The sequence below is a fragment of the Dermacentor andersoni genome, chromosome 7, assembly GCF_023375885.2.
Source record: "Dermacentor andersoni chromosome 7, qqDerAnde1_hic_scaffold, whole genome shotgun sequence".
Classification (NCBI taxonomy): domain Eukaryota; kingdom Metazoa; phylum Arthropoda; class Arachnida; order Ixodida; family Ixodidae; genus Dermacentor; species Dermacentor andersoni.
In genome coordinates, this window is record NC_092820.1 from 117,502,681 (window position 1) to 117,574,769 (window position 72,089).

General features: G+C 44.6%; 1 protein-coding gene and 1 long non-coding RNA gene across 2 annotated transcripts; one reads left to right on the top strand and one right to left on the bottom strand.

Moving 5' to 3' along the window:
* Window positions 1–18,370: 18,370 nt before the first annotated feature.
* Window positions 18,371–51,964, bottom strand: LOC140219325 (uncharacterized). Its single transcript, XR_011895519.1, has 4 exons — window positions 51,673–51,964; window positions 26,419–26,598; window positions 24,113–24,304; window positions 18,371–18,737 (listed from the first exon to the last, which is right to left on the bottom strand). It is a non-coding gene; the product is annotated as an uncharacterized lncRNA (long non-coding RNA).
* LOC129385797 (uncharacterized) lies at window positions 34,148–37,841 on the top strand. Its single transcript, XM_072289265.1, has 4 exons — window positions 34,148–34,880; window positions 35,986–36,069; window positions 36,139–36,231; window positions 37,807–37,841. Exons 1-4 carry the CDS (start codon window positions 34,763–34,765, stop codon window positions 37,839–37,841), a joined length of 330 nt encoding a protein of 109 aa, XP_072145366.1. The 5' UTR covers window positions 34,148–34,762.
* Window positions 51,965–72,089: the final 20,125 nt, after the last annotated feature.

The window sequence follows — 72,089 nt, forward strand, 5'->3', positions numbered from 1 at the left end:
GCTTTACAATTGTCCGTTTGTCACTTTTCATCGAGTTATGTAATTTCAGAAGCTGACTAATTAATTAGGACTAATGATCTAATTAGGCAAAATGAAAAATATAATCTGAGTATCTTCAAGCGATGGCAAACAGTATATTGATTCTGTTCAGCTACGTGATATTTTGATACGTTTGCTTGGCGCAAAGTAACGGTGCCATATTGTCACGTGGTGGTGACGTTAAGAACACAGTGGCAATACTGTGAAAGGCAAAACTAGATTTTATTGGGCGAACCTGTGCCCACAAAACAGGCTACACTTATAGCACAACGAAAGCTACGAACACAGTCGGCGATCGTCGAAAATCTGATCAGCGGGTCAAGCGCGTCGGCTTTTATACAGCAATCATCGAAAGTTCCAGATTAAACGTTGGGACCCGCATGCCTTCTAAAATGTTCTACACCATTCGTGTCAAGCGATGAAATCAGATAACACAACGTTCGGCGACAACAGACAGCGGGTAGAAGCATCGATAACTTTCCAGAAACTTCGGATACATGCAGGCGCGTCCCGCGCTGTGCGATAACATTTGTTCGGCGGCAAAACTTGTCGCCCGATAGAGACAAGTACACGTGTCAATACCCCCCCTCTTAAAAAGCATCGACCCGATGCTGCAAACAAATCAAAGTAATAAGTAAGCACTGATAGCAAAGAATAAAGCAAAATAAAGAAAGTTCGTTAGCGTCCGTAAAATGGTTTCAGACGCACCACGTGGACCACTTCAGGTCGTGCGCGACGTCGCTGTGAATGCGAAATGCCGTCTGGCACGACCTCATAGTCCAGTGCGCCAATACGTCGGATGACCTTGTAGGGTCCGAAATAGCGTCGCAATAGTTTCTCACTCAGTCCCCGTCGGCGTATCGGGGTCCATACCCAAACACGGTCGCCGGGCTGGTACTCGACGAAGCGTCGTCGGAGATTGTAGTGTCGGCTGTCGGTCCTCTGCTGGTTCTTGATTCGCAGGCGGGCGAGCTGTCGGGCTTCTTCGGCGCGCTGGAGATAGGTAGCGACGTCAAGATTCTCCTCGTCAGTGACGTGCGGCAGCATGGCGTCGAGCGTCGTCGTCGGGTTCCTGCCGTAAACCAACTTGAATGGCGTGATCTGTGTTGTTTCTTGCACCGCCGTGTTGTAGGCGAAGGTGACATACGGCAGGACCGCGTCCCACGTCTTGTGCTCGACGTCGACGTACATCGCTAGCATGTCGGCGAGGGTCTTATTCAGCCGCTCCGTAAGACCATTCGTCTGCGGATGGTAGGCCGTTGTCCTCCTGTGTCTTGTCTGACTGTAGTTGAGAATGGCTTGAGTGAGCTCCGCTGTAAAGGCCGTTCCTCTGTCGGTGATGAGGACTTCTGGAGCACCATGTCGCAACAGGATGTTCTCGACGAAAAATTTAGCCACTTCGGCTGCGCTGCCTTTCGGTAGAGCTTTAGTTTCAGTGAAGCGGGTGAGATAGTCCGTCGCCACGACAATCCACCTATTTCCGGAAGCTGATGTCGGAAACGGTCCCAACAAGTCCATCCCGATCTGCTGAAAAGGTCGGTAAGGAGGCTGGATCGGCTGTAGTAATCCCGCTGGTCTTGTCGGTGGTGTCTTGCGTCGCTGACAGTCGCGGCATGTCTTGACGTAACGGGCGACATCGGTGGTTAGGCGTGGCCAGTAATACCTTTCTTGTATCCTCGATAGCGTCCGGGAGAAACCGAGGTGCCCAGCGGTCGGATCGTCATGTAGGGCGTGCAGTACTTCTGGACGCAGCGCTGACGGTACAACAAGAAGGTAGCTGGCGCGGACTGGTGAGAAGTTCTTCTTCACGAGCAGGTTGTTTTGTAGCGTGAACGAAGACAACCCGCGCTTAAATGCCCTAGGGACAACGTCGGTGTTCCCTTCCAAGTATTCGACGAGGCCTTTCAACTCCGGGTCTGCTCGCTGCTGTTTAGTGAAGTCTTCCGCGCTTATTATTCCAAGGAAGGCGTCGTCGTCCTCGTCGTCTTGCGGCGGGGGATCGATGGGGGCACGTGATAAGCAGTCGGCGTCGGAGTGTTTTCTTCCGGACTTGTATATTACCGTGACGTCATATTCTTGTAGTCTGAGGCTCCACCGGGCCAGCCGTCCTGAAGGGTCCTTTAAGTTAGCTAACCAACACAACGCGTGATGGTCGCTGACGACTTTGAATGGCCTGCCATAGAGGTAAGGGCGGAATTTTGCTGTAGCCCAAATGATGGCGAGGCATTCCTTTTCAGTCGTAGAATAATTGCCTTCCGCTTTTGACAACGACCGGCTAGCGTAAGCTATCACGTGTTCATGACCATCTTTTCTCTGGACTAGCACGGCACCGAGGCCTAGGCTACTGGCGTCAGTGTGGATTTCGGTATCGGCGTGCTCGTCGAAGTGCGCAAGTACGGGCGGCGACTGCATGCGTCGTTTGAGTTCTTGAAATGCGTCGGCCTGCGGCGTTTCCCACTTGAACTCGACGTCACATTTAGTTAGCTGTGTCAGTGGCTCAGCGATACGTGAAAAGTCCTTGACAAAGCGCCTATAGTAGGCACACATGCCAAGGAATCTGCGCACTGCCTTCTTGTCGATCGGCTGCGGGAACTTTGCGATGGCAGCTGTCTTCTGCGGGTCAGGGCGTACTCCAGATTTGCTGATGACGTGGCCTAGGAATAGAAGCTCATCGTAAGCGAAGCGACACTTTTCCGGCTTCAGAGTGAGCCCTGATGACTTGATGGCCTCTAATACCGTCGCGAGCCGCTTAAGGTGATCGTAGAAATTTCCGGCGAAGACAACGACGTCATCCAAGTAAACAAGACACGTCTGCCACTTCAATCCTGCTAACACCGTGTCCATCACGCGCTGGAACGTTGCAGGCGCCGAGCACAGTCCAAATGGCATAACCTTGAATTCATAGAGGCCGTCTGGCGTGATGAAGGCGGTCTTTTCGCGATCCCTTTCGTCGACTTCTATTTGCCAGTAGCCAGACTTGAGGTCCATCGATGAGAAGTATTTAGCATTGCAGAGCCGATCCAATGCGTCGTCTATCCGTGGGAGGGGGTATACGTCTTTCTTCGTGATTTTGTTCAGTCGACGATAATCGACGCAGAAACGTAGGGTTCCGTCCTTTTTCTTCACTAAAACAACTGGAGACGCCCACGGGCTTTTCGACGGCTGGATGATGTCGTCGCGCAGCATTTCGTCGACTTGTTGTCGTATAGCTTCGCGTTCTCGCGTCGAAACTCGGTAAGGGCTCTGGCGTAGTGGTCGAGCGCACTCTTCGGTTATTATGCGATGCTTTGCGACTGGTGTTTGTCGAATCCTCGATGACGTCGAAAAGCAGTCTTTGTATCGTCGAAGCAGACTTCTGAGCTGTTGCTGCTTAATCACGGGGAGACTTGGATTTATGTCGAAGTCTGGCTCGGGAACCACGGTCGTCGGGGTAGATGCAACAGAATCCGAGATGACAAAGGCATCGCTGGTTTCCTGAATTTCCTCGATGTATGCGATCGCCGTGCCCTTGTTGATGTGCTTGAACTCCTGGCTGAAGTTTGTCAGCAACACTTTCGTGTTTCCTCCGTGCAGGCGAGCGATCCCTCTTGCGACGCAAATTTCACGGTCGAGCAGCAAACGTTGGTCGCCTTCGATGACGCCTTCTACGTCAGTGGGTGTTTCGGTGCCGACCGAAATAACAATGCTGGAGCGAGGCGGGATGCTCACTTGATCTTCGAGCACACTCAAGGCGTGGTGACTACGAGGGCTCTCCGGCGGTATCGCTTGATCTTCCGACAGCGTTATTGACTTCGACTTCAGGTCGATGATTGCGCCGTGTTGGTTCAGGAAGTCCATGCCGAGAATGACGTCTCGTGAACACTGTTGCAGGATAACGAAGGTGGCAGGGTAAGTCCGGTCATGAATGGTAATTCTTGCCGTGCAGATTCCACTCGGCGTGATGAGGTGTCCTCCAGCAGTCCGAATTAACGGGCCTTCCCATGCAGTCTTAACTTTCTTCAATTGGGCTGCGATGGGTCCACTCATGACGGAGTAATCGGCTCCTGTGTCTACTAAGGCGGTAACTGCGTGGCCGTCGAGAAGCACGTCGAGGTCGGTGGTTCTTTGTCTTGCGTTACAGTTAGGCCTCAGCGTCGGATCACGGCTGCGTCGAGTTGACCTGTGGTTGGTACGTGGCGTCGTCAAGTGGTCTTTCGTCGGCGTGTTCTTTCCTGCCAGACTTCGTCGGGACGGTGGTGTGACGTCGTTGTTATGTCGTCGAGGTAGTCTTTTCGGCGTCTTCGTCGGCGGCGGAGGATCTTCGTCAGTTCGACGAACAGCAACCGCACCTCCATCGGTTGCTGCTTTTAGTTTTCCGGATATGGGCTGACGGACCGACCCCGGGCTGGGCCAGTGTATGGTCGGCGCTGTGGCGACAGGTAGCGGCCTGGTGACGGCGAACGGGACGGTCGTCGAGGGCTCCACTGAGTAGCGGCGAGGTAGTCGGCGATGTCACGAGGGCGTTGACCTTCCCGAGGGCGCGGTGCGTCGACGGCGAACCCTCGCAATCCCAGGTCGCGGTATGGGCATCGGCGGTACACATGGCCGGCTTCTCCGCAGTGATAGCAGAGCGGGCGGTGGTCGGGGGCTCGCCAAATGTCCGTCTTCCTCGCGTAGGTACGCTGGGCGACGGGTGGGCGTGCTGGCGGCGGCGGCGGCGGACGACGGAATTGCGTCGTTGCAGGGCCCTGGCGTGATCGCGGAGGGGGACCTTGACGGCGTGCGACGGCGGCGTATGTCATCGCTTCTGGCTGGGGCTGCGGTAATTGTGGTTGCAGCTCGGGAACTCCAAGCGATCGGTGCACCTCTTCTTTGACGATGTCGGCGATCGAAGCCACTTGGGGCTGCGACGAAGGCAGGACCTTGCGCAGTTCTTCGCGCACAATGGCCCTGATGGTCTCCTGAAGGTCGCCGGAATCCAGTCCTTGGATGGCGTACTGCGGCGTGAGCCCCTGGCGGTTATATTGCCGGGTGCGCATCTCCAGAGTTTTCTCGATCGTCGATGCCTCTGCCGAAAACTCAGCTACGGTCTTCGGCGGGTTACGAATAAGTCCTGCGAAAAGTTCTTGCTTGACGCCCCGCATCAGGAAGCGGACTTTTTTCTCTTCTGACATTTCCGGGTCGGCGTGCCGGAAAAGACGGGCCATCTCTTCCGTGAAGATCGCGATCGTCTCGTTTGGCAGCTGCACTCTGGTTTCTAGTAGTGCTTGGGCTCGCTCTTTTCGCACGACGCTTGTAAACGTTTGCAAGAAGCCGCTTCGGAACAGGTCCCACGTCGTTAAGGTGGCTTCTCGATTCTCGAACCAGGTCCTGGCGGCGTCTTCCAGTGCGAAATAGACATGCCGCAGCTTGTCGTCGCTGTCCCAACTGTTAAACCTAGCGACCCTCTCATACGTCTCGAGCCAGGTTTCCGGGTCCTCAAATGTTGATCCGCGGAACGTCGGAGGTTCCCTGGGCTGCTGCAGCACGATGGGGGACGCTGGGGCTGCCATTGGGGTTGCCTTGTCCACAATCTTCTTGGTCTTCTCAGGTAGAAGTCCGTGCTCCGGGGGCAGCTGTTGAAGACGGCGGCTTGCTCGATGCTCCGGGACTACGTTGGTGTTCTCTTTGCGGTCCGGGCTTGGATCACGGCTTGTCGGGGGCGTCCGGTACATGAACGAAAAGCACCTCCACCAGATGTCACGTGGTGGTGACGTTAAGAACACAGTGGCAATACTGTGAAAGGCAAAACTAGATTTTATTGGGCGAACCTGTGCCCACAAAACAGGCTACACTTATAGCACAACGAAAGCTACGAACACAGTCGGCGATCGTCGAAAATCTGATCAGCGGGTCAAGCGCGTCGGCTTTTATACAGCAATCATCGAAAGTTCCAGATTAAACGTTGGGACCCGCATGCCTTCTAAAATGTTCTACACCATTCGTGTCAAGCGATGAAATCAGATAACACAACGTTCGGCGACAACAGACAGCGGGTAGAAGCATCGATAACTTTCCAGAAACTTCGGATACATGCAGGCGCGTCCCGCGCTGTGCGATAACATTTGTTCGGCGGCAAAACTTGTCGCCCGATAGAGACAAGTACACGTGTCAATATATTGATGTACATATACTCATATATACATGTATATATACATATACATATATATAAATATATATATATATATATATATATATATATATATAAATGTCACGTTGCAGTTATGAGAAACACGAGATTCGTACAAAACTGTGACTGTCGAAAAAAACTTGCTTCGGATGAACCTGTGCCAATGAGAACAAGTTACACTCAAAACAACGATAGTGGCGAACACAGTCGGTGATCTCGGTATTCTGATTTGCGGGGCAAGCGCGTCGGCTTTTATACGTGAGTCGTCGAAAGGGCCAGAGTAATCGCGAGTGCCCACGCATCTTTCTGAAAGTACTACACAATTCACATCGCGCATACGATCACGTTACACACTGTTCGGTGACAGCAAACAACGGATCGGTAACACTCGATAAACTTCCGATAGATGCAGGCGTGTCCTGTACTGAGTGATAATATTTAACCTTTAGTAACCCAATGAAGAAGGAAAACGGTCACCCGTGATGAGACATAAGTACAGTGTCAATGCTCCCTTCTTAAAAAGCATCGTCCTGATGCTGCAAACATAACAGGAAAGCGATAAAAAGAGTAGCATGCTTAAGAAATAAAAAGTAACAAAAACACAGCGTTCCAAAGTTTGTCAGCGCTAATAGAACCCCTTATTCCGCTCAACATGTACTATTTCAGGTCGGGAACGGCGCCGCTGTGATTGCGTAATGCCATTGGGAAGACCTCATATTCCAGTGCACCCATTCATCGGATGATCTTGTAGGGTCCAAAGTAGCGTCGCAGAAGTTCCTTAATAGAGACTTTTAGCGTGTCCGCTATTCCGGCAAACCGGGGCGGTTTGGGCGGATTACCGGATGGTCGGGGGCGTAAACGTGAGCGGCCAGATTGGTGGCGCCAGCTGGTGGTGCAAAGCTCAACCACCCAAACACTGAGCCAATTACTATATTCTTCTTAGCTTGGGTGTAAGTTTTCGACAGCTGCGTAATTGTGAACACAATTACGCCGCTGCCGAAAATTTGCACCAGCAGCAAAGCAGAATAAAGTGGGTTACTGCAATTTTAGCTCTGTGTTCGTCTGATTGAGCTCTACAACACCAGGTGGCTGCACCGCTCCGGCCGCTCACGTTTACGGCCCCGACCATCCGGTAATCCGCCCGAACCGCCCCGGTTTGCCGGAATAGCGGACACGCTAAAAGTCTCTATTGAGACCTCTTCGCCGCGCCGGTACTAACTAAAGCGCGGTCGCCGGGAAGTTACTCGACGTTGCGTCGTAGAGAATTGTTGTATTAGTCCTCTGCTGAATCGCGATGCGCAGGCGGACGATCTCTCACGCTTCTTCGCCGCGCGAGAGATATGCGGCGAGGTAGGAATTCTCTTCGTTTCGTCACGTATGGAAGCATGGCGTCGAGAGTCGTCATCGGGTTGCTTCCGTCAAGCAGCTTGAATGGTGGGATCTGCGTTGTTTCTTGCACGGTCACGTTATAAGTGAAGGTTCCGTACGGAAGGAAGGCATCCCACGTCTTGTGTTAAACGTCGACGTACAATGCCAACATGTCGGTCAGGGTCTTATTTCTATCGCAATGCCGACCGCTGAGCCACTAACACAATGCAGTGCCCGGCAGTTATGAAACATTTTGATCCTGCGACCACTGGCAGTTGCCAACACTGTGGATAGGTGGGTGACACTTATCACATGGTGAGGGCTTGCCAGCAAACTTCAGCTATCACCCCCCGCCCCCCCCCCCCAACCCTAACAGTGTGGACTGGAGGTGGCCCTGCTTGGTTGCTCAGACCTTGAGGCCCAAACGGCCTTGGTGAAGAAGGCCTGGCTGACGGCTTTCACCAATCCCGGACTAGGGACTCCACCTAGTATGTAGAGCTCCTACGCGAGTCCACACCTATCTTTCTTGTTTAATAAATGTTTTCCACCACCACCACCGCTGAGCACCGAGCATGTCGCTTTCCGCTAGGCTCCGCATTTGCTTGGTGCAGCAGTTCCAAATTCCAGCTTCGACCATGCCGTCACCGCCAAGGTTCATCTGAATAGGTAGCGAAGCTTGCAATGAAAAGACTGCCAAAACATATCGCCAAGGATATCACTTAGTGGTGCACGATTGAAGCGCGACTATGCCAGGGGGGGGGGGGGGGGGGAGGGTGACAAACGCTGAAACTATAATACCTATGTGTAAAAAAATTCTATAAAATTTTAAATAAGAATACAGGCATACGAGTAAACTTTCTGTTTCAGATATTTTTACAGCACTAAAAGAACTAATGTAATTTTTTTTCTATTTCACAATTCATTAGTTCTTTCTTGGCGACCCCATGCAACCAGTGATTCTGGCGCGAGACTAGGCGAGCCTGTGCAAACAAGCTACTATGTCATGAGAAATGGCGTTGCTCCCTTGAACGCGGCAGTTCTTTCCGAGTCTTTTTTTTTTATTTCCTTTCGTACTTCTTCAAAGTGTGGCGACCGCTTCACTGCAAATTCGCTTGAGCGAGCGCACTGCATTCTTTGGCGAAAGGTGTGAGTGCAGGTTTTTCGTTAACGTGCAAGTTCAGGCTTTGGCGCCCGACGCGCTTCTCTCGTCGTGACGATAAATGCGGAACGGCCCGCTAAGAAGCGTAGCGCTATGTTCGTTTACTCTCCGTACCACAGGCTCTGAGTGTCCGACGGGCAGCAAAATCGGTAAGTGGAATGTTTTCTAAATGATAATGTGGGCAATGTTGTCTGATAATTGTTGGATATCAATACGTGGTGTCGCAAAGAATTACGAATGATTCTGTGAAAAGGATTCGCATGGATTGCTATGCCTGACGAATGTGTCCTGGCCACAGTACTTTTCATCAGTGAAAGATGTTTTGTTTTGTTTGGAAAGTTATGTTGGTTGCATTATTCAGGACAAATAAAAGTCAAGTGGAGTTTGAAAGCTATTTGGCAGGGTCATTCATTTTAATCGTATTCGTTCACCTTCCTAAGGCAGCTACTGGAGCAAATGTCGTCGATAATAGCCTAATTACGTTCACATTAAGACATACGCCGCTCCTCATAGTAAAAGGACACGCTGGTATTATAGCTGAGGCGAGTCGCAAGCTCACCTGTCCTCAAAAGAAAAATAACTGCTATCGTAGCGGCCGGTAATGTCGCACGCTAAAGCAATTCAAACAATCGCGTAAGCAGCGTAACATCTTGACGTCACTGCCATTTCCGGTTCTGACGTCTCTTTCCTTTTTTTTATTTTTTTGCTTGCTGTTAGTTGTCCACATGATATGCAGATAGTGACGGTTACAACAAGCCTCGTTTTCCTGACATGTGGTCTTCCTTGAAAGCTTCGCTACCAGTTCACGTATACCGTGTCACTGCCGTGCGCATCGACGTGGACGGTGGCCACGCACAAGCAGCATTCCTTCCTTATCACACCTATAGCTAGCTGCGGCACGAAGCTGCTGAAGCTAGGCGCACATATCAAAAGCCACGGCTAGCTGTGCTACGCCACGTATGGATTATGCTTGCGCGCACTATGCAAAAAATCAGTGGCTCCATTAGTCTCGCTTATTGTAGGGCGCCGCGCTATGCTGACGCACCTACACTCTTAGGCAAAGTTACACCCTTTGGCTTGCCCCTTCTGCCACACAACAATAATCGTTATCTGCCTTGATGCGTTTCCTTTCTTTAACGCTGCGAGCCCGGAACTTTCCAGTAACGAACGGCACGCGCGTTATCAGAAGGGGCAATCCAAAGGGTGTAAACTGTTCTATACTGATAACGGGCGTGCCGTTCGTTACTGGAAAGTACCGGGCTCGCAGCGTTAAAAAAAGGAAACGCATCAAGGCAGATAACGATTATCGTTGTGTGGCAGAAGGGGCAAGCCAAAGGGTGTAACTTTGCCTAAGAGTGTAGGCGCAACCTCCGAGACTGGCTGAAACGGGCACCGGCCGGCCAAGCCAAGCCATCGCGCTCACACAGCGGAGACTAAGGGCCGAATCTTATAGCGGTTCGGTTGGGGAACCGTTCGTTTGGCCTCATCTAATTGACCAAAATTTGGTTTCGTCACAGGTCGTCAGAGGCAGCGGGGCGGTATCGCAATTTATGAACACTTCATGCATGTGTCAATCATCTTCAAAGCGAACCTATCGTAGAAACCGGCGAAAGGGTAGTTCGCTTTGGGTTCCGTTGCTGTGGCTTGGCTGTTGGCTTGCGACCCTGGCCGCGAGCGCCGGTCGAGCGACCCCGGAGAAACGAAGGCGTCGCGCGCGCGTGCGTTGGTTGCTTTGGAGGCTATTAGTTGCCTTCGTCGTCTGCTTGGCGTTGGTCTTTCGGCGTTGACTACGGCTGGAAGTGCGATACGCGTTCGACGAAGTGACGGATAATGAGTTGCACAGCCCTTGCCGGCATTCTAAGTAGACCATTTGCAGGCTACGCAATCAAATGGAGGAGACTCGGGTGCAAACGTACCAGAGGTCATTTCACGCAGAGGAAGGAATATTGTGCGCTGCGGTTAATCGCCCCCGGCCTGCAGCTCCCAGAGGTAAGTCCGACGCGAAGAATTCATCGGAATGGCGTAGATCTCTGCTGCCGACACTGTCCACAAAGTTGCTATCGTAATTACTGTGTTGGCCGCGGTAGAAGGGCTGGGTCAGCTTTCCCGCGACCTCCAAATGCCAAGGAGATATTTGCACGGTGAGATTGAATTCTCAGTGCTCTCGCCAGCGTGAATAGCTCGCAGATCGCCGCTCATCAATCAGAAGTGTTGAATCTAGGCTGGTTCAGCGCTTCCTGCGTTCGGCTCACAAAACTATATAGTCAGGACGGCAAGATATTGTGGAGATCTCTTATTGGGCTGCACTTCTTTCTCTAGTTCGGGAGTGCCGCAATTTGTTCCTCAATTTCACGGCACAGGACGCACCGTCAGCACCACGCTCTTCGATTTTACTTCACGCAGGCAATGCAGGGCCCGTATATCGTGATCTTCGATTTCAAGTTCCATTGCTTCTATCACGCGACCAGCCGCAGATCGCAGGGATAGCGGCAGCGCGGCGGCGAGCAAGTCATGTCCGAATCGATGAGGAAGGGCGAAAAAAGAAGAAAAATTGATATCGGCTAGTAAAGGTGGCGCTAAAATCTAGTTCACGGTGTTTTCGCGCTCGCTACTTAAGTGCTGTCAGTGCGTTCCTGTTGCGTGCATCGTGCGAACTCCTGGTAGCAGACGACCTAGCGCTACGCTCTGCCAACTCAGTTACGCTTGCGATACCGCCTGTCGGCTGAAAATGAAAAATAATGGCATTATTAAATTACTTCTACATTGCGTAAACGACCGGCACCACACGTTTATACTTCAGAACTTGGCGTATAATATTTAATTTATATTTTACATTTATTTACCAAGCAGAAACATTCTGAAATTCCTCGATTAGCTCGTCCTATAATGACGTACCCCTCAGAGGTGGCATCCTCTCATCTATTGGTCGCGTCCTCCCCTTCTTCCACCACCGGCTTGGGAGTGGCACATTTAGTGACGTAAACGGCGAAGCGAACGGTTCGTATTGCGAACTCTTTTAATATTTGGCCCTAGCATACCAAGATCGATCCAAATATGCCGCGAAGCTTCGGGCAAAGAGCGGTTCAATACAAATTGCCACCGACATCAGAAAGGGCGGTTATAGGAGCAGTGATCGACGCGCGACTGTGTTTGGAGGGAACAAGCATTGGGAAACAAAAAGCTTTTTTTTATTTCAAACGAGACAGGGTAAAATTGATTCAATGAAAATAAAATTACTGGTCGATTTTATATATCTGTAACGAGTAAAAAATTCAAATTTATGTAATTATATTATTATTAATAAATACATTTCTTTTCAGCGCCCATCTTTACAGGGCCGATGACGCCGCTATCACTCGCAATGCAATGCAGCTCTTGAAATGTGCAGAAAGGTGCGCTCGTAAAGTACGCCTGCTTAAGTATCGTTTGAATATATAGCTCGTATAGCTCTAAAGGCAGGCCAACAAAACAAATTTCGTGCCTTCGAAAAAACAATGACGTCACTTCTGCTTTTAAAAGATGTGGCGCCACATTACTTCTTTATGAAAAGTACGTAAAGTACGCCCCCCTCAAACTTCGTGCTTTTCTGCTTGTCGAAGTTTATCTGAATTTGGTGACGCAGGTAGCTTCATCGCTTCTTAACCTTTCCAGTCAAAAATAGTGAGTTACGGCCGCCAGATAATGGTTTAGTTGTCTTCGTGGGACTGCGCTGGCCGACGGGCTTGGCGTACGACGATACTATCAGCACTCCACACCTACACTCTACACTCTTAGAAATATTTACACCGTTTGGGGCGTATCTTGTCCCACAACGATAATCGTCATTTGTCTTGTCCACATTTCCTTTCTTTAACGCAGCGAGCCCGGTACTTCCCAGTCACGAACGGCATGCGCGTTATCAGTGTGACGCAGCTTCTCGAAAGGAAAGTAGCGAGCGCCGAGCTTTCAAGAAAGGAAACTCGGGCAAGACAGATGACGATTATTGTTGTGGGACAAGATAAGCCCCAAAGGATGTAAATATTTCTAAGAGTGTAAGAAAAGTTTACGCCCTTTGGAGTGTATATTTGCAACACAACGATAATCGTCATCTGTCTTGCCCGCATTTCCTGTCTTGAAACCGCTGCGCTCGTTACTTTCCTTTCGGGAACGCTATGTCATGCTGATAACGCGCATGCCGTTCGTTACTGGAAAGTAACGGGCTCGCCGCGTTAAACAAAGGAGATGCGGACAAGACAGACGACGATTGTCGTTGTGTGGCAAATATACACCCCAAAGGGTTCAACTGTTTTAGAGTGCAAAGCCTTCGTCGGCCTCCAAAGAAAGTATGTTCTGTGCAGGGGTGCGATTTCGACAACCACGCGGCTGGCCTTATCCTGCATCGCTTTCCGTGGTAAAAGCTCCAAACGCCTATCAAGTCGAATGTCGGGGCGTTTGAATATATAGCTCGTATAGCTCTAAAGGCAGGCCAACAAAACAAATTTCGTGCCTTCGAAAATACAATGACGTCACTTCTGCTTTTAAAAGATGTGGCGCCACATTACTTCTTTATGAAGTGTTCCCTCCACATACGGATGGCACTAAGCCCCATGAACCGTCGATGAACCGCCATGTTTTGAACGTATGGGCTCCTACGGTAGCTTCGCTACCATGTATATTTACCTTCAGTATACTCCATACTCGTGGACACCAGAAAGCTACAGATCAGTCAGTTTCGCTTTCCAGGCCCACGTGTGTCCGGGTATGCATCCGCTTCTCCTGCACTCTCTCAAGCTCTATCGGCGGATCAGTACGCCGAGTTTTCGTAATCTTGCGAAAGTGAAACTATCTACTGAGGTCATGGAGGTCTCCCGAGAATACCACCCAGCTGCGCACGGGGTTGGCGCACCGAGTTGTTTGCCACCAGCTGCTGGTACATGACGGCCTTCGTTCGCGTCATAGCGTGCTAGCTGTTCCCTTCGACTGCATGTCCAGTTCACCAGTATCACGACAATAGGAGCGAGCCAAGTTGAAAGCGTGACCAAAACGCCGTTACTTTGCAACCTAAGGAAGTTTTCATAACCCCTGTGGTGTCGGGTGTTAAAAGTCGCGTGTCACACACGTGGCAGGAGCTTTCGCTGTTTTATTGAACTTGCATGGCATACGCGAGGGCGTTCCGTTTCGGCGCGCCGTGCAGCCGTAGTCTTCTTTGCATGGTTGCAGATGCGCATTCCATTCAGCATATAATGCAGTCTAGGGCAGTATTCGGTATAACGAAGTAATTTCCGCTTCGCCTTCAACTTCGTTATAAATAGGCTCGAGTCTATACTATGAACACGGTACTAAATATAAAGTTGAAAAAGCGAAAAAAAATATCTCTAGCGTGGAAATTCGGAAACTACGTAGAAAACTATGTAAGTACAGCTGAAAGAAGTTGAAAAGGTGAGAGAGTTAAAGGCGAAGCATCGACTGCGGTACCAAACTTGTTGACAGCCTTAACAATTGACGACAGTAGCCTTATCGGTGGCATAAACTCGAAAATACTTGCGTAATAAATAAATTCACAAGGATGGTGTCAAACACGCACAGGCAAACACGCGCACATTAGAGTCGATGACGTCGCGCTCTCGTTGTCAAAACGCTGGCGTGAGGAAGCGCGGAAGCAGTGAGCGAAGTGACCTTTGTGCCGTTCATCGCTTCAACTCAACCTCATCAGCGAGAACACAGCACACACAAACTTACGAGCCGTCGGACCACCTAGACTCTGCCGCCAAAGTGATTAGCTTTCAAGTTAAAGTCTCCGAGACCGTGCGCGGCCGCACTATACGTAGTTGTCGGCAAAGTACAACTCCCCCCCCCCCCCCCCCCCAGTACCTCCTCTCCTCCTTGTTTCTTGCGCACGAACTAAGACAGGGCTCCTTCTTCCCGCTTTCTTCTTTTGTGTGCGCGAGATTGAACTGCGATCGCCTGCTCACCCTTGCACACTTTGATTCGCACACGCAGTAAATGGCGCGCGCGGCAATGGTGTTGTCGCCCTTGAACTTTATATAGAACATCACGGCGACCGCCACGGCAAATATGTTACTGGAGTGTGAATAAAGCTTCTAGAGAAATATTACATGGATTGTCGAAAATTCTTGAACCGGAAATGGAGTGGTACGTCCTTGCTAATTATTCTGCATAATGTTTAATGCCTGGTATTGGCAGTACCTGCACCCGATAACGGGTTATTCAGGTAATAAAGCAGGGATCAGAAATCTTCAAGATAGCGTACGACACTCTATATATGAGTGAAAAACGTTTTTGTGAAAATTCTGTAGTAACACTTGGAAACTGAGAATATGTTTTCTTGGCATCAAGTGCGCCAAATTTGGTGATTTATTGAACATATAAAAGTGAAGCTCGCAATCGACTGACCGTAGCAAAGACAATATTTGGTGGCGTGATAAATACCTTAAGTTTTATGGAGAAACAACCAGAAAAAGAAACTGAAGCGCCAAGTTTAAAGCTTCGCAACATGGCAAGACAACTTCATGACCTCATTCTGCAAACACTATCTAGTGAGTTATCAATTTCCGAGAGAGTTTATATAATGCTCAGCACCATTAAATACGCTAATAATTTGAAAATAATACTTCAAAGGAGCCTCGTAAAAAAGAACATTATTACTCGTGTTTTAAGGTGATGTTTCTCCCTTAACCACTTCGCACACTCTAGGATTGTTTTTGAAGGAGACGCTAGTCCGAAACAGTCCGTTAAAAAGTGAAATACAAATACACGTCTAACATATCTCGAGTAACCCAGTCACTGGAGGTTGCGGAAACGGGGTTACACCTATCAATAACAGGGAAGCTATAATCACGGAATACGATAACGGGAGCGTTAAATGAAGTGGCCCACTGTTATCTTGTGTGAAATGCTGCGTTAGATTACAGAAAATCCAGGCGGCTACAACGTGGTTAAAACATACAGCCAGCAGATATTTATTGCCGGTGATGTACCGTCATATTTCTCTGACACCCATCCTTCAGATTTGATCTGCTCAGGGCCCAATAATATAGGCACGTAATTCACCATGTAGCATTGCAAGTTATTCTTCTAAGGTCAGGCGCATTTATCCAGCTCTTACTACCACTAATATAGTTTTATATGTACGCGCCCATCGATCACACAAATGTATAAGTGTCTCTCTACGTGCAAAACTCCAAGGTTCGTATGTATTCACGTTCATTTTCGAAATACTCCGATGACGTTACAGGTAATAAAAGCCCATAACTCTCATGCTAACGCTGTCGTCAATTATTGATTGTCACTAGTTTGAGTTATATTGCAAAAGAGCTCAATTTTTGTTTTCCACCGCAAAAAAACGTAGCACATTTGAAGCGCGAGAAGGTCGCGCATACGTGATTCCTTGGACAGGAACGCTAAAATTTTATTACTGAGAAAAGCGGTTAACTTGCTCAAATATGTGGTGTCTCCAAACCGAACTTTAGCCGTCGTTGTCTCCGTCGTGTGGCTCCGCATATATTTAGGGAAAACACGGGGTTTCCCCCGTGTTTTTCCTAGGAGACAAGTCCACTTGTCGAAATGGTGGCTCCTGCTTTCACCTTGTTCTCGTTTCGCTCATCGTCCGCATATATTTAGGCATATGTATGCTATTTGATCATACATGCCGTATATGCTTATTATATCGCTAGGCTAAGCATTCACTAAAGTGGCTCATACAAGGTCTTGAGTTCCTGACCAAGTTATTCCCTAGAATTTCGAGATAGACCACCGACAAACGAATGTCACGAAGTATGAAATTCAGAGCGCATGCCTTTTCTCAGACTATCGAATACCAAAGTGCAAAATAGTGTAAGTGCTGAAACATTAGTGATATACTTTTACTGATACGGCTCTTTACAGGCAGCATAGTGGCGCCTCTGCGATGTCATTAGAGTTCACAGACGGCAAGTTAAAATTGCTAAAGGTGCCAAAAAAATGTGGCGCACCCGCGTATGAAGCGCCCGCGATAGACGGACGCAGCGTAAACGCTACCCTCAACGCTGCTGACGCAGTCAGTCCTTAGCCCTTTGGGTTGAAATTGCATAACGTTGTGTTTTTTAAGGCTGTTGACAATACTTCTACACGTGAGCCTCTCTTTTTCTCTAATTGTGTCGATCATCGTCGCTGTGTAATAATAACAGGAATGGTGTGCGCCTGTAATAATTTTGTTTCGCAGATCCCGCATCGTTTATGGAGTACCGCAGGCTCTGGAAAACATAATTTAGATCGTTTAAGTTAAGATATTTGCAAAACACACGAACTCGAAAGAAGGCAACATTTATTGAGTGTAACCCACACAATGAAAAAAAAGTTCGTGTAAGAATCGCACGACATAGCCTAAAATGTAGAGCACGGCATGCATAATGCAAATATGCGGGTTTTGTCTCCAATGGCCGCAAGTTAGTTTTACGTTAATTTTGATTACCATTTACATTTATTTTTCGGAACTGCTATATGAGCACAACAAACTTCTTTTGTGACTTCTTGGCTTCATTGTGCATTTTTACTTATCCTTAATATTGAAAAGACTCGGATCCCTCTGTTCATGTAGCAGTTTATTCAGATTTGTGTTGTAGGTCTTTATCGTCAAGTGCTAATATTGTTTTACGAAGCTCAAGCTCCCCTTACTAGATGTCTGTAAAGGACATGCTATATACAAAATTACAATCTAATTTCCGAGTTTTTCAACCATATTATAATATTCTTTTGATATCCGCACTTGGCATAATAAGGGTGCGTGACAATTCTAAAGTTCGGAGTCACAATTTCTTGAAAAGTCTTGTGACTCCGAAATTATTTGCACAATCTCCCCCACTGTAATACGCGGGAGAGTATTAGGCCATCTAAAATTGTAAATTAATAGCTTTCTCCAGCGACAATGCGTATTTTCTGCGGTACGGTATCTCGCCTATTAGAGACGGCAGCGCCAGAGCGTTGGTCAATTACTTGCGCTGCCAGACAACACAAATAAAACGGTTCATTTCATATAACCGCTATACTACTGTTATGTATATGTGCCTGTAATGGGCTTTGCTCTCTGGCAAATACTTACTTAAACAACAAACAACACTTTAATAGCCTCACAGGAACAAATGTACGCTTGCAAAACGCGTCCTTCATTCATATCTCAAACAGCTTTCTAAATGGTTCGCCGTTGCCTTGAATTACAGGAGAAACATACCGAAACTGCAAAGATCGTTATATGGTGCGCCCTAGTGTAACGCTTTGTATTCATGTTACCACCCACCTTCCTTTAACGTAGGCATAAACATCAATGGGTTATAATTTCTACATTTTGCCTCCATCAAGATACCGCTGCCATGCTCTGAATCGAGCACGGGAGCTCGAGCTCATTACAAAAACGCCTTAACCGCACAACCATAGCAGCGCGTTGCCATTGTATGTACAGGGTGTCCCAGCTAACTTTATCCAAGGTCTTCAACGAAATAAAACATTGAAGAAAACACGACGCAAGGCACAATTTCAAGACCGGTTGTGTTATACCTTAGGTATTATAATTGTACCTTGCATCATGATTTATAATTTTCTTCCTTGAATGGTTAGGCTAAAGTATGCGGCTACATCTTTTATAAGCCCTTTAACCGCTTATACATAGTTAAACAAACAAGCCGTTCAAGCATTTCAAAATTCTTTTAATAAGTGTTAATAATTAGCCCAAGTGCACTTTCACCTAAAGAAAACTTGGAAGAGCACTAAGGCGCTATGTTTTGCTAGAACTCTTCCATTAAGCTTCTTGACTGGTGCCAAATGTGAACGTTCACGTTCGTGCCTGGCTATTCGCTTACATTGACGATCATCTATATGGCTTACCCTTTTCTCTTTCTTTATTAGATGAGTTTTCTATAGGGTTATTCAATTTTTTTCATCGCAATTAACGTTTTGGTTTCTTCTGCGGAACACCAGAGTCATGGGGGCCCTGAAACCCAAGTTTTCTTCTTGGTGGATTCTCCGGGCAGAACTGCAAAACAGTCGAGTGATCTGCAATCGAATAGACCAAGAGTATAATTATATGTTTTGAGAAGCGGCAGTCCTTGTGAATTAGATTAAAAAACAATCTCCTATGTATATTTTTTTCCTTAACATAATTGCAGCGAATGGCCAGTTACGTTTCTTAACACCGCTGTACCTGACTCTTACACAATCGTATGACAAAAGGCCTCTAGTTCAGGTAAACCGAGAACTCCTTTGTTATGCGAAGTATCTCCAGAAGCACCCGGACAATGCTAACAGCCTAGGTGCTGCAGCAGAGACACGTTTGACACGTTTGAACCACCGTTCTTACGGGTGGATGTCTGATTTTCCCTTTTTCAATTACTTCTCTCCACCTTGCGGCTTTCCACAGAACTACTACGTCTGAGACACGTTTAGGCACCATTTTGATCAACAAAGTGTGGGGCGTTATATCGTCGTCAGCAACCCGTAGTTATAGTCCGTAATACGGCATACGATAAAACAGGTGGACGTTATTTATTTTCGCAGTATAATTTTTTCGTCTGCGCTGTTTGCGGTATCGTGTCGTCAAATCAGCGACCTTGTCAACCAGTTTCAGTACCTATTGTTAGTGTCTTGGTCACTGTACCATCAAACTCGTGGGCACTGACCGTCCTTCATTTTAATGTTCATGCAGTCGCCATGTTCAGTGCAGTTCCAATCGCCATTGTGATGCTGCCGTTACCTGTTTCGTAGTTTATTGTTCAACAGGCCGGTGGCACAGTAGATCTAGTCTGTGTCATCACCACTGTCATTTTCGCTTTTGCAATAGTCGCCATAGAACAGTTTTTTTTCTTTACGACCTCGTTCGTTAAGGTATGCCTCTATTCTGGAACAAGATTTAACTTTACCATCAAAGCTGAGACACTCGTTAAGTTGTAATAAAAGACATGTTAGGGGGCCACACGAACGTAGTACATTGCTGCGCGACTGACCGCTCGAGGCACTTTGCGTGCATTCGCGTGCTTCTTTCACACTGAAAACCTCTAAACCTCTCGGATAAGAGCGCGAAAGTGTGCCAGCTACTTCAAAATGGTAGCTAGCACACAAATTGGTAGCTAGCGCAAGTAGCTGTTTACCATAGTATAAAGCACATGTTTTGTTCAAGAAAATAAAGGACCACGTATAATACTACCTAGATAACGACATGCCTTAGCTTTTGGTCTAAGGGTGCTTTTGCGGTGGTGCCAGAACAACTGGGAACGATGCTTCGTAGAATTTGCATCCAGAGGCCTTAATCCTACGGGATCACGCAATGCCCAGATTGAGGAAAAGGTAGCGTCGACTTCTGCTTCGGAAAGTTTCAAATCGTACCAAACAAGTCAAGAAGCGCCATTTGAGACTTGTCACAAAGCACTGGTGATTGTTATAATACTCGTCTTGGCCTGCTACCACTACGGCGTGAACTCTTTAGAATTATGCAAATGAGGTTTAAGTTTTTGAACGTTTTCGCGCACGGTAAAAGCGTGCTAAGCTCGGCTACCCTTTCAGGTTCGCCGCTTCGAGAGCCGCCAACAAACTCGGTAATGCTGTTTGTATGGGAAATCACTAGCTACGTGGACGCGTGCATCGTCGATGTTACACGTGTAGAGAAGTGAAAGTACTAGAATGCATAGAGTTTCCTAGAATAATTACAAGAGGGAGCTCTGGCCTTGTGATCGTTCAGTCATCATGGTAATGATGGGAAGTACATAGATTTGCCTGATCTTCGTGCTTGACACTTGGAACTTTCTTGCACGTTCGTTTATTACGCTTTATCTGCCTTCGTTGTCCTAAATTGTAGAGCAGCCAATACCTTTCAAAGGGCAAAAGACTCTCAGAACAAACACTACCACTATTAATTGCAGCGGTTCAGCCGGTTCAGGGCGCCAGACGAAACGCACCAAGCGTCTCAATGCCCTGACTTGCACGAGACAAATTCATAAGGGTGTTCATAATGACCACGCTGGCTGAACAGCGTCAATCGCAGGCGCCGTAGACACTAACACCAGAGTTCTCTCTAGTAAATATTGTATGAATCACTATGGCGGAGGCGGCCACCTTTTATTATCACTGCTTCACAAACTCACTCATTCCGCTAGAAAATCAGTCGTTGGACTGAAAGAAACCTGCTCCAAATCAAGCTGGCTTCACGATAATTTCAGCTGTGCCTGTAATAGAGGTTGAACACGTGCTTTCAGCTCCTTTGCGCTTCTTGTTATTTGTGCAGAGAGTCCTCATCTACATAGCACTACCTCCCAGCCAAACTACCACACATTCTGCCGTAGTGTATACCCAGTAATCTAATTAAAAATTATAGATGCTCTGTTTATATGCTACAGTCCCTTTATTTGGTGAAGCAAGTGATAATCATCTAATTTCTTATCGTACATCATGTTTTGTATCTTGTCTTTATTGGCTTGCCATTCTTTATCACAGAACTTTCTTTGCACCCCCAAAACGCGGTCATATTACTATGTTATGCAGGCATTATTTCTTTGTAAACGCTTGAATAGTGGAATGTATTTTGTGGAATTATTAGCAAAGCTAATTTTATCAGCGATTCATCTCTTCGAATGGAGTTTGTTCATTTATTTGTGTTTCGTTTCAATGTCTGCAGGAGCAAGACTTTATGTTCCTTTCCTCCCCTTTACTCAATGTCTCTAACGAGGTGTGTATATCACTTTGAACTAAAGTAATAATTATCTTTCTAGGCAGAATTGTGTTCTATTCACAAAATTTGTAATAGGATAAAAATGATGTATTCTCCCCAAAATTTTCTTTAAACAATTGGCAATATTATCAAAGTATACCACCCGTTTCCAAAAATCCTACTTCATTGCACAGGTTTGGCTAAAGAAAGCACTAAAACATTCTTGTACAAATGTGGATAAAAAATATGGCTCCCCCTCATGAAAAGTATATGTAAGCATGAAATGGCTACCGGCAAAAGAATTGGTTGGAGATAATACTAGACACAATTTGAGGATGGGTATAGTGCATGTTCGCAACGGCACACCACAGCACACGAACCTATTTGGGAACTGAACCTCTTTGCAAGTGTCATCTCGGCCAAACAGCTATCCCCGGTGCCCCGGACGTGGCCGGCTTGGTCATGCAGCGTGGCGCCATCTATCGTACTGGCGTAAAACCCGTGCCAAAGAACACACAGGCCACTTGCATTGAACAAGCAACCCTTTCTCAACACCAAAAAGATGACAAGTGCATGGTGCCCTGTATCTGACTTTCGAGCTTTACTATTAGAAATGACAAATAACACTTCAGCGTACTAAAAGCTACAGCTTGAGTGATATAGCGAACAAGCATTAGGAAGATATTGGAAGCAACATCTTTTTAACTTGCCTGGGCAGTAACTAGCGCATGTATTGCACAAAGAATTGAGGGCCAGAGACTTCATTTTCTTAAGTTTTCACTAGTTGCCCGGCTGATCTCGTTTTGTTCTCCCAACTGGCCAGGATGTATTCGTTTGAATACCCAGATAACGGCTCTGGCTTTTGGCCCGAGGTCGCGTGAAGGTCGCCGACAACGGGAGCTAAAAGTATTTCATGCCTTGTAAATATATAAGTATGAGTTCGCGTGAAATGATGTCATAAATTAAGTGCACAAAAAGCCAACGTTGATGTTTTGAAACCGGTGCTCAGATACAAAAAGAAGGTCCTATTTGCTTAAGATCTAACCCACTAATAGTTTGTATCTTCCTTGCAATTGACAATGTCTCATGCATGAACTATGGCGTGGATTTATTTTTCTGCTTCGTCTTGTGTCCCCTGTAGACTGAGGAACCACATTTCTTTACTGTTATAGTCTTTTGAAGAACTATGAAAACGCTCTTTCTGAGTGTAATTTTTTTCATACATAAGGAATTATAGCAAGTTTATCTTAAACGTGCTAAATTGGCAAGAGCGACGTTTAGGAGGCCAACATGCGAGCAAAGGAATGGCAAAAATGATGCGTGTGCGATGAAAGAAAACCAAGAGGCCAGGCTTTCAGCAGCCCTGTAGTAAAATGTTAACCGAATTGAAGAACGATAAGGGCAACCCAACACTATTATAAGTGTGTTATATCTCCTAAATCTAAATTAATTCTAAGCACTTCCTACGCGTGGCCATTTTACGGGCGGTATTGCCTACTTTATCACATCTGATACCTGTGGTTTTATTGAACTCGTACAGAAGTGCTGGGAAAATGGCTGCAACATTTCAATGGACAATATTCAAAAGCTAATTATTTCGCTTAATAAGTACTAAATAAACATGCGTTTCTGAATATTGAATGAATGAAAAATGACCTTAGAAACATTTGTTTTAAAAATTGGTGGCATATTTTTTTCAAGGGTGTATTTCTTTCATTTCGTAGCATGCGGGAAGAAAAGACCAGGGAAAAGGAACTAGCGATCAAATGTACAGGACGTAGACGTTTCGGAGCTCTAAAGTTATGTTCGCGGTAAAAGCTTTCTGCCAAACCCGTGCGCGAATTCGCTACGCAGGCGACTGCTTTCGATGTTTTCTTTTAGGGAACTGACGTTTAATACCCCAGTTTCGCACATATCGCGTCACACTCTACAGCGATTGCGGTGAAGCATCAATTTCAAAACAAGAAATTGGTAAAAGCCATCACAAAAACGAGTGGTATAAACCAGTTACTTTTTTTAGTTTCTGTGTGCATACGGTTCCACTTGCCTCGATGAGAGCGATGAGTAAGAGCACCACCCGCATTCGGCCAGGTTGATTACTCGCTGACAAGACACTAACGAAAACTCCCTGATCTGTTGCCTGGAAATTTTCGGCAGGGTAAACGAGTTCACGCTTCAGAAAACAAAGCTGGATGCGTATGACCCATATACCAGGAGCCTACATTTTTTCCCTGTGCGTACGAATTCTATCTGGCCTGCATGCCGTCCCGATCAGTATGTAATCGTATTGATGCCACCTGATCGCCGGCAGCCCCTATTACGTTACATTTGTAATTTGGGCTCTTGCAGGGTAGTTCTACACGTTAATAAGGTGGCTCATTCATTGGTCGTCGTCCATAGCAACCATGGCATGGCGTTTCGCATGCACAACATCTCGATGTCTCTATTTCTTTCGCGAAGCAAGTTTAGAACCGGAACACTTCATCAGCGACTTGTCTCGTTCATTTTCCTCGTTTAGGTGTCTCGCTTGCATTATTAACTCGAATAAATTCTTAACTTAATCAACTTGCAACACTTCGGGATAAATTTTATGTTATGCGAACAAGACAAAAACACGGACATGAAATTGTTCATGAATATTCTAATTGCTAGAGAACGAATGAAATTTTTGCCCGCAGCCAACTTTTCGACAGAATTACATATTTACTATACCAAAAAGAACTTCACATACGTCTGCACTTGTGGCGACAGGCTTTACAGGTCTTGAAGAGGTTTTTATTTCCATTGCAACCATAGTATTTAACATTACGACAGGTCATCGTTGTACTGTTGTAAGTTCACATTACAACAGAAGGCCCAGGGCGCTTGCAATTGGATAAGGGGGGCACCAGGAGGCAGATATCGGCATCCTGTCGATACAAACCTGCGAAGAAGCGCATGCATATTATTGTGTTAGCATTATTAGGGCACATCACGCACTTTCCGGGGGCTCTGCGTTCAATAGTATTATACAACAAAGGCACTCGGAAAGCCATACGACTTTCCAAGCAAGGAACCTTTATAGTTAACAAAATACTAATGTCGCTCCTGCGTAGTTAGGCCGTTTGAGCTCCACCGTACGAAAATCTGAGATAACCAGAGGCAGCCTAGTGACCTCAAAGTAAGGCTGACTTGATCGACACCCTCAAGCGTGGCGACAAAGATAATTGCAAATCAGATCTTTAGAAGCAAATTCATACGACGGTCGACCATGAAAGTACACATAACTGCAGTCACGTCGGTATCTTTTCCTCGGCCATGTTTATTTGTTGATTTTTCTGCCAAAGTGATTCGTTTTACGGCCTATGTAACTTTTTTTCTGCTCTTGTGCATACGAGCTTCAGCATGCAGTTCAGATTTTGCGCCAGCCAACTGAAAACCTCCTAATGACCTGTGCTCGATGCAGTGATCGTCTTAATGCTAACTGTACTCCAGGTTTAACACAAAAACTCTTAAGCGCCAATCTTGATCCTTTCTCTGGGGTTATTGAGTCAGCTACTTTGTAATATTTTACCTTGCGTTTGCAGCGTGCTGTACAGCCTAGTCAGAGCTGTGCTACACAGCCATCTCCTCTTAACAATTATAGCGCAATTGCTGCATACGTTGTGGTCTTTACAGAAGTGCTCGTGAATGTATGCACTTCATTCTCCTCAACCTTTACGACACAAAATATTCATTGTATAATATTTCGGAGTCTTTGTCGGAAAGCGCCCTGGTTGTGAAGTTGCAGACAACACTGCCACACTGAATGAGATACACAGATCACGCCGAGGGTGATAACACCTAATTAGGTCATGGGCATGTGCCGCCTACGCTTCCTGCACTACGAGAGCTTGTGTCACTCATTATTTAGATGGTCATCCGCACATCATAACATTTGTATAAGGAGAAACGCGGTATAACGAAGCGTTTGAGAACTCCCAAATTCTTTGTTATACAGGTCAGTTTGTTGGAAAGACCTGGCAGTGTATCACTGCAGATACAGCCGTCATAAGATGTCCAGAAAAATGATACCTTTATTAACCTTGAGTTCAGGAGATTATTTAGTGAAATAATTGGCATGGTTTCTTCTGCATGCTTACACCAAAATAATATGCGAGTGCGGCTTACGTATTGTGAAGGAGGTTCACGCTTGATGCCTGACTAAACGCGAGGGTGACGCGAGCAATGGCCAAAGAATGTCGTTTGTTTCTATTGCCATCACTGGCGTCAAATTTTGTTTCTTCATACACTAGGCTCTTTACCACTGTAGCCTTCGTCGACCGTCGACTTTTTCCCGTGCTTGTTGGCTTCAAGCAATTTCAGTTCCAAGCAACTCACCACGTCAAACTCGACGTATTCATCACTCTTCACTCTGGTTGTTGTGTTGCAAAAAGCGGCGTGTGAGTTAAGTGATTCCTCAAGCTTTGCATCATGACTAAGACGCTCGCTGCGATGGGCATCCTCGTTAAACGCGTCGTTAGTTCTATGTTCACTCACACCCACGCCATGTGCCGGTTTTGTGGCGGCAACGCAAAAGGGAGCGCCTTGTCCGGAGAGAAGCGCGAGAAGGGAGCCTCACTGCCTGCACTGCTCAAATTTCATGCGTTTAGGCATTAGAAATGCGGTGTTTCGCTGGTATGGCGTATCGCATTTACAACGGCATTCATCGTGAGGGGGGTTCTGTCCGAAGAAACAAAATCCCTGTTTCAATGTATATTGGTTATGTTAACCAAACAAAAGTTGTTTTAGAAGAGCCTGAGCAGCTCATTATATGAATGAGGCTTGCACAAACCAGGATTGTAATAGTATTCATTATACCGCATTGCACTTCATAATAACCTGATTAATTCGAAATTGATGTCGTTAACTTGACATTAACGTGTAGAAATTCAAAATACATCACGGAAATATTGGAAAGTATATGATAACTATTATAATAAAAAAGCCTACAGAATTTATGTATATTTTTGTACCTAATTGTTGTTTTTTGGTAGTATTGAGCTTTTTTTTACTTACTGCCACATGTCTTCTCGCATTCATCAGACGTTTTAAAGATGTTTCCACTGTATCCACGTCCACCCCACATAATTGGCTTGCATCGCTTGCCCCTGGAGTCGAAGTGCCAACGCGGCATAGCAGCGCCAGAAACGTTTGTACGTGGCGTTATGAAACATCCCTTTGGTATTCCAATAATAACTGAGAGAAAAGACACCAAGGTTAAGAATTCGCACTCAAGTATTATAATTCTGTTTGGAACGTGAACGTGTCTGACAGATTATCATTCAAAGTTCGCGCTTGATGCATTTTTTGTAAACATGGCTTCTCGCGCTGCCATTTTAAACGGTGCCCTTGTTAGTACTCAAATTTTCATTGAATAATTGATTACTCCATCGACCTAATTATTTTGACTCCTATTGGCTATGATAAATCATGTTGCATTGCTGGTGGTAGGTCCCCGCTTTCCAGAGTACAAGAATTTGCTGAGTCTATTGCGTGCAGCGGCCACCATATTTCTCAGAAAATAACGGTTCGTGTGCAAAGACAAATGTTTGAGCGTAGCGCGCCCTCAGTGACCACCAAGAGTAGCTGGGAAAACCAAATGTGTAATAACTCCATGGGTGCCAATATACTGACAGAGTTATTACACAGAGTTATTACAGTGCCTTTAAGTTATCTTGCCTAAAACGTGCTATCAAAATTATGCGACTCGAAATATATAGACAAAGCCGGGCAATGTAACACACTAATGCGGTGAGCATGTAGAGTAAAACAATTACACGTGATATCATACTCCCGACTTCAGCTTTATGATTGTTCTTTGATAGTGAGTTATATACATGAGGAGGCAGAGGCTAGCGCATAGAAGTCGTGTGTAGTCAGGCGTACTACCGTCAGGGTTTGGTGCAAATTTTATGTGTTAGGGCAAATTTGCGAAAAGAGCGATTCGCGTGTGTGATTTTGCAGTACTTAGGAAACGCATGCCCTAGAAATGTCTTTTATCACCTTGTTCCAACAACAAATGCGTTCCATCTACAGAATATGCACTCATCGAGCATAGGATAATAACCTGGTTTATCCGCAGATATGCCTACATCAAATAATTGCCAACTATATATGTGTGGTTCCTTTAGGCTACAGGAAACTTTTTACCCAGTGGCACAACTCGAACATATGTAGGGGTCTCATGGTCCCTCCGATGCAACCGTATAAAGCTTTTTCAATCTTGCCACAGGCTGCTGCTTAATGTGCTATTTCTTTGCAGCATTTCCTTCAATGAAACTACTGAGACTCTGCCATGATATGTCACTGAAATTAAGCAAACTGACGTATAAATGCATAGAAAAAATGTGTGATAGCCAAATAACGTTTGGTTTGCTATAAAACAAAATACATATTCCAATGAGGGTGTTTTTCGAGTTCGTATTCTTCCTCAATGCTCGTCACCACATATGCGGTTTCTGTTTGCTCCCACGCAGTGCACCGTCAGTTCCACCTTGTGTTGAAGGTTGAATGTATTTCTGTTGTTTAGAAAAGAAAAAAATATTTTTGGTGCGCAAAGCCTAGGAAGGAAGGAAGAAGGCGACGGAGCAGAGATCACACTAACAACAACGTTTATAACTAATATGGCGGAAATGTGAGCAAAATAGGAGTCAGAAGGACAGGGAGAAAAATAGAACGTGAAATAAATACGTAGACAAATGTGCGTAGACAATTATGTGCATCATGCTCATATTAATCATCTGCTAAGTTAACAGAAGGTGCACTCATACATTTATTTTCAGCTACATCCCAAAAAAGGGAAGCCTCATGAATTTCACGCGCCCTTTTGTCCCTGTATTCAGCCACAACAGGGTAATCCTCAAAGCTTGGGCTGCACTCGTACTCAGAACAGCGATTTGTCCGCTTAAAATTCAGCGCACCAGTTTGGCGTGGTGTCTCAGGCGTTCGTTAATACATAGCACTGTCTGTGCGATGTAGCAGCAGCCAAACGATAAAACAATGTCGTACACAACTCCTGTGGTGCATTTTAGATGCTTTTTTGGCACATTTTTGTTTGGAAGCAGGCGTAGAAGTGCATTTTGAGTTGAAGCGCTGACAAGCGGACCGTAGCTTATTCCTAGCTGTAGATACAACCTTGGTACCGGGGTTTTAAACAATTTTTTTAGAGCGATACAACACCTTGTGGACATAAGGTATAGCAGAAATATTCGCCTCGGGTTCAAAGGTGGCTTGTGTTGCACTTCTTTCCTCCTCATTAATGTCTGCAAGAAACGATTCTGCTATGCCTCTGAGCAGGTTGTGAGGGAAGCCTACATCTTTCAGTCTTTCGACTTATTATAGAGGGCTGGCTTTCCCCTGATGATGGCAAGACCTTCACAGCAATGCCTTTTGCATGCTTTTGCTATCGCCCGCCTAACAAGATTCGAATGTGCGGAACAAAAAGAGAACCGGGTTTTTCGAGAGCAAGGGGCATATTTCCAGCAAATATATTTCGCCATGAGAAACACTTCTGAATTCAAAAACCGTAGCTTGTTATGCCCAGTAACTCGCTCATCAGTTCCATGTGAATCATGTTAGAAGAGAAAAACTTGTTAACTATGTTTTCAACGTACTTCTGGGTGTCACGCTGCTCTGCAAAAAAAAAAAAATATATGAGTAAGGATATTTTTGCAGAACCCATATTACTGCAGAACCACTGTCGATGGTAATGCCTTATCATGGAATCGATGTATTGGGACAGCGTATTGTCACCATTGAAACGAGGTATGTACGGGGGCTGTACTGCAGCGTGGATCCTCTATTTGTCTTCCCTAAGAGCACTCCATGCAATCTAGAGACACTACAGCGAAGTCTGCGCATTGTGTCCGAAATGATGGGTGCGCCGGTGCGTACGAATGTTCAGAAACGCGTTTGTGTAAATATTTATTTATTAGGTAATATCGTTTAGGTAATATCCTCCGGGCCAAGGTCCTTTTAGAGGGGAAGGGTTACGGCATTTTAATAGGACATACAATGCTGCCTAAGTGCAATACTATTGAAAAGGGATACATCTACCAAATGTAGCCTCATAAGATGTAAGCAGGTTGTCGTCACATGACAACCAGGCTGCTCTCTAGCGCTTCTTTCTGGGCACGGTGCGCCACCTCGAGGCACTGCCTAGGAGTCCTCGCGTTTCCTCTGAAAGGAGAATCGCGGCGTGCGGGTGCCTGCGAAAGGCGAGAATTGTTATCTTGCTTGGGCACGCACATTGACCCATATTTGTGAAGGATTCTGCGGTACATACAAGAGCAGCCCATAACCCGCGCATTTCTGGCGCCGCGGAGAATGCATCTGGTTGCTGTTCGCTAAAATATATACTTTCGGTGCAGTTGTAGCCACAACCTGCCGCAAAGAAATGACGAGCACTTGCCGGAGGTAGTCCGCTAAAAACCAACCGTAAATGGCGTTGTGCGTGCTATATCTTCACAACTTTACGCACCTCATGACATTCAAAATTTTATGCAACCTCGATCACCCAGTGACCGAAATTGGGGAGTAAGAGTTCGGGGATGAGGGCGTTACATATCAAGTGCTATCTATAAGCAGTTAAACATTATACTCATCGCCGTCATTATCGTCGTCATCATCATCATCATCATCATCATCATCATCATCATCATCATCATCATCCTGTTTTATGTCAACTGCTGGACGAAGGCCTCTCCCTGCGATCTCCAATTACCCCTGTCCTTTGCCAACTGATTCCAACTAGCGCCCGCGAATTTCCCAATTTCTTCGCTCCACCCAACCTTCTGTCGTCCTCAATTGCGTTTCCCTTCTCTTGGTACCAATTATGTAACCCTAATGGTCCAACGGTTATCTAACCTGTGCATTACATGACCTGACCAGCTCCTTTTTTTTTCTCTTGATGTCAATTGGCATATTGTTTATGCCCATTTGCTCTCTGATCCATACCGCTATCTTTCTGTCTCTTAAAGTTATCCCTAGTAATATTCGTTCTATCGCGCTCTGCGTGGTCCTTAACTTGTTCTCAAGCTTCTTTGCCAGTTTCCAAGACTCTGCCCTATATACCAGCGCTGGTAAAATGCCCTGATTGTACACCTTGCTTTTCAGTGATAATGGTAAGCTTCCAGTCAGGAGCTGGCAATGTGTGCCGTATGGGATCCAACCCATCTTTATTCTTCTGTGAATTTCCTGCTCATGATTAGGGTTCTCTGTAATTTATTGCCCTGTGTATACGCACTCCTTACAGACTCTAAATGCCGGCAGGCAATCCTGCACTCTTGTTTCTTTGCCCGTCTATTTATCATTATCTTTGCCTTCTGCATATTAATCCTCAATCTCCATCTTACACTCTCTCGGTTAAGTTCCTCAATCATTTGTTGAAAATCGTCTGCCTTGTTGCTGACTAGAACAATGTCATCGGCAAATCAAAGGCTGCTGAGATATTTGCCGTCGATCTTTACTCCTAAGCCTTCCCACTTTGTTAGCCTGAATACTTCCAAGCACGCAGTGAATACCATTGGAGAGATTGTGTATCCCTGTCTGACCCCTTTCTTTATAGGTATCTTTTTACTTTGCTTATGCAGAATTAAGGTAGCTGTAGAACCTCTGTAGATATTTTCCAAGGTCCTTACGCAAGCGTTCTGTACCCCTTCATTACGTAATGCAGCTGTTCCTGTTGGTATCTCTACTGAATCAAATGCCTTTTCGTAATTTATGAAATCCATATAGAGAGGCTTATTATATTCTGCGGATTTTTCGATAACCCGATTGTTGACATGGATGTGATGCATTGTAGAGTATCCCTTCCTGAAGGCAGCCTGTTCCCTAGGTCGACTAATGTCCAGTGTTGCTCTTATTCATTTGGAGATTATTTTGGTAAATATTTTAGATAATAGTGGTATAAAGCTAATGGGCCTATAATTTTTCAATTTTTAACGTCTCCTTTTTTGTGAATTAGCATAATGTTTGCATTCTTCCACTTTTCTGGGACCTTTGCAGTCGATAGAGGATTCGCATAAAGAGCAGCCAATTTTCAAAGCATTATGTCTCCTCTATCTTTGCATAAGTCGACTATTATTCTACCTGCTCCTGCCGTTGTTCCTCGTTTCATGTCTTGCAAGGCACTTCTGACCTCATCGCTAGATATAGGAGGAGTTCCTGTATCTTGTTCATTACTGTTTCTGATTGAGGTATCCTGACTCCTCTGGATAGTGTACAGGTCAGTATACAATTCTTCCACTGCTTTTATTATACACTCTTAGCACGGTACCTTTTATGGTAACTTGTAATCACGAGTAACTTATAAAATAAAGGTTACATGCGAAATATGTTGATGTTTTAATTAAATGTTGTTACGTATATATATATCTATAGGTTACAAGAGTCAAAATTGACGGATTTAAAGGTTAATTCAGCTCAAAGCGCCTTGTAACCTTTAGATTTTAACCTCTAAAGAACACTGCAGCGCATCAGTGAGGAGACCTACATCATGGATTGGACGTTTGCTGATAAATGTGTCCTAATGTGCTTGTGTTCTGCATTTATGATCTGGTTATTACAAACGTAGGACTTCGGCAGTTCGGGCTGTATTCGGTCTTAATTTCTGTCAGCCAAGCAGTTACATTTCTCACGATTTAAAACCAAAAACTAAATCTAACACGATCGCACTTGCAAGTTCATCTGCGCGCTGTTCTTTGACGACCCTCCATACTTGGCGCACAGTCATATTTGAAATATCAGCAACGAAGACTGTGTCATCGAATGATGTGGCGTGCACTGCCTGCCGAAACCCAGCGGTCGAACGTGACGGAAGCCCCCTGCTCTCGCACGCATTCTAGCCACCATGAGACAGGCATGGAACATCGGTATTTCAACACGAGAAACAAAAGCGGGCGAGTTTCTTTAGAAAAATGAATATTTTTTAACAAATTTCATGTACGAGGCGAGAAAGAACAGTAGAAGAAAAGCACACGAACGCGTTGGGTCTTTCAGTAAAAGGTTGTTGAAAACATTGGATGGTTCTATCACATATCAATATAATTCAACTTGTCTACTAAAATGTCCCTGTACAGAACCTTTCAGTTGTCTGCATACATTTTCTGCCTTTAACCGGGTTCGTTTCATTCCCTGCACTGCCTTGATGCTGTCAACCAAAAATTTTCCATGCCTCAACCATAAGCGCTTAAGATGAGGTTAATAGTTAGTGTGCAAAAAGCGCGTGCCTATGAAAACCATGCCGACACGCGGTACCAGCTAGGCAGCGTGCGTACATAAGTATAAACGCGCGGCGAGGGAGCTGGGTATGCGGTACGCGCTAGGCAAGCGGCGTAACTGCTTTGAAATAGACAACAACCTACATGTCGGCGAACCATTCTGCATTGCACTTAGGATGTTTTCTAATAAAACTTGTAGCAACTGATCCCACTGCCAGCGTTCTTTGGCCATATTAAGCTGTGCCGAAGATTGACACTACAACGACAGCAAATTTAAGTTACAGCAGACACGAAACGCGCCAAACGTTCAGTGAAATCAACAGGATGCCGCTACACTCACATAAAAGCGAGCGCCGTCCGCTCCGTTGTCTTTTTAGGAGACATAGACAGATGAAAAGAGCGTTAAATGTGTGAAGCCTCCAACTGAGAAATGAAATCTTTATCACTGTCCAAACACGAAATGCTTCCACCATCACACCAATAACATCACTGGCACCTCTGACATTTATTTCTGTAATTCATTGCTTGTTTTCATTCTTTTTTTCTTTTTTGCTTGTACCTCTAAGTGCCTCTTTCTAACATGGCGGAAGCGCGCAGGCATCAGCCACACTGGAGTGCGGCCATCCACGGTGCTATCATCTCTCCTCCTCGGTCCAATCGAGATAGCTCGAGTTGCACGCTGGGAAGATTTTAAGCGGGAGCGGGAGGCTCGGAGCCGGCGGGAGTGGTTAGCGCGCTGTCGTCCTGTCGTTGTTGTAGGTGTTGTTCTGAGACGGCCATTATATTTGACTTGTTTGGATACCATCCGATCACCATTGTGTGCTGCCACCACTTGTAGCCTGCAGTAGTTATTACCGCTTCTACTGGGAACTTGCGCCATCCGCTGCACCCTCATGCCTTTGTGCAGCAGAGACCTTTTCGGTGTGTTGCGCGGTCGCTGCAACGAGCCGGGTTGTGAGTGCAAGCGATACACTATTCTGCGCCTGTCGGAAAGTGACAACCTGGTGAGGTGTGACTATTGTGACCACGTCCCACATGCACACGGAAAAATATGTGATCTCGGTAAGTAGAATTTTTGCTTTTAATTATTTTTAGGTGGATAGTACGTGAATTCTTTATAGTTCGCAATTCAACATTTGACATATTGCATGCTCTCGCTGCGCGTAAGTGTTTCTGAAAAAAGTTATTGTTGATATATTTGCTTCTTTAAGCTCTTCGATTTACATTGAGCTAAATTCGATGTTGTCATTTTGTGCAAATATTAGATCAGACCTTTCTAAAATATTGAGATTGTCGGCGGCATGAGTTGTGTCAGGGCCACTAAATGACCTCGACAATACGTTTCTTGTACTGGCACCGCGCTTTGGGCTGATGTAGTTGACAGAAATCGTTCAGTATTGTACAACTCGCCTCGCGCACCCTCCGTTAGCCATGCTGTGGTGGTGCGTGACTGCCCGCGCCCTGGCCTGGAGGTAATCTACGGTGTGTGCAGAGGTCGGGCAAGCCGAGGCGGGTCGTGGTTGCATTTCCGCTTTCTTTCGGTGCGCGTAGTGCTGGAGGTCGCGTAATCTCAAAAGTTTGGAGACGCGTTGAAGGGAGCAACAAAACAAACGTTCGCTCCCCTCTGCGTTCTTCAAGCCAACTTGATAGCGATTGTTCGCGGTCGTCAAATGAGATATGTTCATTTATGCCTGTGCTCGCTTGACACCATGGTTATTAGTAAGCTAATGATTACTGTTACGGCAGGTAAAACTACGTACCTTAGTTTGAGTAGTGGTCTAATGCTTTGCTATCGCTATTAGTGCTTCGCGTTTTGGGTGAAAATACGTGTTTGTTCTATTTTCTTTTAGTCAAACGGGCCAATAATTTAACATGGGAATCGGTGGTTAGCACTGACTAACTGCGAAGAATACACAATTCTCTTTTTACCGCAACGTCACCCCTTCTCTTACAACATTCAAATTTCGCACAATGATGTATAATTATATACAGCGTTGTTCCGGAGAATGCATGTTGTATAGCTTTCGCACGAATTTTGCTTACGTACGCATTTTTTTTTTTTCGCCTAGAGCTCTGCAATGCGCTCTGAATTGCTTTGTGAACACTAATGATGTTCTTTCGTTGCGTCTATAATTTCAGAAATGAAAAATGCAGCCGAGGCAAAGGCGCAATGCAATGTGCCAGGCACCGTATCCGAGGCCTCAGTGTCAGATGAAACCGTGGAAGCTTGCACATCTAGTCTCTCCTCAGTGCAATATGGTTAGTATAGAGTGGAATGTTAGCCAAAGCTTTTTTGATTGCCTAGTGTATCAAATATTTTAAAGCGAAGCTTTCTTTGCCACTTCCCTCGGCTTTTCCACTGCTGCTGCTGTCGCTGACCTGCACGGGGCGTCGGGGAGTGGTTGAGTACGTAATGTATATAATGTACGCAATGTACGAGAAATTACATTGTACGTGTACATAGTAGGGACGCGGGAGTGGCGTCTGTGAGCCCTTTCCAGCAAGAGCGGCGCGGGCGTCGCCACAATTCCCTCTGGAGCTCATTAGTCGTCGCAATGTCCTCTGGAACTCCTCGGCCATCGACACAATTACCTCTGGAGCGCTGTAATTACGCGTTAGCCTGCGGTATAGGCATTGTAGAAGCTGCAGCGCTTTTGTACTGACGTGCAAATTTCCAGAGGGGAGATAGTCAATGGAAAGATAATACAGAGAATGCGTAAAGCCAACGCCCTGACCAAACGGATGAATAATAGCTGATATTCGCTCGTGGCGCCTTGCATACATAGTATGATCGCGGAAGAAGGGGAAAGACGCCACCAGAAAGCATGCTTCATTTGGGGTCACTTAAATAAAAGAGACGTCGCTACTAGACATGGCAACAGTTGCGGAGAAACTGTAGAAATGTTAGTTTAAGAATGAAACGGCACGTTTCTGCTATTTCTGAAAAATAAACACCCTGCAAGTTTGTACATGATGACAACTGATGCAGGCGTGCAGACGCAAAGCTGCACTCAGTACCGCAGCGTCAAGACGACAACACGCAAGCGGCTGTCGAGCAAATAAACATTTCAGCCACGATGCCATGCGCCCGTGTGAAGAATGGCAGTGCTAAATTCCTTGCAGCATACGAACAATGGCGCACAACAATGCCTCGAGCAAACACGCCTCGCTGTTTGGTGTACTACGTAGGCAAACACAAGTTTTGCACGTAAGGTAACATTTAACATCGCATCACGACTGTCGTAGGCCGTCAACATCACCGCCAAATATTGCCACTGAACGCAAACAGCACAGAAAGCTTTGCTTACATCGATTCCCACAGTGCGTGGGATCTATATATATTCTTTTTCTTTTTTTGCTTTAGAGAAGACTGACCCAGTAGGTGCCTCCATAGAAAATGAATCGGCCTGCATGCCTGTTCAAGAATCACAGCCTGGCTGCTCTAAAGGTAAATACATAGCGCATACAGGAAAGAATTGGTTTCATTGGATGCTTTGTTATCACTTGTTTGTTTCAGACTCCGCACCGTGGCCCCATGTGGAAGAGCCCCCACTTGACAGCCCAGTGGTTGCCATGGAGAAAGAGATCCGCCATACTGAATGCGGCCAAGGTATGCGATGTGAAATATAATTTGCTAGTTCATAAGGAAAACATCTCAAATGTAACGATGCTAAATATTACATTCATTCGTAAACTTTTCACATATCGTCCAGAACGCTCTTTGCATTCACTTTGTGATTACTTGTAGTCACATCTGTGTCCCTGTTCAGTGCTTATATTGTAGCATTATCATTTGTATTGGTCAGTGGTACGAGTCGAGCGGAGCATCACTACACGATTTAATGTTGTCGCCTTAGATTTTCTTCCCCTGAAATAATACTAAGGATGGAGGCATTGCCCATACTTTATATGCGCTTAAATTGAGGTATGGTAGTATTATGGTGCTATTTTTTATTCACTCCTTCCGTTTAACTAGACTGCACGATAATTAACACATGAAGGCACAGAATGTAGAGAAGGAACAAATTAATGAAATTAGATGAAATTGTTAAATTATATTTCACAATTTAATTTAAATGTGATTTACTGCATTTGAAAGTTAATAGAGGTGAGGTAAGCAAAAACCGTAAGAGACATCCAGCCGGACGGAACGTGCACACAGCCAGCTCATGAAGTGTGCGATGCTGCACCAATTTACCTGGCGAAATCTCGTTAATGCGTATCTTGTGGGAACAGGGCATAATTACGCGCTAAATGGTAGTATCCTTTAGTGAGATTTCAGTTGTATATAGTTCAGCAAACAAACGAAAATTAGTATTATACTGATTACTTTCAGTAAAATAACATTTCATTGCTTTTTCCTGCATGCTTACTATAATGAGAGCTAAAGGTGAGCCAGTTCTAATTTTCCTTGATGTAGAATGGTTGGGCTCTTTGGGGTTGTGTTGTGCTCTGCAGTACTGCACGTTTTTGGTAAATTTTACTTCTTCAGTTCACATCATACTCTGCATATTATGTTTGATAGGCGAATGTTTATAGGCTCTAACTGTCTTTGTAGGCTCCACTGCCCAGTGGTGATATCCAGATTGCAGCTCCCCACGTCTACACATGCAACGAGCACACGTGTGTTTATGCTGGCAGCAGGCAAGAAATAATTTGGGTCTGGAACGGCAGCCTGGAGCTAGCTGTAATTTATTGTATTTTAACCTACTACATCAAGAACCTCAATTATCCATATGCATTGGCACCATTCCTGGCGCTGATGCAGAAATGTTGTGCCTAGAGGGCTCGTAAATGACAGATTGAAGTGTTTCTTTGCTCTTCTGAAGAAAAAGAATGTGATTTGACTCAAAGTCTAGTTAACAATTTTCACCTTGCATTAATGTTCACTTGTTGCCAGGAGGTGGTGAACAGATGCATCATTTTGTGCATTACATTTGCATGCCTTTTTATAACTGTTCAAAATTACTGAGGTAATACAACCATTCATGCAAGTGGCACTTAGTATTGTGCACAAGTATTTTATTTAGCGGCTCAAAATTCTTAAATTCGTGCAATGTGAATTAAGGCGGCCTTACTTTGTCACTGAGTTATTCTAACTGCTAGCCTCTAGATGATAGAGTAATTGTGCAGTACTATGCATAGTAGTGTCCAAATGACCTTTTTCAATATTGATTTTAAATAGGTAGTGCATTCAAGAAGTTTGAATCCCATCCTTGACATTGTTAGCTAGACATTAAAATGTGTCTTGTAGTAATTTTAATAAAAAAATGTTCATGTTTGTATTGTCACAAGGATCTAAACTGAGAGTTCACTATGCTGTAAGCATCACCACTTCCAACCTTTTGTCATTTGGCCCTACAAGCCAGCACTTTGCACATCTCCTAGTTAAGCTTTTTCTGATGTTTGTTAGAGCAACGAGTTGTCTTTTGATGCCAGTGGTGGTCAATGCTAACACTAAGGAAATGTTGCTCAGGTATAGATGGGCTGCATGCATGCATGGCCTTGTGGTCTAGTCTTCTTTTTTAGGTTCACCTATAGCCAATACTTTGTATATTTTTTGCATTGGCTACATTGCATTGGCAACGTCTTTATTGACCTGCTCTAATGCTGCACAGGATGTGTAAAGCTTTTTTTATGTAGTGTCCAATGTGGATCTGAACAGAAGTGTCCAGTTTTTGTTCCTGCAATCTCATATACTAATCTTTGCCTTGTTTTCTTGCTTCCTGACAGCAGTACAAGTTTTTACATGGACAGTTAACACGAATTTATTGACGACATGCATGGCTGAAACACGGTGATATGCTTTTAAAAATTCCTGTGATATGATGCAAGTGATAGTATTCTCTTGAATTTTCAGATCTAGTCATGTGCCAGCAAGGCCTGCTGTACTTGTGGTGTATTCTATGTTGTATTTTCAAATAAAGATGTTGCATTCTGAAGTTAACCTTATACTGCCTGTGGAACTGTCAATTTATACTCAAATTATTTATACAAGCTAACGGTGCCTCCTCCTCAGGCGTTCAAATTGTGTTGTGATCAGTATTTTTGTGAACATTACTGTTACATATTTGCTCAAAAGGTGCCGCACGGGGAGTTTCATTTCGTCAGAAATCCCAAGGGATACTAGTATACTAGTATCATAGTAGCCCTTTGTTGACTGAAATACAACGATTTAAGTGATTTAAATGAAAGTAAACTTTTGATACCACATTCAGTTGAGCGTTTCTTTTTTTTTTCATAGAATTTCATGTAGGCCCCGTTCTTTACATCGTCCGACAAGCCGGGTGCGGCCTAGCAACGGGGAGGCTTCACCTTGGGTTTTGTTCCAGAAAGGCCAAATCTCCGCATGGTACACCGAGCCGGCTGCCGCCAAACAAAAGAGGTGCGTCATTTCCTTCTTTTGCGGTTCTCTCTGCTTGCGCCTCTTCTTTCTTGCGCGCTTCTTTTTGCGGTCGGATTAAGCAGCCGACAACCATGCCCGGAGAAACGTGAGCCCTCGCGGAGGACGCCACTTGGCCAGTCCTTTTTGGACACTGTCTGTACACGCGGTTGCGCTTCGAAATAGTTCACCTGTACACCTCGTGTGGTTTCCACAGGAAAGGGTGTCACTGTGTCTCTCTCAGCCTAAGCAAAAAAAAAAAAAAGAACGAAGAAAAAACTGCGTTTTGCTGGCAACTTACGCAAGCCGTAACATCTCTTCGACTGCAATAATATCTAGTCAAAAAATTCTCTAGCTATCACAAAGCACAACAAGGAGGAGCGCGGGAGTACAGATCTCCACTTACGAATGGCATAGCAAGTGACAGGCGCATACTGTTTTTAGGTACAATTGTGTAGTTGTTTAGCAATAAATGAAGCAAATTTTTGCTTTGCTTATGAACAACGGCAAGTGTTCAGGCCCTTTACCCGTGCTGCTGCTGTTTTTCTCCTGCGCATGCATTTACGTTTACTGTGTGGATTGTACCAAGGGTATCATTCAGCATGCAGAAATTAAAAAGAAAAATCAGTCAGCTGAAATTCATTTTTTTTTTCTTTTTCGCATGCTAAATGATACCTTAGGAACAATCCACCGAGTAAATACAAACGTATGTGCAGGAGGATAAAAACCGCAACAGCGCGAGCCAAAGGTCTGAACACTTGTCGTTGGCAAAGCGAAAATTTGCCTCATTTATTGATTAGCAGCTACAGAACTGTAGTCCAAAAGAATATGAGTCTGTCACTTACAATATACTATTCGAAAGTAAAGAAATTTCTCTGGCTTCCCCGCTCACCTTTGTGGTACTTTTTGGGGTAGTAGGCTGCATTTTGTCTTCGTATTTTTTAGGTCAAAGAAGAGATGTTGCGGTATGCGTAAGGTCTAGGTTGCCTGCAAAACGCAATGTTTCTTTTTTTTTTTTACTTAGGTTGAGAGAGACACAGGGAAACACTTTGTCCAGAAAACCGCACGAGGTGGACACGTGAACTATTTCGAAGCGCAAGCGCATGTAAAGGCAGCGTCCGGAAAGGACTGGCCGAGGGGCTTCCTCCGCGAAGGCTCACATTTTTCCGCGCACAGTTGTAGTCTGCTTAATCCGGCCGCGGAAAGAAGCGCGCAAGAAAGAAGAGGCGCAAGCAGAAAGAAGCGCGAAAGGAGGAAGAGACGCACCTCTGTTGCTAGGCGACATCGGCTCTATATACGGAGCATGCGCAGCACGGTGTCCATGTGGGACCTCCTGCAAGCCGCATTGTGTGAACATTTTAATCGTTCAACCGGTATATTGTAAAAGTAACCTTTATATTTAGGCAAAGGCACTCAATACTGTATGCCTATACTAGAGGTTAACGTGTTGTAACCTCTAGTTGAGGTGCACGCTTTCTTACCTTTAATAGAAGTTAAATTTGTAAAGGTTGCTGTGTAACTTATAAGTTAAAGGTGCACAAATCTGTGAGAATATACCCCTTTAATAAATGTTACCGTGCTAAGAGTGTACCTTCGAGATTGCTGATTATATCACCCTGCTTATTTTTTAGTGCATACATCTTGATTTGTCCTATACCAAGTTTCTTTTTCACTGATTTCAGGCTGCAGTTAAACATCTCTTGTAATAAACATGTGCGTAGAAAAAGCTGAAACGCCCTGTTTACTTTTTGTGACCAAATGAAATATTCAAGCAACACAAATGTAAGCTGGGATGCTAGCCTCGGTTCTTTGCTTTCTGGGCGGTAATTTCTCAAATACAGAGCGAGCTCTACAGAGTGCGAGAAATAGTGTTGGCTGCATATTTGATGACGTCAGTGCTGAGTCAGGCCAAATATTGCGTAATTGTTTGTATGCCTGAAAGTGATCTGTCACTCGAGTATGCCACCGCACTTATCTCTGCGTCAAAAGCATGGGCGTGGTCGCACTTCCATAGATTATCAGAGATGAACTGCTACCACCCCAGTGAAAATTTGTTAGAATGAGCGGTTGTCCCGACCAGTGAAGCTCTTGACCATAGTGGTGAGGACTATGAATAAAAAAAATTATCAGAGGTGAAACGTTATCACCTTAGTTTAAATTTGCGAAAATGAACAGTTATGCCCTCGAGTGAAAGCGTTGGCCAGAGCGAAGCATACAGAGTGAGAAACGTTTCGTTACCCCGGAAGTATGTGCAAGACGCGGGTGTCTTTCTCCAGGGGAATAACTAAATAAATGCAGTTCACTTCTTACACATTTCCTATGCTAACGTATTCCTAATGTGTAAGTTATACTACTGGAGTAGATGTTTACTCCATAAATAAACGAAGCTTCACAAGAAGAAATTTATTACACATAAAAACCAAATGAAGAAAAGGAAAGCATAGCACGCTGACAAAATGACTAAAACAGGTGTTGTTCTGTGCAAGTTCAGATAGCCGCCAAAAAAATGCTAGAAAAACAGTGACCAAAAGACTTGCATGTACTTTTCAGCGTCTACGTTTCGAATGCATTGCATTGTGGTAGGGACTGCGTTCTTAAATTTGGTGCATGAATCATACAGATGAGGGGAATTCCACTTCCCAGAACGCCAGATAATGGCATGCTCCGATGGACTCTGGATGCTTCCTCGCAAAAATTAGAGCTTCGTTCACAACCTAACTGCCCTCATGTCAGCTCTAGGGCACTCGTACTGGTCTTGTTGCTTGGGTTCAATCTCTAGAAAGCCAGTTCAGGCTCGTTCAAAGCATCCGCTCGACCTCAGGCGATCTCTGTACAGGAGATTACGAAGAGGAGCGGCATCGTCAATAGCAAAATTGTCATTCTCTGCCATTTTGGCTCCACCATAGTGTGGAAAAACATTTTGTTGACGGCATTATAAAGCTCGACATAACAATTTTGTTAATGTCATGGTGTTCACTGCTGCTAGTTTCCAAGATTTTTGTTCGAATAGGTGGGTCTGCGTTCTTTTTTTCTCTCACACTTTGATCTATTCTTGTATAATAAAGGTGCACAAGGGTGCCAAACTTTTGCTCGGCTAATCTCTCCTACCATCATTAAAATTTAACTCACGAGCACGTATAAATTTGCAGAACTGGTTGACCATAGCGTTTCTTAGTGATACATTCTTAGAATACGCAAACCATGTAGATGGTGGGCGGGCGATGCAGTGCGAATAAAGTGCGACGGCAGTTCGTGTTAAAAGACGACTGCTTTAGGTTAGCAGTCAGGCATTACGCAACGCCGAACTTCCGGTCAGTTTAGCTGGCATGATGCAAATTTGAAGTATAATGATGTCGCGCGAGCCAGTGGGCGAATTAGGGACTGTTTTTGCCGGACCGCAAGATGAACAGCGCCCGCGAAGAGCTTCACGAACGATGTCATGGATGAGCATGCGGCAGTGCATGGGTGAAGGGAGATGAATGTCCGGGGTATAGGTGTATAGCCGAAGGGACTGGTACTCATCTAGTTGCTGGAAAGTAGTAATCACATCCTTGATGGTAGCAGGATTTTGCGTAGCAAGGGCGCTGAAGGCGATGGTGCTTATTCCTTTAATAATGTGGCGTATTCGGTCGCTCTGGCACATGGTAGCGTTCACATGGTTGCACGATGCAAGCACATCTTCAGTGTATCTGGTGTATGCTTCCGCAGGGAATTGGATGCACTTTTCCGAACTTCTGCTTGGTGGCCTCAATGCGAAAAGCGGTCGCGTCGAAAATCTGCCAAAGTTGTTGCATGAACGTCGCCCAGTGAGAAGGCCCTGGCTCATGATTCCAACACGAGGTTTTTGCGACATCGGACAGACCGCACGGGACGTTCCGCAGCCTCAGAACTTTTCCAATTGTGGAAGCCCCTTACGAGGTCGTAGTGTTGGAGCCAGTACTCGACGTAATCCGATCGTATACCAATCAAGACTTGTAGGTCACGAGGATGGTGATTGAGTTAGTGAGTAAGTACAATTTTATTGAAAATAAATAAAATGAGGCACGATGTTTGGGGCCCCTATTTCTGAGCCACGCTGACACGAGTGGCGCACTGCGCTTGGTCCAGAAGAGCCCGTGAAACATATCAAATGTGAGCGCCCGAAGAGGCCTCCGCGCATAGACCGCCCCATAATAAACCAATATCCACTAACAAGGAGTACGCAGTGGGATGCTTGGCTGGCGGACGAGGGTGGATGTTGATGGTCACAATGCACGGCGAAGGCGGCAGTGGAGTGGATGCATGGGCCGTGCCTGGTTCCGTTGGAGTGAGCGTGGCCGATGCTGTGATGCGACGACCGGAGCAGAGCTTCACTGAGAACGTGCAACAGGAATTTCGGGAACGAAATGCACCTTCCGCCACTTATAAGGAACCGTTTTATTCTAGCCGAGGCTCAGCTCGTGCTGCCACCACAAAAATCAAGATGAGCAGCTGATGGTGATATTTACAGCTGAGGAAGATGTAAAATTCATGATGATTGGTAGAGGTGACGAAGATGACTGTAAGGCATGTGTTGTGCTCACACTATATATATATATATATATATATATAATATGATTCATTTATGGAAGTGTCCAGTAACTGCTATATGCGTGAATATTGGTGAAATTGTGCTGCATAAAGTACACGAACAGAAAACCTGAAATAACAGCGGTAGTAGGTCAAGCGCAATCTTAAATTCAAACAAATGCCGAAATGAAATGAAGAGCAAATACAACAGCTGAAAATATAATATCATCACGCAAGGTATTTTTTCGTGTTACATGATGTGGAAGTGTTACAGCATTAGAAGTGAAAGCTGAATAATTTACGTCGGAATAGATGCGATTCACACAGAAGGTTACAGCCTACAATCCGACAGTAACCGCAGGTATATATATATATATATAAGTACATATTTATACGCGTATGCATATGTGTAGTGGGCACTTGTGCGGTGGGCAAGTTTCATGTAGCCAACTGGGCACACAACCGCACCTGGCTTTACCTTGCTGATTGAGCTTGTCGTTTTTCTATAGCTCCAAACAACACTCAATCCTCCCTGCGATTGATGAATACATATAAGTTCCAAAGGTGAAAATGCGACACATATTTCTGGCACCTCTGCGTATTGCCATCAGAAAAGGCACCAGATAGCGGAGTGACAGTTGTAGTCGCTTCTGGAAAAGCATGTTTAGCCTGCACTTTAGTGTACGGTTAAAACGTTCGATAATTTCATTTTGAATTGGATGATATGAAGCGAAGGTGAGATGATTGCTCACAGGCATGTCATTCCCCTCTTTTTGAGCGATTACGAAGTGATTCTTTAGCTAACTTATCTTGCCAGTTTTTCACTACAGTCTTTCGAGCGGCCGGTCCTTACCTTGGGACGATTAATCTGCAACATACCAATGACGAGACCAGTTTCATTCTACAAGGGACAGCTTCGATGAAACGAAGAAGCACGTCCAGTGACAACGAGCACAGAAATTTGTGCTGCACTGCAGTGAAAGCATCCTCAGGAAACGTTTCGGTCGGTGTTATACCACAATGTTAAACAACAATTTGCCAACCCACTTTCAGAGTAAAGTATATCCACCTTCAAGACAGTGCCTTGACGCTGGTCACATACCATACTGTTGCTTCTTTAGAACGTATATGCCAATATGCGCGCTCTTAGTAGGCAAGCTCTATGATTGTTTCTTGAAAGTGGAGCACTGAACAAAATCAAGGGCGTTAGTCTCAACACAAGGAGCGATTTTCTGGCAATTACTTTTATAGACATCAGTACACTGAGCAATATCTGGCATATGGCTCAGCTGCCAAACGTCGTGGCGAAAAAAAATAATCTAAGCAGACAGTACTTCCACAGCCGCCGCTCTTTCTGGTGTTCACGCTAGCATCCCATATTGCATAGACTTACCATTATTTATGAAACGGACAAGTGATAATACCATCATTGCGCACGTCTGTCACCTTGATAACACAAACTGTGGGCGGAATAGTGTTACAACTTGATTTCCTTCCATTCTATGTGAGGGTTAGCAAGTTCCAGCACGGTGAGCGACCGTTCATTTCTAAAACACTGAAATGCTTAAAATGCCAAATCATCGGTCACGTGACGTACAATAGTACAAACTCTGCGATGTGTCCCCTTGCGCAAATCACAATTCCGACGACAATGGTGGTGCAACTGTTTTGAAGTGTCGCAACTTTCAACCGTCGCAGAACGCTTCTCCTAAAACAGTTCTCAAGTTAACTGTTTTGTGTTCTTAAATGACAAGGGAAACCGCAACTTCACTATGGATTGCGACTGCTTTAAACAGCGCTTCTACACTTCCAGAAACACCTCAATGACCAGCTCGTCCCAGCACAGCGAACGCCTACGCTGGGTGTGAGAATCCTTCGAAATGTATTACTACATAGTAATGACCTCCGCTTCCGCGTTCGATGCATATAAAGGGTAGAGGAATGTGCCACTTCCAGCGAAGCATTCGGATTCATCAGACTTATACCAACTGAGTTGATATAGGAGACTGCTATTCGCCTCATCTTCAGGCGCATGGATTATTATCGGAGACTTCAACGCACATAGAACACATTGGGGAAGTTGCAAGGTTATGGAAAAATGTAGATCCTGATAGATAGATTATGGGGTTTTACGTGCGAAAACCACTTTATGAGTATGAGGCACGCCGTAGTGGAGGACTCCGGAAATTTCGACCACCTGGGGTTCTTTAACGTGCACCTAAATCTAAGTACACGGGTGTTTTCGCATTTCGCCCCCATCGAAATGCGGCCGCCGTGGCCGGGATTCGATCCCGCGACCTCGTGCTCAGCAGCCCAACACCATAGCCACTGAGCAAACCACGGCGGGTGTAGATCCTGATTATGGTTTGCTTATGATAGCTAGTTATGAATGATGACACTCTTACGTTTTACGTGGCCAAGATACAACAGATGCCTTAACCTCGCCTACGTATCGCGAAGCCCGTCGATGCGTGCGGGAGGGTTCAGGCATATTGAAACGCCCAGAAGGGATGATACCCTTACGTGTGTCGATATGAGAAGGCTGACATGTCGAAGTTCTTGGGGCGCGTATAAGCGAATTTACTGACTTAAATATCAGTATTTATCGGAAGACTTGTAACCGTAAAACTTAACTTGGAACTGACGAAAAATTATCAATAGCCCCGCGACATCACGAGTGCCATCCGATCCTCCTAAATATGCACCAAATTTGATTTATAATGCGATAGTCATCGATCAATCCGACGTCGCGGTAAAGTAAGGTAATATACGAGCTAGTGGAGTCATAAGAGGAACCAGATGCTCCCAAAAAGATGCAACGCCGTTTTGACAAGCTTTAGTAACAGCGGCGGACAGCCTTCAGCGAGTCGCTTGAGTCCCGCACGCTTCCATGTCACTTATCATGGTAGTATGAGCCCACCGAATGCCTCACGTTTCGCAGTCGCTATTTGAGGCTTAAACCTCCTTCCACAAGCAACCAAACATTGCTGTGACTGACCCCATTTATCGCGAGCCTATTCACCCAAGGAGCAGCTTCTACCGCTCTGTCGGCTCGCATCAATCCTTCGCCATCATGTGATCTCTGGTTTCACTTGTTCAAGAACTTTAGGCGATACTTCCTTTCTGCAGATACATCGTTACCAAGACCTGCTAAAATTTTATACAGATCCCTGTGTTATCTTGGTAATGTTGATGTACACCCCACTACGGGCGACGGCAAAATAAACCCATAAACACGGCGCGGGCCATCTCGGCGGTGGGCATGCGGTCTCGATGAGCTTGTTTGGCACACTTGAGTAATGACTGTCAACGGTTGACACAGAGCGGGGCCTTGCAGGCAAGCAAAGTCAACACGCTGCCGGCACCTATGGCTGCCGCAGAGCTCGGGGAGCGGAGAGGACCACCAGCGCCACAGTAGCGGTCGCGCATCACAGTGAAAAGGGAGCTTCGGACCCCCGTCGCGTTGCGCTTCCTCGGAATCCACGCAGGCATTTTCCTTGCGCGCGGTCGGCTGGCGGGTGTGAACTCATTCACAGCTTGAGGTTCCCCGAATGGACGTCTAATGCCCCCATAGGCGTGCGAGCATGCTTTCCGCGGTGCTCTGGTGGGCGACCTTGAAGTATGCGTGGTTCGGGTCTGGACGCGGGCAGCGGGGATCGCACGGCGTCGATGGGGCCTGTGAGCTTCATTACTTTTTACGGGCTTGCACCACACGCTGAGGGGCGTGTGAATTGTGCTGACCACACAAGAGCCTATGGTTTTGTCTCAGATCCGAGGCGCCGAGAGAACGTTTTCTTCGGCTCACGGCCCGGACACGGGGTCGAGCTTGGCGGGTGGACAATTATCCCGTGCTCCTCTGTAACAGTTTGACTTGCAAACAAGTGGTTGTTTATGGCGCCACATGGCCTGCGGTTTCTTGGAATCTGGTCGCGTCGTGCACGTGTTCGAGGACTGACAACACAATCCCGACATTTCCTGGCGTTTAGGTTTTGAGCGTGTGTTTTGTTGGTCAGCACTTGTTTCGCCGGCTGTGCTCGCGTGCCGTTTCTCGTAAGTTGCGACGTGTACAGCTGGCGTGACCCTCACCCCTTTGTTGTTATATATTGTGTATTTTGGGGTGAGGGTTCTACACTGTGAACTGTACTGAAAGAGTGTTCGTCGATTGATGGTTGTTCGACTGGCCAATCACGCATGCAAGCTCTGCTAAACGCAGTGATTGGTGAACGGATTGTCCAGTTTGGACGCTAAGTGGCCGTAATTAGCCAACCAAGACTTTGGGCGGAGCGTTACGTCTAGAAAAGGCGGCCGCAGCGCTCTGATGAGTTGTTCTGGAGCAGGCTTCGGTGCTAAGCACTATCGGCTCTGCCGAAATATGGTCGCCCTATGTTGTCCAAACTCTTTGCAACCGCTGTGCTGTTGAAATTATGCAACCTTGTAAATTAACTTCGTTATTTTATCTGTAAATACAAGTTTTGTTTATTCGTATTTCCGCTTCTTTGTCCTTCTAACCGAAGTCACCCATTGAACCACCTGTGCAGACTGTCTGTGACGGTGCGTCTCGGACACCGACGGTGCGGGTGAATTTCAACAAATCAGTCGATCGTCGCATCGAATTCTTAGTGTGGCCATATTTATAGGAGCGTGATTCAGCAAAAAGCCGCTAAATGTCTGCCAAGTCTTCCTGCTGAGTCGTTAAATTGTCTCTTAGTCTGTGGAGTAATCTTTAAGTAACTTAGGCGTTATAGAAAACTTTAACATCAGCTAACTTCGCGTAAATCACTAGCCGAACATTTACACAATTATCTAGTGGCCATGCAGGGTTTAAAGAGCTTTCACTTCACTCATTTATCTAACAATGGGTGTGGTAACCTGAAATGTTGGTTTTAACTTCTCAGTAACCCCACGCATTCAAGGCGATTAAATATATACGGCAGAAGTAATCTCATGATGAGATTTAACATTCGCGCAATAAAGCGATAAACCGTTTTACTGAAGACGTATTTATTTACATTCTGTAGTGGTCATTCTGAGATTTCGGTTCCTTGGACTATATTGAACAAGCTTAGGCATCCTTCCACTTTGCTATGGCACACGGCGGCGCCATAAATGAGTGGCAGTCATTAGCATTGCGGCATGACGACTCTGTGACGTCAACGCAGTGGTGACGATGAATGAAAGAGGGAATGACGTGGATATCAGTACAAGGGAAGTGTGAGGATGATGGAATGACGGCAATGAGGTGACAGTCCTTATTTGATGACCAGGGTGTAATGACGGCAGTGAGAATATGACCACATGCGGACATGGTATCACGACGATTGTATCACAACGATGGCATGACGACGATGATATGATGGCAACTGGATCACGATGGTGATATGGCAACTGAGGTATGAAATTAGCTGAACGATAGCGACCGCCTGGCGACTGCTCAATGCTGATGATGTCATGATGAAAACGGCGGCATAATAGTGACTAAATGATTAGGTCATAATTATGATAGCATGACAAAGAAGGAGTGATGCGGATAGAACGACAAAGGGATAACGCCTATAAAGTGATGGCCATGATGAGACGACACCATCATGACCACAATGGTACGGCGACGACTGTGTCACGACGATGGCTTGACAATGGCGGCCCGGCGGGAGTCGAATAATCAAGATAGAATGACGATAATGCAACAAATACTGTGGCATCACGGCCAACTATGTGACCCAAGCTATTAGACAACTTGCCCCAGTAGGTCGGTGTAGAATGTTCCAGGACGAAGACATGGCCAGAGTCAGATGACGAAGCTAGAAAACTGACTATAGAATGACCATGAGCGCAAATACTTTGAAGCCCAAGCTAGCAGACCACTTGGTTCACTGGCTTGGTATAAGAGGCTCTGTATATATATATATATATATATATATATATATATATATATATATATATATATATATATATATATATATATATATATATCGATAGAGAGATAGTTACCTAGATTCGAAACTGCTCAGGTAAGCAAATGATGCTAATCGCACTGATGAACCTGCAGCCTTTCTCCACGAAAAACTAACGCAATAGCGCAGATTATCCCTGCAAATTTTGTAATTCTCAGCACTTTTGAATGGACAGCAATTTCTTGGGCACTCCTTTGGTCGTACGTGATTAGCATAGCAACCTCTATTGCATGATATCTAGGTAGGTCTTTAGGCAGTCAGGAGGAGGAATAGATTTTAATGAAGAGAAAGGAGGAGAGAGCCAGTCAGAGTGCGCATACGGTTTACCAGACGCCATGCTGAGGCTCCAAAAGCTTAGCGGAGTAAAATTTTCCCAAAAAATACGCGAGACAAGAAATCGGTACGGTGAATTTCACGTGAACAAATCCTGCCTCTCCTATATGCACGCTTTTCTACAGTCAGTACATATTTTTAACCATTTATTCATGTGCTGTCTTCTAAACTTCTGCATAGACATTATTGTTGTTGGTTATGGTAAACTGTTTACTGCCAAGCTACCAAACCTTTGCCAATCGAAAGTATTTAGGGAAACTGCGTAACATGCACTCGGTAAATGTGAAGCAATTAGGAGGAAGCATTAGCTCGGGTGCTCCTATCTAAATACATGTAAATGGAGCATCTCTTTTTCTCGGAAACCACTGCACAAAATTTTGCGATGTTTGTTGCATTTAAACAAAAATTAATCTAGTGAGTGTTGCTTGCCCATTTTTTATTTAGATTGGCTATGTTTTATAAAAAGGCATTTTCAGAAAACGAAACTGTCAAGTTTACAACACTCCAATTCAGCAATGAAAAATCACAATTTTGTGAATTGCACCTGATGGTACAACTCAAGCGTACAAAATTCATTTGTTACAAATGAATCTAAAAAAAATTACTATTATGAAGATGCAGCTTTCGCGGAATCTTTGTACACCAACGTGAGAAATTCACATAAGAAATAAATTTACATATAAACTTTGTCCGCTTTAAACATTACAATGGGCGCTGCTAACAGAACCGTGATATCTGTATTTGATACAGAGCTATTAATTTATAAACTTCGTGCGTCTATTTCATTTTCGAACTCACGAATTTTCTAAAATCCTGTCAACAATATTCAGGCCCTAAGTCAAAATTCCGCTTCCAACAGTCACTATTACTTAAGTATCTCTCAGAAATGAAAGAAGCTTCATTAAAATCGGTCCAGAGGTTATCCGAGAAAAAAGTTTTGCGATTTGCATGTATTTCAATAGGCCGTGTCAGAGTTAGGCCCGGGCTAAAGCTTCCTCTTAAGACCATCGCGCCGTGAAGCACAATCACTAGCTGAACACAACCGACAGAAAGGCAAACATTGCTTCGTAAGGGTATGTACTCAATGCACCATACAAGCAGCAATGTGAGCCAATTTTAGCTATCCTATAATAAAGTGATTCCTAGAAACCTGTTTTCGAAGCGACTTTCCTAACTTCCAAGTAACTAAAATGACGCCAATGGTTCTGAAATGTTAGGGAAAAACATCTCCCAAGAATAAATCGACACATATGCCTTTAAACAGACAAGGAAGTCGCTAAATCTAGTAATAAAATCAGTAGAATGGAAACACTGTTCTTGGCCTGCGGCTACATACTGCAAACTCTTTAGGTTGGCGTAAAGGCCTCGTTAAGCACAAGCAGTGAGAGTTCAGAGACGACGACGTCACTTATCACGTCTCTGAAGCTGCGGATTCTTCGTTATATTCAGCCTCAGCCAATACAAGACACACTTCCAGTGTTTTTTCTTCCAACTCTGAAGGTGTTCTTTGTCGCATTGTGCTCTGGGAGCAATTCATGGCGTGCTGGCAGCTTCCTCCTCAGCCCTGGCGGAGTGCTTATCTGCTCTCACTCTAAATTCCCCGTAATACGGGCCCTCCTCCGAGATCGAACTATCGACGCTTCGCCGTCAACCAGAGAAAGCATTCATATATATTAACAGTAAAAAGCAATCACCAAATATTTCAATGCCCATTAACATTTTGCTATTGTTATTATTGACCGTATAGAGCATGTTTTATCCGCGAGAAAATAGGGTTTAGCCAGCACACTTCAATGGATCGAACTCTCCACCAGATACGCACATAATTTCAGCTTACCATGAAAATAGCAAAGTAAAAACAGCAATATCAGCATGAATGTTCTGGCTTCACAGGTCATCTGAGCACTGCTCGCAAATATACTTAGAAGTTTAGCCCGCAGTCCAGCAATTGTTCCTTTTTCGCTCTTCTGTACTTAAAAACATGTGCGCTTATTTCTTGGGATTTTTTTAAGTACGTCGTTAAATTTATACAGCAGTTTTCAAGTTCAGTCCATTCTTATTCTGCGAACATAAAACAACCCATGTTATTGGTTGCCTTCTATGCATGATGGTTGTCGGCACGTCCACCTATTTTTGGAAAACAGAGGCAATGTATTCCAGCGCCAACAGCTTTTAAGCTTTCTCATTTCGACCATGCAATAAGCTCGACAGAACAATCGTACAAAGCAAGCGCCTGCTACTTCGCTCCAGCCAAAAATAGAAAATAGCTATATGTATTTTGCTTATCGCGCCAAGCTGCATAGAAAATTTTATTTCCACACGTCATTACATACTAATAACTTTTTTTCAGGAAACATTGCATTCTCAAGAAGGGTAACATGTTTTCACGCGAAAAAATACACATTTTGAGGATTCATGCGTTAAAATTTGCGTTGCTCTATTGCCCTGCCTGATTTGGAACTAGCGTATTTCTATGATTGTCATCCTGCCAGGTCACTGAATATTTGCAGACATTTATTTTGCCTGGCACCAAACTCTCTCGGATATTGGTTGCCAAGGCGGTGTTCCTGATATGATAGTCAGCGCCACCTTTTTCAATCTGTAGCCTACACGCCGTATTTGTGTTGTTTGCCGTATTAAGTCTTTATACGCATAAGTCAGGCTAACAACCGATTTGTAGTAAAAAAGCCACGACAGGCCAATTCATAGAGAACTTAGTAAACACCGGTGCATGCCTGTTCAATGAAAATGAACAAACTTACTGCAATTTGTTGGACAACTCTCACACTTATATACATCTATTGATCAGCTAGACAGCTCTTCTTCCTTCCTTAGGGCGCAGCGTTATTAAAAACTTCCCTACAATACTAAACCTAATTCAGCAACATCAATGTCCTCCGCGTACGCCGCGGTGGAGCTAGCTTACGCCAACAAGGATCACATTAAGGAATTGACTTACCTATGGCATGCATTTTATCGCCGATTTTAGTATTTAGGCGCGGTAGCGTACATTACTGCTTTTATCATCGAGGCAGCAAAGAAATTCATCCCACAATCAAGTGGTAGCTCATCTAAAAGACGAGATCAGTGGTGCAATGATGAGTTCAAGGATGCGCAGAAAGAACGCAAATTAAAGCGTGGGGCACCTTTCGCCGTTGCCCGACTGCCGAAAATTTAAATCAAATAAACAAATTTAAAGAAACCTTAAATTACAGGAACCGCGAACAAGGCGGCAAGCTAGGAGGGCAAGCGGGAAGAGCTTCATGTCCGGCATTAATTCATACACAGGAAGGCAAAATTATGGAAGGGGCTAAGTATTCTTAAGGGACAACAAATTCATCCATTGCCTCTGGTCGATAAAGAAGAAAACAAGCTGGTAGACCATGCCGACGCTGTTGATTAATATTTCGGGCGCGTGTCTAGCTCTACTCACTATTCCAGTAATCTTCTATTACGTACAGCCACAGAAAACGTAGGACACTCAACCAGAAATGCAGCGCAGACGATGCTTAAATCCGATCTTTTAGTATCGCCGAACTTAAAGATTCTTTGATACAATATCAGCGCTCTGCACCGGGCCTCGCTAGTTATGATAGATACGATATGATTATACGATATGATATGATATGTTATAATATATATATAAGATATGATTAAGCACCTGCTCTCCGACGCGCTACACACACTACTCAAACTTTTCAATACTATGTGGGCTGCTCTACATCTTCCATATAAATGGAAAGGAACTCTTTTTATCCAAATTTTGAAGCACGGTAAGGATCCTTGATTCCTGACCAGCTACCGTCCTATAGCCCTTACTAACTGCTGTGTAAGCTTTTTGAGAGAATGATCAATCGTGGTCTCATACATTTCGTCGAGTCCCACAAAAAGCTTGACCCATTTCAATGCGGCTTTATGGAAGGCCAATCTATTGCCGACCATCTAGTGCGCATCGAAGCAAGCATCCGTGATACATTCGTGCACAAACAGTACTTTGTGTTTATACTCATCGATATGGCAAAAGCGTACGATACGAAATGGAGGTGTGGTGTATTACGAGACCTGACGCACATAGGCATTCAAGGAAATATGCTTAACACTACAGAACGCTGCCTGTCCATTCGTACTTTCCGAGTCAGAATCTCCAATATATTGTCCGTCCATTTATATATAAACCTTGTTTGCCTTAAGGAGGCGTGCTAACTGCAAGCTCGTCATTCTTAAGATGGCCTCGCTCCGTGCATCAGCACCTATAGCAATTTTCTATTCATTCAACGTAGATACGATTAGGCTTCAAATCTTGCAATCTCAGTTTGTCGCCCGCAGTTACAGCAAGACTTACACAAAGTGTCTAAATGGGCAAAACAAAACGGATTCAAGCTTAACCCGGTGCAAAGTAACTATATACTTTTCTCAAAAAAGCGAGTGCTGGTTCCAGATCTCAGCATTTAACTGCTTTGGCCACGAATACCCGTAAAGAAGGAGCACAATATTTAAGGCGTCATGCGTCACGTAATATTGACGTTTATCCCAGGCATCATATATCTGAAGACGAAATGCCTAAAAACAATGAACGTGTTGAAAATTCTCTCTCGTGAACATCGGGAGGTGATAAAAACGCATATTGAAACTCTACAAGAGACCTTGTTCGATCCCGTTTGGCCTATGGACTATGGTGCCGTGGTATATCACTCTGGCGCGCCCAGCACGCTAAAAATACTGGAATCTGTCCGCCATCTCGTTATCCGTCTGGCCACATTCCATCAGAACAAGCCCTTAGAGAGTAGATATGTTGAATCGAAAGAGTGGTCCGATAACTTACAGAAAACATACAGCCGTTTCATAGAGTTCCTCAAGGAACAGCCTAACCCTCAAAACACTTGCTACACATCCGTTAACAATATGACATCTGCTGCACTATTCCGTAGTCGTGCCTCAATAAAGAAAGAATTCTTCAAAGCGGCTCATAAAACTCCGTGAGGAAATAGGTGTCTCAATCCTATAACACTCACTGACAGTTCCAGTGGAGCTGTAGCCACCATGGCAGTGGCAACTTGTTAAATGTGACTTATCATTTATTGAAGTAACAAAACGGGCTCCAAATGTGCAGATACAGGTGAATTTTCTGGAGCTTCAGTCGAAGTACAACGGCCACAGTTTTACACGGACGTTTCAAAGTCGCAAGCCAGCGCCTATTACGCGGCTGTCCCCCCATAATTTTTCGGAATCCGATGTTCAGCATCCTGCAACCAGCACCTTCACGACAGAGGCGGCTGTCAGCCACTAAACAAACAAAGAAAACTAATTTATCTAGGGACATTATATACATATTCCTTAAGAGTCGTCAAAACTTTACAGTCTCTGCGAAAACACAGAAATCCTGTAATAAACGACCTGGCGTAGAGTGCAACGGTGGCGTAGAAGTAGAACAACCACCTCGCGTGCAAGAGGTCCGTCGTTCGAATTCCGGTGCCACGAAAATTTTCATGGGATTAAAAAAATCCGCGTGTTGATAAAATTGCATAAACAGGCTTGGAATGTGGCCTGATCCCGGAGACCAGAACCGGTAACACACTCCCTCACCAGAGCAGGATTGGCCACCCTGGTGCAGTACTTGGCCACACCCTCCTATATGAACACAACAATCAAACCCCGATCCTCAGTCCCCAGCAGCTGCAAGGCGACTGACCACGGGGGCGGTCAGACCGGCGACGCAGCAGAGGGTGCTAAGAAACCCTGGCTCCGGACAGGCCGCCATTGGAATCTGAACCTGGCAACGTTTAGCACTAGAACGTTATCAAGTGAGGTGGGTCTAGCAGAGCTATTGGAGGAATTAGAGGGCTGTAAATGGCATATAATAGTGCTGAGTGAAGTTAGGAGGACGAAAGAAGCATATACAGTGCTGAAAAGCGGGCACGTCCTGTGCTACCGGGGCTTAGCGGAGAGACGAGAACTAGGAGTTGGATTCCTGAATAATAAGGATATAGCTGGTAACGTACAGGAATTCTATAGCATTAACGAGAGGGTGGAAGGCCTTGTTGTGAAACATAAGAGGTACAAATCGAAGGTCGTACAGGTCTATGCCCCTACATCCAGTCATGATGACCAGGAAGTCGAAAGCTTCTCTGAAGACGTGGAATCGGCGATGGGTAAAGTCGAAACAAAATTCACTATTCTCAGGGGTGACTTCAATGCCAGGGTAGGCAAGAAGCAGGCTGGAGACAAGTGAGTGGGGTATTATGGCATAGGCTCTAGTAATAGCAGGGGAGAGTTATTAGTAGAATTTGCAGAACAAAATAATATGAGCACAATGAATACCTTCTTCCGCAAGCGAGATGGCCGAAAGTGGACGTAGAAGAGCCAGAATGGCGAGACTAAAAATGAAATACACTTTGTATACTGCGCTAACCCTGGCATCATACAAGATGTGGGCGTGCTCGGCAAGGTGCACTGCAGTGACCATAGGATGGTAAGAGCTCGAATTGGCCTAGATTTGTGGAGCGAACGGAAGAAACTGGCACATAAGAAGCCGATCAATGAGTTAGCAGTAAGAGGGAAAATAGAGGAATTCTGAATCAAGCTACAGAACAGGTATTCGGCCTTAACTAAGGAAGAGGTCCTTAGTGTTGAAAATATGAACGACAATATTTTGGCGTCATTAAGGAATGTGCAATAGAAGTCAGTTGTAGCTCCGCTAGACAGGACGCCAGTAAGCTATCGCAGGAGACGAAAGATCTCATCAAGAAACGCCAATGTATGAAAGCTTCTAACCGTACAGCTAGAATAGAACTGGCAGAACTTTCCAAGTTAATCAACAAGCGTAAGACAGCTGACATAAGGAAGTATAATATGGATAGAATTGAACATGCTCGCAGGAACGGAGGAAGCCTAAAAGCAGTGAAGAAGAAACTAGGAATAGGCAAGAATCAGATGTATGCGTTAACAGACAAAGCCGGCAATATCATTCCTAATATTGATGAGATCGTTCAAGTGGCTGAGGAGTTCTGTAGCGATTTATGCAGTACTAGTGGCACCCACGACGATAATGGAAGAGAGAATCGTCTAGGGGAATTCGAAATCCCGGAAGTAATGCCGGAAGAAGTAAAGAAAACCTTGGGAGCTATGCAAAGGGGGAAGGCAGCTGGGGAGGACCAGGTAACAGCAGATTTGTTGAAGGATATTGGGCAGATTGTTCCAGAAAAACTGGCCACCCTGTACATGCAATGCCTCATGAATTCGAGCGTACCGGAGTCTTGGAAGAATGCTAACATAATCCTAATTCATAAGAAAGGGGACACCAAAGACTTCAAAAATTATCAGCTTACAGTTCCGCTTACAGTTCGTTACAGTTCGTTACAATCAGCTTACAGTTCGTTGCCTACGAAGTATTTACTAAGGGAATTGCAAATAGAATCAGGAACACCTTAGACTTCCGTCAACCAAAGTACCAGGCAGGATTCCGTAAAGGCTTCTCAACAATAGACCATATTCACACTATCAATCAGGTGATAGAGAAATGTGGGGAATATAACCAACCTTTATATATAGATTTCATCGATTACGAGAAAGCGTTTGATTCAGTCGAAATCTCAGCCGTCATGGATGCATTACGGAATCAGGGTGTAGACGAGCTGTATGTAAAGATACTGAAATATATCTATAGCGGCTCCACAGCGACCGTAGTCCTTCATAAAGAAAGCAACAAAATCCCAATAAAGAAAGGCGTCAAGCAGGGAGATATGATCTCTCCAATGCTATTCACAGCGTGTTTACAAGAGGTATCAGAGACCTCCATTGGGAGGAATTGGGGATAAGATGCACCCAACCAACAGGTTGCAATATGTTGTGTGTCTGGACACAGGTGTATAGAGGGCAACGAGCGCGTAGATAAATGGCAACTTAAATAGCAACAAAACCTAGAAATATAGTTACGCCCGTTCCTGCCGGAGCCTTGAAGCCATTCCTGAGCAAAAAACTCTGGACCCATTGGCAACACTTGGCGAATGAGCTAACATCGAAGGAGCTCTAACTGAGCCAGTTCTAGGAAACTGGTCATCACGAAAAACCTCACGACAATCTTAAGTGTCATTTTGGCGGCTCAGAATATGGCATATCTATGGCACACATCCAAACCTTTTAAGTGGCGATGAACCTCTCCTCTGTGGCAGATGTGCAGAAAGCCTGACGATAATCCACGTCGTACTGGAGTGCCGGGAAGCGGAAGAAGAGCGAAGAAGGCACTTCCCCTTGGTATAAAAACAACGTATCTTCTTACATCCGTCACTGTTTCTTGGCCTAGAAGCTCTATTTGCAGCTAAGGCAGCGCTTAAGTTGTTAAACGACGCTCTCATTCATGTTATTAACCCGAGAGATTGGTAGCCCTCCCTCTATCTTATTGCTTACTGTTTTGTAGGGCACGTGACTGCAGAACCTTGGCTGAACGCTCTTTGTGAGGCGATAGTGCTAGTGGAATCGACGCATATTACTCATGTTTTGTTTGTCATTCTAGAACCTATTTTGTGAGCAGCTATAACATCATTTGGCATCGACAATATTTTAATACTTGTACATATTACCTACCCTACATGGAATATGTTAGGCTTCTACACAGCCTCAATGCATCTAACAGATGTCACTCACAGTATTATCGACTTTCCCACACCATTACTTGGCGCTCTTTGTTCATCCATGGCCCTTGCACAAAAAAGAGACCCTATACATCATCATCATCAAACATTGTATTGTCAAAAAAGATAACATGTTGTGAGAGCGGCAAACCCACATTTGCAAGATGCATGGGATAAAACCATGTTGGCCTTATTGAATTGCTTGGTTACAAGCTACCGTATTTGCATGATTATCATTTTGGCAGGTCACAAAATGCTTATCGTCAAATATCTGCCTGGGACCAAACTATGTAATACTGGTTGCCCCGGCGGTTTTGGTAAGGTGCAAGTACGACCCATATTTATTCTCCCAGCATTGGCTCATCCAGTTAGTGGTTTCATTCTATGCATGCTGTCCCTCGGCACGTCAACCTATATTTTAGAAAAAGAGAGGCGATGTATTCCAACGCCAGCTGCTTTTAAACTTTCTCATTTTGACCGGAAGATAAGCTCGACGCAACAATGGTACAAAACAAGCCCCTGCAACGCCGCTCGAGTCAAAACAAAGCTTATACCTACTTCGCACCTTGTTCCAAGCTCTATATATAACATATTTTTGCGCATGTCATGACACAGTCATACTTTTTCTTTCCAGCAAACATTGCATTTACAAGAAGGATAACATGTTTTGACACTACCAAATCCATATTTTGAATATGCATGGTGTAAAATTTGCGGTGTTGTGTTTACCTGTTTGATTGGGAGATACCCTACCTTTATGAATATCATTCCGGCAGACTACTTAATTCTTGTAGTTGATAATTTGCCTGCAACCAAACTCTTCTCTGATACTGGTTGCCACGCCGCAGTTTGAGATGATAGTTAGGGCCAACTTTTCCAATATGTAGCTTCTGTGCCGTATTTGTGTTGTTTGCCATATTGAATAGTCATACCGATAACCCAGGGTACCAACTAAACCTTAGTACAAACGTTGTGTTGTATGTGGGAAAGCCTATTTTTGTCATGCAGAACAGTATCCAATGCGTTCGTTAAGCAAGAGGCTCTGTGTTCAAAGGATGACAATGTCAGTTTAATGCTGCAACTGAAGTACACTTTAACTTTATGTGGAAGAGAAAAATTAGAAGTTGATGACCCTCGCATGAAGATAATGATGTAAAACGTCTAGCCCCGTACTCTAGGAGCTTCAGTAGTGATCCAGGAAAGAATTATGTAGCTAAATGCAACCCAGAGAGTGAAGGCAGGAAATTTATTTTCCTAGTGTTTCCAGTTACATAAAAATTATTATTTATACTGTAAACTGTGAACTTTACAACGCTGGAATCAAAACGATTATTTTACAACTGCGATGTAGTACAATGTTGCAGTTGATTAAGCACGATCAAGTCATGAGTTGTCTTATGTCAGCTTCGGGAGAGCCAATAGTATCATGAAATTACCATCATCATCAGCAGCCTAGTTTATGTCCGCTGCTGGGCGAAGGCCTCTCCCTGCGATGTCCAATTACCCCTGCTCTGCGTCAGCCGATTACAGCTTGCGCCTGCGAATTTCTCAATTTCATCCTACCCCTAGACTTCTGCCATCGTCGACTGTGCTTCCCTTGTGTGGCACCTATTCTGCAAGCCTAATGCCCCACCGGTTATTCATCTTACGCATTACATGATCTGCCGCGGTCGATTTCTTTCTCTTAATGTCCGTTAGAATATCGCTGGCTGTGTTTGCTGTCTTATCCACATCGTTTTTTTTTCCTGTCTCTTAACGTTACGCCTAATATTCTTCGTTTCGTCTCTCTTTGCGCCGACCTTAACTTGTTTCCGAGCTTCTTCGTCAGTCTCCAAGTTTCTGCCCCTTATGTCCGATTATGCACCTTGATTTCTAATCATACGGACAAGCTCCCAGTCAGGACCTGATAAAGTCTGCCGAATGCGCTCCAACCCATTTTTACTCTTCTGTACATTTCCACCTCATAAGAGTCCCCAGCGAGTAATTTATCTAAGTAAGCGAACTCCTTCACAGACTCTAGAGGCTGACTGGCGACCCTGAACTGCTGGTCTCTTGCCGGCTGTTGGTCGTTATTATTGTCTTCGTCATAACAATCTTCCAACAGCACGCTTGTACTCTCTCTATTAAGATCATCAATCAGTTGTTGTAACTCGTTCCCAGTGGTGCTGAACAGGACAATGTCATTTGCAAATTGAAGGTTGCTGAGATATTCGCTGTTGATCCTTTGTCCTAAGCATTCTTAATTTAATAGCTTGAGTACTTCTACCGAGCACGCGGTGAATAGCATTGGGGAGATTGTGCCTCCTTGTCTGACCCCTTTCTTTACAGGTATTTTCCTACTTTTTTTGCGGAAAAGTAGGGTAGCTGTGGAATCTCTCTAGGCATATTCCAAGATATTTACGCAAGCGCCCTGTGCCCCTTCATTACGTAATGCCCATATGACTGTTGGCATATCTACTGAATCAAATGCTTTTTCGTAATCTATGAAACCGTATGGAGAGCCTGATTGTACACTGCGGATTTCTCGATTACCTGATTTTCGAACATGTATGTGATCCACTGTAGGGTATTCCTGTCTGAAACCTACTTGTTTTCTTAGGTAACTGAAGTACAGGGTTGCCCTTATTCTATTGGAGATAATATTGGTGGATACTTTACATAATACTTTACTAATACTTTGCATACTTTACTAATGGGCCTATAGTTTTTCAATTCTTTACCGTTTGACTTTTTGCTTATTAGTACAATAGCAGCGTTCTTCCACTTCACAGGAAGCATTGAAGTCGGTAGACAGTTCGTATACAGAGCTGCTAGTTTTTGAAGCGTTTCGTCTCATCTATCTTTGACTAAATCGACTGGTAGTGCATCTTCTCCTGCAGCTTTTCCCCGTTTCATGTCTTGCAAGGCCCTTCAAACTTCTTTTCTAGTTATAGAAGAAGCCTCTGTAACTTCATCATGACTACTTCGAATGAAATATCGCGGCTGCTATGGGTACTGTGTAGATCAGTATGGAATTCATTCGCTGCTTATAATATATCTTCATTGATGATGATATTTCCCTGCTTACGTTTCAGTGCATACATCTTGGTTTGTCCTATGCCAAGTTACTTTCTTATTAATTTCAGGCTGCGTTCATTTTTTTACTGTTTCCTCAGTGTATCTCAAGTTATAATTCCGAATATCCCTTATTTTTTCATTGTTCATTAGTTTTGACAGTTCCGCCAATTGTATCTGATTTCTTGATTTGGACACTTTCATTTTTTGTCGTTTCTTTATTAGGTTATTTGTTACTTGGGAGAGCTTACCTACAGGTTGCCTTGGTGCTTTGTCTCCCACTTCAACTGCTGCCTCTGAACCCAGCATAGTTACGGTTTCATTCATTATCTCTGTCATCTTCATCTCTCTGTTCTAAGGCTGCACATTTGTTTGCAAGTACCAGTCTGAATTGGTCCGCGTTTAGCCGTACTGTGTCTAGGTTAGCCTGTGTCTTCATGACCAATTTTACTTTTTCTCTATTGAAGTTGAAGTGAATGCTAGATCTCACTATTCTGTGATCACGGCATTTTACCCTACTTAAAACTTCAACATACTGCATTCTGCTTGAATGGGCAGAAAGTATGAAATCAGTTTTATTTCTTGTTTCACCATTAGGGATTTTCGAGGTTCACTGTTTGTTCGCTCGCTTCCTGACAAACGTGTTCATTATCCGCAGCTTTTGGTTTTCGGCGACGTCTACCAACATCTCTTCTCGAGTATTCCTATAATTGACGCCGAAGTTTCCAACTATTTGTTCACCAGCCTGCTTTTTCCCCACTTTCACATTCAAGTCACCCGTGACTACAGTAAACGGAGTTTGCCCTTTTGCATCGCTAATTCAACATATTCATAAAACTGTTCTATTACTTCATCATCGTGACTGGAGGTTCGAGCGTAGGTTTCTACTACCTTTATTCTGTAACTCCAATGCGCTTTATTACAACTCCTAGCTTTAATATATTGTGTAGAATTCGTCGACGTGGCCCGTTATGTGCTTATGGACTAAAAATCCTACTCCGATCTGCTTCTTATCTGGTACTACTATATATCAGATGACGTATTCATCAGCACGCTTTGCCTGACGAGTTCTAACCTTACTAAGTCCAATGATCTCGAAAACAATGCCTTATACTTCCTCAAAGAGTCCTAGTAGACTAGCTTCACTCGAGAGTCTACGATATTAAACGTTGCAAAGGTGAGTTTCGATTGACGGCCTGTCCTGGTGCAGAGATTCTTAGCACCCTCTGCGACGTTACAGATCTCACCGCCGGCTTGGTCAGGTGCGCCGCAGCTGCTGGGGAATGAGGGCCATTGATGATGGAATGAGTAATTTGGGATGGAGTGGCCGAATGCTGCAGCAGGGAGGCCAATTGCTGTTTTGGCGCGGGAGTGTTTTGTTGAAGCTTGGTGGGCCTTTCTAACATGGTTGTACACAGGCGTTCTTGGTTGAAAACCGGCTAAAAGCCGCGGCCTCACACCGCTGTTTTTGCTGATGTGAGGCGCCACTCCAAGCTTTGAGATGCTGTGTACTGGGAGCGGTAAATTCGAGTTTCGCACCTTCAGAAAAAAAAAAAAAAACGCGAAGATTCGAACTTCAGAGTGTGGCAACTGTACATTCAAGCCAGCTCAGTCAGATAAACCTGCGGGCTGTGATGCCACCTTATGTCGGAGAATTCCCAACCCAGAAGATCCTGTGTGCCTGAAAACATGCTTGAATTATCCGCCGTATACGGGTTTTGCTGATCGCAAGAAGTGGCAGAACACAGTATTTCTCAGTGGTTCCAAAAGCCTGGTTTTGGAGTCTACCGTACTCAAGCGGTCACAAACGCTGCTAGATATACGAAATATATTCAGCGACTTTAAACAGCACCTCAAATTAGCTTGGAAAAGATAAAATTGAGAAAACGAAAGAAAACTTTCAGCGCCTACCGACAATTCACAAGTCGCGTGTGGACGTAGGTACACCAAACAGCTTACGATCGCGTCTGCCTGCCTCAGGCTTCGGAGAAGTCTTTCGGAACGACATGAAACGGATAGTGATGCGCCACCGAGGCTGAGACGTCGGGTGCGAGGAGGGAATTCGCAGAGACTTTCGTTCAAAGGGCAAACCCTCAGAGTGGCGAAACCAGAACAATATGGTTCTGAGCCACGCGTAAAATAGGCGACTTTGGAAGCGGCCTTGCTCCATGCTTGGAAAACGCTTTGACGATGGCTCCTTTAAGCTACAGCGAATGCGTCTGTGCGGGAAAATATACATCAGTTGCATTACCCGATGTGCAAATGTCAGCCGGTATTATTATCAGCGGACCTCATCATTACATCCCACGTTCCCCTAGGCAAAGAGCACCCAATAATGCTAAAGCCCTACAATTGTTGGATGAGAGATGTTTTTATTTTTTTAGTATTAGAAAGGTATAAGAGTGTGTTACGTGGCACACAGGCTGGAAGTTATTTTCACATGATTGCATAATATTAACGAAGTTCTTTTGCGAATTTTGGAATGCAATATTTATTATAAATAAGGATGTCTGAAGGAGAGTAGGTGGGGACAGCAACGATAACCTCTCTGAATGACTGGCGGAAGCAATAACTTGCTTTGCGAGAAAGGAGATGCCGGTGTGTATTGCAGAACAATATTCCCATTTTTTAACATTTGCATCAGGGCAACTTTCAAGGCTTCTCATGTGCAGAAAAAAATTAAGAGAACACCGTGTGAATTCACGAAAGACAACAAACATGTAAAATATTGATGGGTTTTCTTTATATGTGGTAAAATTCCAGCGTGCAGGTTGCATTGAAGCCGTGGTAGCGCAAGGAAACACGAACAAAAAAGAGGACAGGACACCACTGGCGCCCGTGGTATCATGAGGTGGCAAGCTGAAATTATGCTATTAACTTCAGATTAGGAGGCGTTTTTTTTAAATTCAGAGTGAATTAAAAATATAGCACAGCTCATCTCAAGATCAGAATTCTGATTGGCGCAATGAAGCGGTGCACTGCATTACTGAAGACGCATTTATCGGCATTCCGCACTGGACATTTTGAGAATTCGGTTGCATGGATTACATGGAGCAAACTCCGATACCATCCCACTTTGCTTATACAAATAACGGTGCCATAACAAAGTTGCAGTCATGAGCACTGGAGTATGACTGCAGATGCTTGATAGCGACTGCCTGACAACTGCATAATGATGATGATCTCATGAAAACTGCGGCACAATTGTGATTCAATGAAGAGTTCATGATTATGGTAGCATGACGCAGAAGGACTGATGCTGACATAACGATGAAAGCGTTGTCACAAGAAATGCATGAAGACAATAGCATGAATTTATTTAAGGTATGGCGATGATAAACAGACACCATCATGACGACAATGGTACGGCGACGCCGGTGTTACGACGATGACTTGACAATGACGGCACGATGAGAGTCGAATCGAGAAGTTATAATGACCACAATGCAACAAAGACGATTGGGCCACGACCAACCTTGTGACCCAAACTGTTAGACAACTTGGGCCGCTGGGTCACCATAGAATGCGCCAGGACGACGGCTGGACCAGTGTTAAAACTTAAACCTGAAAAGCTGACAGTGTGATGACCACGAGCGCACAAGCTACTAGACCACTGGGGTGACCGTTTTTGCATAAGTAGCTCTGAATATATATATATATATATATATATATATATATAGAAACACAGATAGATACATTGATTTGAAACTGTTCAAGGGAGCAAAGGTTGCTAATCGCGATGAAGACCACGCATCCAGATTATCTCGCGCTACAACTAAAGCAATTGAGTAGACTATTCCTGACAACATTGTACTTCTCGGTCCTATCGAATGTAGAACGATTTCTTGGACACTAGTTTCGTGGAACCTGGTTAACATGGCAGTGTGTATTGCATCATCTCTCGGTGCAAGAGCGCGTCTCTTGTATACCAGACGCCATAGTTAATTTCTTAGAATTTTTTTAAATACGTCGTTGTGGTTTTATACGAGTGTTCACATTCGGTACATTTTTTTTTTTGCGAACACATGATCACCCGTGTTATTGGTTTCTCTTTATGCATACTGTCTCTCGCCACGTCAACCTATTGGTAGAAAAGAGAGTTAATGTATTCCAAAGCCTGCAGCTTTTTCGTTTTCTCGTTTCGGTCAGCAGATATGCACGACATAACAATGGTACAAAACAAGCGCCTGCTCCCTCGCTGAAGTAAAAAAAAAAAAAAAAAACACGTACTTTGCACATTGCGCCAAGCTGTACCTGTGCTGCGTGTCGTACTTAGTCGTTTGGCCTAGACTGGAAACAGATTGAAAAGTGGTGTTCTATGTGGGACAGCCTGTGTTTGACGCATAAAAAAGTATTCAATGCGTTTGCTAAGCATGAGGCTCGGTGTACAATTGCCAATTTCATCGCGCAACTGATGTACACGACAAATTTATCTAGTTGAGCAAATCCAGAAGTTGATAACCGTCACGGCATCATGCTGGTGCAGAAAAATCAAGCCCCGTGTGAGAGGAGGGTCAGTAGAGGTCCATAGAACAATTCTATAGCGACAGGCGACAGAGACAGGGAGGCAGCGCAGTTCTTTTTCACGATGTTTTAAGTTACCTGCAAATAAAAACGATTTTTACTGCAAACTGAAATCCACAAGGCTAAAATGAAAACGATCATTTTATAACTGCCGTTTGGTACTAATACTAAAGCCTTTCTATTATAGGATGAGTTACATTAGGATTTTTATTATTGGAAAGATATAACGGTGTGCCACTTGGCGCACCGGCCGGTAGTAATTTTCACATAATCGCAGAATATTAGCAAGAGTGCTTTAGGTACTTTGGGAATGCAATATTTAAGCAAATAATGATGTCTGAAGGCGAAAGATGTCAGCAACGCTAACCTGTTTGAATGACTGGCGGAAGCCAGCACTTGATTTTCGAGAAACGAGATGTCGTTTTGTATTGCAGCAAAATGTCCCTACTTTGAGTATTTACATCAGGGTCGCTTCGAGGGGTTCTCATGAGCACTGTAACAGAAAAAATAGAGAGAACACCGTGTGAATTCACTCAATGCAACAAACGTGTAAAATATTCATATGTTTTCATTAGATATGTTACAGTTCCAGCGTAAGGGTTCCATTGAAGCTATGCTAGCGCTAAGAAGAGGACAAGGCACCACTGGCGCCCGTCTTGTCCAGATGCGACAAACATAAATGACGCTATTAGCTTCATATTGTAAGGCTACAAATGCAGAGCAGACAAAAAATCTGTCATAGCTTTAGAATACATAGATAAACCTGAAACCTTTTCGCTGAATCCTTTCTACCTTTTTAATGTTAAGTTTAGCGTAAGAATCCCAAACAACCAAGCAAAATTCAAGCTTGGGTCGCATGAACGTGAGTATAGCTAACACGTCTGACCTTAGGAGGCGAATTTCGAAGTTTATGTCTCAAGTAACAAAGTTCGGGGAAAGCTATAGAGGAAATGCGGTCAATGTGCATTTCAAAAGAGGTCATTAGTGACTTTGAGTCCTAAGTACTTGTAACTGGTAACCTAGGGCCGTATTCTGTAGCGGTTCGCTTTGGAACCGGTTTGGTCTGCTTGTTGCCATTGGTCGGCGCTTCGTTGTCGTCATTCCTGGTGGGCGGGACGACAAATTTTGTTGACGTCACACAGGTTGTCAATCATCTGGAACGGAACCGGTTCCCTGCTACGAGAGGAACCGCGGAGAAGTGCTTCGCGTGAGGGTCGCGCGCGGTGGCGAGCATGATGTCGAGGGTTGCTAGGGCAACCGTCGCTGATGGCTAGTCTCGCGCCAGCTGACGAGCCGGCACCTAGACGAGATGAGACAGAGGCGGGAATGGCGGCTCCTTTGATTGTGCTGCTCGCGAGCGCCGAAAGACAACGACGCGACGAGAGGCAACGACGCAACGCGTTCGGCATGGCCGAAGAAGAGTTTCGAAGGCATTTTATGCTCTCCAAAGACATAGTGCGACGTCTTTGCGATGAGCTGGAAGAACGTCTCGGACCTCAAAGATTTCGTGGTGTCGACACTACGATGAAAGTGGTGTGCGCGCTGGGGTTTTTTGTCACCGGGAGCTTTCAACAGTGCGTCGGGAATGAAGAAGCGATTGCCCTGTCGCAGCCTTCGGTCAGCTGGATCATTACAGCCGTCGCCAAGGCCATTACGGTTGTGGGCAAAGAAAAAGGATGGGTTAGATTCCCATCCACGGCGCAACAGAAAGCCGCCGTCAGCTGCTGGCTCAACACACACGACGTCTTTGCTAGGTAGGGGTGCTCCTCGACAAATGAAAGGAGTATTTCGAGCTGCCTCGCTGAAACATGAGGACCCAGCCGCCTGTCCTTGTGCGACGACATCATTTCGGTTTCGGCGCGCGAACAAGTCGAAAACGTAAACAAAGCGAGGTAAGTTGTTTGCATAACGTATGGCACACCACGTAGCGACTAAATAAGAAAACAACACAAATAAAATTACAACTCCCAGTAGCCGTCTGCGCCGCAAGCTCACATTTATTACTGACAATTATATTTGCAAGTGTTCTATACAAAATAATGTTTTTTTTTCAAACCTGCAAGATCCTCCAATTGCTATGCCGTCCCCCAAGTACAAACAAAAATGATGACGTGATCTTCCAGCAGACCATCGCTCGTTGATTGGTTCCCCTCACGCCGCCCCGTTCCACTCTTTCTCCGAGTGACGTAATCCAGACGTAACAGCCAGACCGAACCGGTTCCAAAGTAAACCGCTACAGAATACGGCCCCTGTTCCAAAGGAAGAGACGACAAGTTATAAGAATATATAAGAGGCGTTTTCTCATGCGTTACACAAAGATAAACAGTTTTATAGTTATTAACAGTATTGCCAAAATCTGTGCACATCTTAGATACATTAGTGAGAATTAAATTCAACTTAACCTGATCATGTACACTTCTGATTTCGCGAAATAAAACATTATCTGCAAATAACCTACCTTGAGTTCCAGGACTAATTACTGAGACAAGTCATTTATATATAAGAGACACAGTAAGGGTCCCATAACACTTCCTTCGAACATCTGATTTTAGAGGAAGACTGCAGGAATCACAATCATCAAATGGATCAATCTGCATTCGTTTATATGGGTAATCGGAAACCCAAGAGACCAAAATGTAGGGAAGGGTAATATTTAGCAGTTTATCAAGCAATTTATAATGAATACCTCTGTCAAACACTTTGATAAAATCTATGAATGCGGCGTCAATTTGTCCATTACAATCTATGGATGCTGCAAATGAGGGAACTGCTGTGACCAAGTGTAATAAACGAGAAGAAAGGGGGTTAACCAAGGGGCCCCATATTTATCAGTCATATCATAAGAAGCCACCAAACACTGACACCAAGGACAACGTAGGGAAAATTACTTCTGCTTAATAAATGAATCAGACAAACGATAAAAAATGGAGATGAAACTGGATGAAAAAACAACTTGCCGCAGGGGGGGAACGATCATACAACCTTCGCATTTCGCGTGCGATGCTCTACCAATTGACCTACCGCAGCGCCGTATCCCCGTCGACTTTCTTGGGTATTTATGTTTCGTTCTATAACCCTGGGAGTGCTAGCCAGCACCACCATTCACAGACCTTGACGGCGGACGTCGAACATGCTTTCTTCCGCAGGCGTATCGTGAACCTGATCTTTTTGGGTCACGGTAACCGGTCAATAAACCCTCACATGTTACCTGAAGGCATCGGTGTTGCCGGACTCGAGACCCTCGTTATGTAATAAACGAGGAGAAAGGGGGTTAACCGAGGGGCCCGATTTTCATTCTTCATATCAAAGGAAGCCAACAAAAACTGATATCAAGGAAAACATAGGTGAACCGGCTTGTGCGTAATAAACGAAATAAAGAAACGATAAATTATTGGAGATGCAAGTGGATGAAAAAACAACTTGCCGCAGGTGGGGAACAGTTCAACAACCTTTGCTGAAAGGATGTTCCACGTCCGCCACCAAGGTCTTTGAGGGGTGGCGCTGGCTAACACTCCCAGGGTTCTACAAGGAAACATAAATACCCAAGAAAGTAGACGGGGAAACGGCTCCACGGTAATTCGATTGGTAGAGCATCGCACGCGAAATACGAAGGTTTTGGGATCGTTCCCCACCTGCGGGAAGTTGTTTTTTCATCCAATTTCATCTCCATTAATTTATCGTTTGCTTATTTTATTTATTACGCACAAGTAATTTCCCCTATATATACCCAAGAAAGTAGACGTGGAAACGGCTGCACGGTAATTCGATTGGTAGAGCATCGCACGCGAAATGCGAAGGTTTTGGGATCGTTCCCCACCTGCGGGATGTTGTTTTTTCATCCAATTTCATCTCCATTAATTTATCGTTTGCTTATTTCATTTATTACGCACAAGTAATTTCCCCTATGTTGTCCTTGATGTCAGTGTTTCCTGGCTTCTTGTGACGTGACCAAGTGTGTGATAGTACAAATATTTCTGCAAAATCCGTGTTGAAAGCTTGATATTATAGTTTTCCTCAAGAATGTTAATGATGCGTCTTGCTACGACGTTTTCCAACAATTTACAAGAAGATCTTAAGGATAATAGGCGATAATTTTCTCTTAACAAACGGTCCCCTTTTTTATTGATGGCTATATCTTGAGCTGTCTTGCATTTTTCTGGTAACTACGCACTTAATAGTGAACATCGAAACAAAATAATAAGAAATTTAACAGTAGTTTTGGCATATCGACGAAGAACAATATGGGGCGAACCATCAGGACCACAGTCAATTTTGTTTTCAGATTTAACAGCATTGCGAGAACACTGTAATATGAAATAAATCAACCTGGGATGTTAAAAATGGCCCATGACGCAGATTCACGCGTGTACTTGCTTTCAAGAACACCCCAGTAAAATAATTATTAAAATACTCACCGATAATTTGTCGATCTGAAACAGTTACCATTAACCGAAACCTCCGTCACGGGCCTGTAACCATCGCTCAGGTAATCCCAACATTTTCTTGTTTCATTTTTTATAAACTTCGATAAAATTGTGAAAAAGATGTCCTTAGACACGTGCAATGCACGTGTGAGAGCGTTTTTGATATCATTAGTGATTATAGGATTGGGAGTAGGCAATTTAGCCAGTTTTATTTTTCGTTTTGTGAGAATATTCTTTGACGTTACCCAGGGTGTAAGATTGTGCACTTTCTTTCGCTTGTTTGGTACGAACGAATTGAATCAATAATAGCACATGTGCGCAAACTTTTCAATGGAAAAGATACGTTATCGTGCTCGTCATCAAAACTATTCAGGCAATTTTCTATATGCGCAATCAAAGAAGCATCATCAGCTCTTCCGTAATCTGTTAAATAGCGCATGCTACTAGTTTTACGAGGAACAAATTTCACCAGAAGAATTGACATATATACAAGACAATAAACCTTCCAATCGATAAACCTTCTTTACCTCTAACAGGTGTTCTGTAAAATCCCGGCTTATAAAGGCCAAATCTCATATCGAGCAAAATGAACCTTGGAAGCCGGTGAGTCGTTTGACAATTTGAACCAGGCCATGAATGAGCATAATATCAAAGAAAATATTTATATTTTTGTTGAGTTTGCTAGTTTCTTGTAGTCGCTCCCAATCGACGATGGGTAAATTAAAATCATGTGCAAGAAAACTTGCTTATTCAGACTGAAGTACACTCACTCTCGTAAATTAGGCAATCAGGAGTAGAATAAGGTGAGCTGTAGCATGTTATCTGGATAAAGCTATGACCCCAGCAAGATATTTTTAAGCGTAAACACCCAAAATCGCGGAAGCAGTCGAGTACTGCTGCCTCAATTGAAGATTTAACAAGGATTGCTTTAGATAACTGTTGGACCATTAGGGTGATACAATGAGCACCAAGAGAAGGGAAGCGCAGTAGAGGACGGCAGAAGACTAGCTGATGCGACGAAGGTAGGAAATTTGTGGCTGCTAGTTGGAATCGGTTAGCGCAGGACAGGGATGATTGGAAATCGCAGAGAGAGGCCTTCGTCCTGCAGTTTACATGAATTGGCTGATTATGATGATGCTGATGCTACGCCCCCGCCCCTGGTTTCTGTGTCTCTGCGAAAAACTTTATTAGGAAAGAAGAAAAGACTAAGTCATCTGCTATGTCCCTGTGCAACAGAGTTTCATTATTGGACTGAAATGTGCGAGACATGTTCAATAAACTTTAATTCCAGACTACTTTGTTTATAATAATGCACCGGGCATTATTATTTAAAAGTCTAAAGCAGTTTTTGTTTCTCTTAGCACGAGCAAAATGACTAACGCCTTCATTGTAAAAGTATGATGAAGGGCTGGTTTAGATACTATTGCTCAATTCTGTGCTGCATATGCCTGCAATTGCGCGTGAAATGGTGGTTTGCTTTGTTGGTTTCGTTTTTTTCCAGCACTACATCATCATTTTATCATTATCATTCTCACCCCAAAAATAGGCCACGTTATAGATATAGAGTTTATCAAAAGACAAAGAAACATTATCATGCTTTCCTCCGTTTGTTTTTTGCGCTTCTA

Coding starts and splice junctions, on each gene's coding strand:
- LOC129385797 (XM_072289265.1), top strand. CDS start 34,763: ATGAAAAATGCAGCCGAGGCAAAGGCGCAATGCAATGTGCCAGGCACC. Junction 34,881..35,985: donor TCTCTCCTCAGTGCAATATG/GTTAGTATAGAG, acceptor TTTTTGCTTTAG/AGAAGACTGACCCAGTAGGT. Junction 36,232..37,806: donor CCATACTGAATGCGGCCAAG/GTATGCGATGTG, acceptor GATTTTAAATAG/GTAGTGCATTCAAGAAGTTT.